General features: G+C 47.8%; 1 long non-coding RNA gene across 1 annotated transcript; it reads right to left on the bottom strand.

The window, feature by feature from the left end:
- Window positions 1-26,438: 26,438 nt before the first annotated feature.
- On the bottom strand, window positions 26,439-55,878 carry LOC103629201 (uncharacterized). Its single transcript, XR_002262949.3, has 2 exons — window positions 55,459-55,878; window positions 26,439-26,629 (listed from the first exon to the last, which is right to left on the bottom strand). It is a non-coding gene; the product is annotated as an uncharacterized lncRNA (long non-coding RNA).
- Between the last annotated feature and the right edge of the window lie 16,211 nt (window positions 55,879-72,089).

Here is a 72,089-nt window from a genome sequence, read left to right as displayed (position 1 = left end):
GTGAGACCATATAGAAAGTAGCCCATGACTTAGCTTATTCCATCCACCCTAGAAGTACCAAGATGTATCAGGATCTAAAACAAAAGTATTGGTGGAATGGTCTAAAAATAGATGTCGCTGCACATGTGGTCGTATGTGATGTATGTCAAAGGGTAAAAGCTGAACACCAAAGGCCAGCTTGATTTCTTCACCCAATAAAGGTACCTGAATGGAAGTGGAAAGACATCGGTATGTATTTCATAGTCGGGTTGCCTCGCATCCTGAAAGGTTATGATTCCATAGGGGTGATCGTGGATAGATTAACAAAAGTAGCTCACTTTATTCTGGTCAAGACTACCTATAAGGGCACTCACTTGGCAGAGTTATATATGTCTCGGATTGTATGCCTACACGGAGTACCTAAGAAGATTGTTTCTGATCGGGGATCTCAGTTTAATTCAATATTTTGGAAGAGTCTTCATGAGAGTATGGACACCAAGCTTAATTTTAGCTCAGCCTACCACCCCCAAACAGATGGTCAGGTCGAAAGAATCAATCAGGTGTTAGAGGATATGTTGAGAGCATGTGCTCTTAAGCATGGTGGCAGTTGGGACAAGAGTTTACCCTACACAGAGTTATCTTATAATAATAGTTATCGAGCCAATTTGAAAATGTCCCCGTTTGAGGCATTATATGGAAGGATGTGTAGAACCCCATTATATTGGGATCAGACTGGTGAAAGATAGTTCTTTGGACCAGAGATTATCCAAGAAGCTAAAGAACATGTTCAAATGATCAGAGAGAACTTGAAGATAGCACAGTCGAGGCAGAAAAGCTACACAGATATCCGGAGAAGATAGCTAGAGTTTGAGGATGGTGATCATGTGTACCTGAAAGTGTCACCAATTCGGGGTATGAGAAGATTTAAATTCAAAGGGAAATTGTGCCCTAGCTTTATTGTACCTTTTAAAATCCTAAAGTGAGTCAGGCAAGTGGCCTATCAGCTAGAGTTACCAACTCACCTGGCAGATGTGCATAATGTGTTTCATGTGTCACAGTTGAAGAAGTGCCTCAGAGTCCCGGAGGAACAGTTACCTATGGAAGAATTTAGTGTGCAGGGTGATATGACCTACATCGAGTATCCTATCAAGATCATCGATACCCTGACTCAAGTTACCAGGAACAAAGCAATCAAAATGTGCAAAGTACAATGGAGTCATCACGCAGAATATGAAGCTACTTGGGAACAAGAAGATGAATTGCAAGCAGAGTTTCCCCACCTTTTTCCTAGCTCGTCGTAATCTTGAGGTTGAGATGTTTTTAGGGGGGTAGGATTTGTAAACCCTAAATATGATATTAAGAAAGATGGTTAATGCCTTTATTATTTGAGGGATAATACTATAATTTATTTGGGATTGTGTCCTATATATACATAAAGAGAAAAGAAGTTGCATTCATGTAGGTGTTTTGGTTATGCATTTTGAGAGTGAACTTTGAAGCCAAACTGGAAGTTAAATTCAAAATAGAAATCTGAAATATGATTAAGAAAGTGAAATAGAAAAGAAATCAATAAAAGACAAAAGAAAAGAAAAACTAATTGCTTGGGCCAAGTTGGCTCATCTCTGGCCCAGCTCCCCCCCCCCCGCTCTCAGCCCACCGCGGCCCAACTCCACCTCACGCGTGTCTAGGTGCCGACATGTCAGGCCCACGCGCCAACCATGCTCCATGCCCGTGTATCCTCCCTTGCTCATTGATAGTGGGCCCTTGCGCACAGATCGTCGTCTTGTCAATCGCAGTGCTCCCGCAAACTTCGCTCGTTCGCACCCGATGACACATGGGGACCACCGTTCGGACTCCCCGTGGCGCGTGCATGGTCGTATCACCTACACGTGGGGCCCCCTCACTAGACTCATCTCCTCGATGTGTAACAACATCATCGTACTCGCCACCGTAACAACTCGGTGCATAATTGCGGTTGTGCTACTGCCTTCCCCGTGCAGGCCCTGCCATCCACAGGGCATATATGAGGTTTCTCCCCCAACCTCAGTCGAGCTCTCCTATACTCCTACCATGGTAAATTCACCGTAGTCGCCAGGTGAGAGCTTCACGCCGCATCCGTCGTTGTCGATCACGCGATTCATCGTTCCTTGGGCCTCTATGGGGTACTTAGTTGGTTCACCTAGGCGCCAAGAAGCTGCGCTTCCCACCAACTCAGTGAATAGGACTCTGAAGCCGAAGGAATTAGTCGCCGGAGACATTTCTCCACCATGGAGCCCCGCGCACCATGGTCGACTAGTGTTGCATCTCCAACACCGGTGAGATCATGTCCATACTTTTCACCTTGGAGACCTCTACCCATAACACTAACCCCTACCAACTATCGCCCATCTCATAGCCATAGATTGCTCACCGAACATCGGGACAACGGCCGATTCGCCTCACGCCGTGGCCAGCTATTGTCGCCACGCTTCTAGACAGTAAGAATCTCACCATATGATTCAATATCATCCCCGCTTCGTTTAGCACCGGTCTAGCTTCAGGTTATCTCACTCAGGAGAGTATTGGTCGTGGTATTGGTCGTGCGTCGATGGTGCCTCGCCACGATTAAGGCCGATGCCACCATGAGTGTGTCGATGGAGGAGAGGGTTGGTTTACGTCGTTGGACCGTGATGAATGGCTAGGGATAGATCTGGAGTCACGGTTCGCGGACACCATGGATTCGGATCGAGCGGTCCGGGTGAGATCAAGATTCATAAAATCTGGGCCGTCAGATCGTGATCTTACGTGTAGAAGTCCAAATCGATTTAGGGATTACAGGTTATAATCAGAACTGTTGGTGAAGGATCCTGTGGCTCCGGTGCGTGCATACCCCTTCGCTGCGTCACATTTGCTAAAGAACCCTTAGAAGACATATAAATAGAACTCGCTATCTTGTTTTATATAGGAGCCCTCAGAATTAACTTTTAAAATTGCAGATCAGTCCTTGGTCTTTTCAAATGGACCCCCTAGAAGCTATTTTAGTATAAAATAAATACTAAAAAGGTTAGGAAACTTGGAAAATTAATAACTTCCTCATTTAAACTTTGTTTTAGTCCGTTCAAATTGTGTTAGCTTCATAAAAAATTTCCTACGCAATAACCACATTATCTATACCACAACACACATGTTTATAATTAGATGGTGCTCCATCTATATATAACCACATTATCTGTACCACAACACACATGTTTATAATTAGATGGTGCTCCATCTATATTCAGTAGATTAACTCTCCTGATTTAAAGTTATTCTGTCTGTTATTATAACATGACTAAAATATGACCTTTAACAAAGCAGTAGCTTGGATTAAAGTTGAACAAAGTTATATATGTCTTTTCTCACGTGAATGACTTATATTAATAGAATATAGTTTTATTGTTTAAACACCTGAAACATTAGGAAACTATATCTTTGTAACGGTAACTCCGATTTTAGTGGTTCTCAAGTCTACGATCTCGTTGCAATGTGTAGAACATTATTAAACAATGTGTTCTCATGTTTGGTGTGATGTTAATTTCTCCTATGCACTGTTTGTTTGTATTGTTGAAAGTAGACGAGCAAGTGACCGAGGAACCCGAAGCACCACAGGTTGAAGATACTGAGCAGGAGCTCGCTGAAGGCAAGTTGTGCCCTTGACCACTCTTCTTTACCCAATAATGTTCTCTATAATCAATGTGATGTGCTCAGGTTAAATTTGATGGGACCTAATAGGTTGTCCTAGTTTGTTTACCTCACAACTTGCATACAAATGAATTATTGGGTAGTTTGGCTATGCTCTACTTGGTTTTTGGGAAGTAATGCTATATAAAATATGATCATGCTTTATTATTGTTACTGAATTATTTATTGTTCATGATAAGATTATGATGTTAATTGGAACATGGAGCTTAACTTGAGATAACAGTGCTACCACAAGGGTGGAATGGGACGTCCTAGACCAAGTAAATAGGAAAACTACGGAGAGACTACCTTACCCGAAAGAGGCAAGCAGGGAGTGCGTTGCTCTAGAGTATAGGGAGGTACTCGGGTTGAACTATATGTAAAGCTTTTCGGATGAGAGATTCCTATGCTTCCTTCTTCCTGAATCTGTAGCGGGCTTTATCGAACTAACAGAATTTTGAAAAGACCTCGTAGTGCTACCCTTCCTCGTCTTCTCGGTAGAGATGAATGGGATTTCTAGACCCCTTGGTAAATGAGTAACATGACTTGTGGGTAAATATGTGCAACCTCTGCAGAGTGTAAAACCGGTATATCAGTCGTGCTCGTGGTCAAGAGCGACTCAGGACTCTCACATGAGTAACTTATGGAATTAAACTTAATCTATCATATGCATTGTATTGTGGGAATTATTTATCAATTGTGATCTCTTATTTTATTGGATGGTATACACTTATACTTAATAACCGCTAATAAAATTTGACCAACTTATTAAAATCAATGCTCAGCCTTAACCATTATTTGTTAATCGGCCTTACACTACGCATGAGCCTCCATCGTAAGTAAGCTCATGCACATTATTCCCCACACTTGCTGAGCGATGAACATCTGTGAGCTCACCCTTGCAATACCCCCAGATGAAGAGCAGGTGTCCCCGGAGGAGAACTACTACGATGAGTTCGATGAGATATAGATGTCGTCTCCTAGTCAGCTTGATGGCGCTATTGAAATAATATTAGTTTGATTTATTTATTATCAGTTATTTTGTAAGACATTTTCGCTATGTAATAAAGTTTGTGACATTCGTCTCTATACACTGAGTTATTGTATGTATTGATCTTTTTTGGTGTACATATGATTCACACCGGGGTTTACCCATTAAATCCGGGTGTGACAGCCGGCCCCTGCACTACACCTTCACCGGATCCCACCCCTTCCATCGTCGCCGCTCAAAGCCTGCGCCGCCCACTCGGCGCCCCTGATACAATCCACGGCGGCGGCGACATTCACCTGCAGAGCTATATGCTAAACATTATGTTTCAGTTTTAACTCTGATTAAATGTTCATTTTTGCATGTCTGCATTTCTGCATTATCAGATCACAACTCATACGAAGTGAGTTCACCTGTGTGAAGAAGAGGTTGTCAGGCGCCATATATATATGTGGAGAGCCTTTTTTAGAATTCAGACAAATAGATCATGCAACTCATATGAATATATTCATGAATAATGGCGACGTTCTTATGAATGGCATTTCAATGGTAATGCAGATCGTCCTTTTTCAGAATTCAGAGAAGCATCTGCATCCCCGTTCATGATGTGGCGATGATTTCAGCAACCTCTGTTCGAACTTTCAATGGTAATGCGTACCGGCCCTTTGTCACAACTCATACAGAACCCAGGATCATTAGTAGTAGCATTTTAAAAGATGAGACGCTGTATGTGAAAATAAATAAATGGGCGCTCAAATCTGAATCTGCACGCATGAGCTGAAAAATGAAGCAAGCTGTTACGTTCGGAAACGTTTCACGGAATAGTCATTCACGTTATAAAAACTGAAGCGGCCGGTCTGATTGACATTTTCAATTAAAAAGGTTAGAAACCAGTTTCTAGGAACGGGCTTCGAAACGGCAACACCAGTTTTTTTTTTGAAACTAGTTTTTGAAAATCGAGATAAGAAACCAGTTTCTTATAAACTATCAAGCTTCCAAACAGGCCCTAATCACCTGGTCTGATGGATCGCAAGCCAATGAGTTGACTGGCATATAGATGTATCCTAACATTATTATTAGGCCGTAGCGTAGCTGCGGTGCAAGTAGATCCTACTGCTTGCCATGCAAAGGTATTTATTGTTGGCTGGTGCAGCTAGCAGTGGTAGAAGCATCCGTCTCTCTCTCCTGTCTCTGCAGCTGTGTGGACTGGGGTTTTCTTTCTAGACGTCTGTCTCTGGGTCTCGGGAATACGATCCATGTACAGCAACAGCAGCACTGGCTGCTGCGCATGCAGACTCTAGCATGCATGGTGGTAGCAAGAGCCAAGAGGCAACGACGACGACGTCATGCTCCTGCAAAAGTAGCGAGTAGCCATATAGCGCGCTGTCTCTCTCTCTCTTGCCATCGATCCTTTACACGGAGGAGCCAATAATTCTATTCATTCTTTTCTTCCCTTCCCTGGCTCGACAAAGTTGACAAAGTTAATGTCTGTCAGAAACAGTCCACTCACTCGCCTTTTCCCATCCATCTTTTTTTTTGTCATTGGACTTATTTCCTGCCGCTTGTCTATCTAGTAGCTCGTGGTTCCTCTCCAAATTGGAAATTAAATTGGCCTTATGTATAGACTATTTTTATCTTCCGACGCATGTAATTTCTATGATACGTACTCAGATTCTCTCAACAGCACAGATCCATCGAAAAACTGTTTAGAAAGAAAAAAAGCTGAACCAAACAGTCATTTATATATATATATATATATATATATATATATATATATATATATATATATATATATATATAGAGGCCCTGCTGCGTGCAGCTCTCTTCTGTACTAAGATTTCATCCCTGATCCTGCGCGGGTTATCATTAATACGAGAGAGGGCCATCTCATGCATCCGTCCTGCTCTCCGATCCCTGATCTGATGGATCATTCCAACAATATTTAATATACTACTCTACTAGCGTCGTGTGTACATGTGCCTTGTAGTACTGTACTGTACAGCTAGCTTGCTAGCTCCGAGCAGCAAAGCAGGCTGCAGGCAGGGCTTGAAGTCGCATTGCATTGCATTGCATCGCAGCATGCATCAATTCCTGCCCAGAGAGCGAAGTGAATTAATTAATTAGCACCAAGGACTGTGGTACGTACTGCTGCTAAAAACTAAAAAGGTTTGAAATGCTGAGAGAGAGAGAAAGAGAGAGAGTACATGCATGCAATGCAATGCACCATGCATCTTTCAATTCCATGGCGCCGTAGCATCTCTCTCTCTCTATAGCCTTCTCTTTCCATCAACCTGAGCAAAAGAAAGCTGGTTTCCTGCAGGCTGCGTGCGCCCGGCGGCCGTCTCTGCTGCGTGCATGCATCAGCATGCGCGCAGTAACTCCACACAGCCAGCCTCTCCTACAAAAGACATGTACTACAGTACCGCTACCGAGCTAGTACTAGGTACACACAGTGTGTGTGTGTGGCTGGCTACTAGTGTTTCTTCTTGAACGATGAATATACAGCACAATCCTCCTGCTCTCTTGCTCTTGCTCTTGCGCTGCATGCTCTTCCTTCCCCGCACTCCCTAATAGCTAGGCATGCATTGTCCATTGAATTGAAGCTCTCTCTCTCTCTCTCTCTCTCTCTCTCTCTCTCTCTCTCTCTCTCTCTCTCTCTCTCTGCGCCAAGCCATGCCCATGCAAGTCGTCGTCTCTGTTCCAGCTGAATTCATGCCCATGCAAATGCAAGTCGTACGTCTCTCTTTCCAGAATTCAGCAGCAGTACTCTCCACGCACTGATCGCCGTCAGAGAGCTAGGTCAGTGGCTGCAGTGAGTGGGCATGATGAGTGCGTGATGAGGGCTCTTTTGGAGCTACTACTACTAGCGTGTGTATTCATTCACTCTCACTGGCCGATAAACTGACCATCTATTTATCTCCAATCGATCGAATTCATCAGACCAGATTCTCTTTTATGGCCGGCCGGCCGGCCCTGCTGACTGCTGACTGCTGACGCGGCTGTGAGCGCGTGCGTGCAGTGACATATTCAAGTCATCTGCATGTGAAATAAACATCTTGTCCCTCCTCGATGATCCACCTCTCTCTCTCTCTCTCTCTCTCTCTCTCTCTCTCTCTCTCTCTCTCTCTCTCTCTCTCTCTCTCTCTCTCTCTCTCTCATGCTCAATTGCTCATGCATATGCACGCGCGCGTTTGCTCGCCCATTGTTTGTTTGCTTTTGCTTTTATGTTCGATCGATGGATGTATGTGTATATAGGCGAGAAGGGGCACCAGCTGCTGCATGCCTGTTTCTTACAGTCTTGTATTGTATGCATGCAAAAGAGAGAAGCTAGACTAGACCAGACAACACTAGCGATTCTGACAGGCTGACTTTTGAGCAGTTGACTACTCGCTCTACATACAGCCTTGTATTATTGTATAGTTTTCTTTAATGCCTGACGTTCACGTGTTCCTATGCATTGCATGCAGTGTATAGCGACCTGCCTATCGTGGACCTTTGTTTTTTTTTCAATTCTATTTGTTTAATCAGATACTGTACAGTAAAGATGCAGACTCACAAATAAACACGCATGAAAAAAAAAGGTGCTATCCGTCTGAACTTCTGATCTACACTAGTACACAGAAGTTCTGTAGTGGCGGTTGAAAACGTATTTACACTGGCGTTTTTCAGTTCCGCCAGTGATAGGGGCCAGTGGAAATCAGCATTTCCACTGGCGGTTATTTTAGAACCGCCAGTGGAAAGTGCATTTTCACTGGCGGTTTTCTTAAGAAAACCGCCAGTGAAAATGCACTTTCCACTAGCGGTTTGCTTTATAAAACCGCCAGTGAAAATGCACTTTTCACTGGCGGTTTTCTTTATTTAGCCGCCAGTGGAAGTTTTCTCGCCTTTTTTCAAAATTTCAAACAATACTGAATTATAGATATATTTATTTACACACACACAAACATATATATATAGATCTATATTGATATTGAAAGCAACATGGAATTAAATTCTATCATACATTTATATACATCAAAGTATTCTGTTTACAACCATATATGCTTCATGCATTCTATACATCAAAAGTTTTCACCTAAGTTCTAATAACTATCTCGGCTAAGAGATAATCTACTAATTTCTGTTAGTATTCTAAACTCTGGCAAAGCTAATGTTCCGGAAGCATCGTGATATTTTCCTTCTCCGGGAATGACCTCTTTCAATATGAATGTGCAGAGGTCCTCGACTATGCCATACAATGCAGCTTCGGTCAAGTTCTCCGGGTTTCCTCGTTGAAATTGCTGTAAAGGAATTTTATAAACATCATCTATTTATACTCAATAATAACACATTTGCATCTTTAATGACATAAATACATACTTGACTATTACTAATAATACCTTGTCAGGGTTCGTGATGTATCGTCCGTTCACTCTCATGAACTCGCACGCATAGAATCCACATAGGACCGATCCTTGTGGTTGCTTGTGGCACTACATAACGGGAGATTGGTTATTTAGTTGCAACATTGTGTATGATATGTATTCATAAAATCACATACTTACCGGCCAGTGATGATGGATGTCTAGTGGCACGCGTTGTTTCGACAGGTCGTACTTTCCACCTTTAAACTTATAAAACCTAAAAGCCCTGTGATCTCAAATAGAATCACCATGTTATTCTCAAATTTTAATCGATAAAAGTATGCATGCATAGAAAAGGCTTACAGCTCTAAGATTCTTAGGAATTCTGCATATGTCGAAGGGTCGAAGTTCAAGGAGTCGAGCACCAGCACCTTTCCAACCTTAGGATAAATGAGGAAGCATATCCAGTGGTCCCTGTACGAATCAAATTTGTGATGCATGTGTATTGAAATTATTAATTTTATTTATGCAAAATCACACTTACTTAAAGTTGTACGGGGCCATTATGGCTTCCCTGTCTTGAAATTGAAGCATTGCATGTCCTATGTAGGTGGCGTATCGAGCTTCAAAGTCCTTCTTCATATCCTTTATACGCTTCTCAACTTCTTCGTCTGTCTTTCCCCGTAATTCATCGTTGTCTTTCCCGATTCTAAAAGTGTGGCTTTCCTCGGATATAAGTATTGGGTTGAGATACCCAACCCTTTTACTGGCACTAGCATTGGGCTTGGTACCGTAAAGGATCTCCTGTTGATCATGTTGCATTCTGCAAGTCACACGTGCATGTCAGATATTGAAATTTTATACAGCTCACTAATAATAACACACATATGTGGAAGTATGAGCGACACTTACAATGCAAACATCGTTACAAGTTGCACGTCGAATCTCTGAAGGTTCATCATTAACCACATGTCCTCGAATGTAACAACGGCCTTTTGGTCCGAACCAATAAAAGCATGGTCTGGTATATGCACACTGATGGTGTCGATGCCAACCGATGATGCCCGCATGTACCAGTCATGCAACCTTTTAACACCAGCCGGGACCTTTCTTAGTTTCTCAAGAGGTAGCAGAGGTCTGCCCGGCACATATTTTTTAGGCACGTTTTTGTAATCTGCCTTAGTTGGCTTCTTTATCTTTGCGTCCAATGCCTCAGCCTTTTTTGCAGACTCCTAGTGCTCGGCCAAATCAACAGTTTGTGACGTGAGGCTCCGTCCAATCCCTTTCAAAAACCGAACTGTGCCAGCAGTACTAGCTTTACTCTTCTTTTTCTGATACGGGGACACCAATTTTGGTATAGGAAGTTTAGATTTCTTTGATGGTCGTGGATCCTTTGATGGCTGTGGAGAAGGTGGATCCTTTGATGGTGGCGTAGACAGTGGGTCACCAAGAGGATGGGGAGGAGAAGGTGGTGGAGCCCTGAATGGTGATGCTTGTGGCGGAGACGGTGGGTCAGAAAAAGGATGAGGAGCAGCATGTGAAGTTTGAGGAGGTGATGATGGATGTACAATAGGAACAGCAATTTGAGAAGGCGGAGACGGTTGGGCCTGCGACGAATTCGACCAATCAAGCAATTCGACATCCCTTCGAGGCCAAAGGATAAAATTCTTGATAGCTTGTCCAAGTTTCTCGATACCTTCGGGCCCAGGGATGTCTAACATGTCGTCCTCGGATCCTTGGACGACCGTCGTCACTTCTACTTTGCAATAATCATCTGGAATATCGTTTCCATGGAACTTGCGTCCTGGGATCGCAAGGCCTGTGGCTACTTTCTTTGTACGTTTATTGTTAATACCATATCTTATAACCAGTGTGCACGCCTCAGGCCTTGTGATGTCATCAACTGGATAACGGACCTTATTTCCCGTTGAAGCAACAGAGCTTGGGAATGTCGTACAATCGGTGGAAGCCGGCGGTTGAGCTGCTGGAATTATTTGTATCTGTGGAGTGGTCATCTGTTGAACAGACATCGCACTCGCCAACTGTTGCATCAATTCTGGAGGAGGATTCGATAGCATTTGAGACATCATGGCTTTGAACTCTTTCTTGGCCTCCTGCTTAAAATAATCTGCCATCTCTTCCTTGTATCGATCACGTTTCTTGTACAGACCTTCCCACTGTGGTCCGAATCCTTCCTTCCATCCTTCCTTAGACGAGATTCCTCGTACACGACCAGGATGCTCAGGGTTACCGAGACCAGCCGTTAGGATGTCTCTTTCCCTTTGTGGCTTAAAAGTTCCTTGGCTCTGCTTAGCTATCATTGTATATATGTTTTTGCCGCTTCTTCGACAATGGGATCATCAAAAGATACACCGGTCTCGGTTTCCCTTGGTTTTCTAGCACGGAGCCAATTTGCCGCCCTTTCACCTAGTTGCTCGGACAGCGTCGGCAACCCTGCGGCCTTCTTCTCGGCGTCTTCTTGTGTCCATTTAGGAACCTGACGCTTGTAACCACCTGTGCCTAGGTGGTGGCGGTACTTGTTCTTCTTTGATAGTTCCGAATTTGCCTCACTTAGAGATATGAAATCAGGGCTGCTCCTCTGCTCTAGAAATACTGCCCACTTACCTGCTGAGATTTTATATTTTTTGATCGGGTCCAGACCTTTCTTTGCAAACTTTGTGTTCATCTCAGACCTCCAGTTTCAGAAATTGATTGCAAGCTGCTTCATCGTGTATTCCTTCACGAGTTCTTCTGAACCGCGAGGCAGAACGAACCTCATTAATAGCTTATTCCATATTTGATTCTTGACATCATCTGACACATCTCTCCATTGTCGTATTGTTATGTCAAGATTATCTCTAACTAAAAACCCAAGTGCATTCCGGAACTTAGGTAGTGCCTCTTCTGGAGCTAGGGGCTGACCTTTCGGGCTCACGTCTGAGATTTTGTATGTTTTGTCGGGAAACTTGTTCAGCCCCCTGTCACCTCTTTTTCGATCGCTCTGCTTCCTTTTCCTTGACGTCTCGGTTGTTGTCTTGGTCTGTTCCGGTGCGTCTTGGGTTGGCTCCGGTACGTCTTCGTGTCGTGCCACGGCTTCTTCGAGTATCGCACGAAATTCAGAAAGGACCTCCTATTCATGTAATAAAATGCACAAGAGATCATGCATGTGAAATCAGTAGGGTACACATACGAAGCTAAAGATGTGTACTTTTACCTCAGCTTCTCGTGGATCATAAGTAGGGTCACGTTCCAACTCACGGAGAGCGGCCCTATCTATGCTAATGGTAGGAAAAGGGTCGCTAGGCGTTTCATATCCTTCACTGCTGGATTGTTCTTGAGCAACACTCTTGTCCATGTGGTCGGGCACTAATCCTTGGTCCTTGATCGGAGAACTCATTGAGCTATATATATACAAATACATAAGCAATAATTAAATACATATTAACACATATTAACGTAAGCAATAATTAAATTCATATTAACAAATACCCTAACCCTAAACCCTAACCCTAACCCTAACTATAACCCTTAACCCTAACCCTAACCCTTAACCCTAACCCTAACCCTAACCCTAAACCCTAACCCTAACCCTAACTATAACCCTTAACCCTAACCCTAACCCTTAACCATAACCCTAACCCTAACCCTAACCCTAAACCCTAACCATATAGTATCGTATAGTCGTATAGTATCGTGTTACGGATATTATCGAGTTACGTATATTATCGAGTTATGTATAGAGAGGGAGAAAGGGAGAGTCGTATAGGACGGGGAGAGAGGGAGAGAGGGAGAGTCGCATAGGACGTATAGAGAGGGAGAGAGGGAGAATCGTATGGATATTATCGAGTTACGTGTAGAGAGGGAGAGAGGGAGAGTCGTATAAGACGAGGAGAGGGAGAGAGGGAGAGTCGCATAGGACGTATAGAGAGGGAGAGAGGGAGAGTCGTACGGAAATTATCGAGTTCAGATCGAATTCGGATCGGATCGGATACGTATATTATCGAGTTGTGACGGATAAAATTACAATGTATATATTCAACCCGATGATTTTTATCAAGTTTAGCTCTTGATTTTTATGTATATATTCAACTAGATGAACACACATATATATATATATATATTAAACACATACATTTGAACACATATGAACACATACATTTGAACACATATGAACACACATATATATTGAACACATACATTTGAACACATATGAACACACATATGAATAAAAATCTCTCCTCTCCCTCTATCTCTCTCCCTCTCCCTCTCTCTATCTCTCTCCTCTCCCTCCTCTCTATCTCTCACCCTCCTCTCCCTCCCTCTATCTCTCTCCCTCTCCCTCCTCTCCCTCCTCTCTCTTCCCTCTCCCTCTCCTTCCTCTCTCTTCCTCCCTCTCGGCGGCGGCGGCGCGTGCCCTCCTCTCTCTTCCCTCTCCCTCTCCCTCCTCTCTCTTCCCTCTCCCTCTCCTTCCTCTCTCTTCCTCCCTCTCGGTGGCGGCGCGTGCCCTAGGGTTTACTAAACGCGGCGGCGGCGGCTGCCGGCGCGGTAGACGGCGGCGGTACGGCAGAGGGGAAATAGAAAGAGAAAGAAACCTGACAGCGGTGCGGGGGCGCGGGGCGGGGATGGCGGCGTGGGGACGGGCGCGGGGACGATCGCCGGTGAAACCCTCGGGGTCGAAATCCAGCAGCCTGACGGTGTCTTGAAGTGAACTGGCGCCAGGGGACTTGTAAATTTTTCGGCTCCCGCGCGCCACCCTTTATATAGGCGCCATTTCTACTGGCGGTTGACAACGAGAACCGCCAGTAGAAATTATTTCTACTGGCGGTTGTCATAGAGAACCGCGAGTAGAAATGGCTTCTACAGTCTGTGGAAGCCATTTCTACTGGCGGTTCTCTATGACAACCGCCAGTAGAAATTGTTTTTTATTATTATTTAACATAGTTTTTTATATATTGTTTTACTTCACTTTTTATATATTATATTAAGTATACTTTTATATATTGTTTAGTATACTTTTTATATATTTAATTAGTATAGTTTTTATATATTAAGTATACTCTCTCCTCTATCTCTCCTCTATCTCTCCTCTCTCTCCTCTATCTCTTCCCTCTCTCTCTCTCTCCTCTATCTCTCCTCTATCTCTCCTCTATCTCTCCTCTATCTCTTCCCTCTCTCTCTCCTCTATCTCTCCTCTCTCTCTCTCTCCTCTCTGTCTCCTTTCCCTAGCTCCTCTCTCTCCCCTCTCCCTCTCTCTCTCCAAGTCCTCCCTGCTTTTATTTTACCTCGCGTTCTAGGTGATAAACCATGACCGGGAAAAAGACCACGGCTTCCTCTGACGGCGGCACTCCAAAGGAAGCCAAGGTGGTGGTGGAGGATGAGGAAGAGGCGGGGTTGGAGGATGAGGAAGAGGCGACTGTGACACTATCCGTGGACAAGGACGCGCTGGAGTGCGACATCTGCTGCCTACCCTTCCAGTCCGAAGTTTTCATGGCAAGTCAGATTACCATGCATGTATATATACAGTACATATTGATCGGTAGGCTCCAGCATGATGTTCTGCTCTGTGTTAAATCAGTGCAAGAACGGGCATTCTGGATGTGCAAAGTGCTGCATCCGCACGGTGTATGAAATGGATTCACATTTTGTGCAAAGTGCTCTGTGTAAGTGCTGGACCTGCTCCGAGCGCATTGGCAACAATAGCTCTCTCTCCTCTATCTCTTCCCTCTCTCTCTCTCCTCTATCTCTCCTCTATCTCTCCTCTATCTCTCCTCTCTCTCCTCTATCTCTTCCCTCTCTCTCTCCTCTATCTCTCCTCTCTCTCTCTCTCCTCTCTGTCTCCTTTCCCTAGCTCCTCTCTCTCCCCTCTCCCTCTCTCTCTCCAAGTCCTCCCTGCTTTTATTTTACCTCGCGTTCTAGGTGATAAACCATGACCGGGAAAAAGACCACGACTTCCTCTGACGGCGGCACTCCAAAGAAAGCCAAGGTGGTGGTGGAGGATGAGGAAGAGGCGGGGTTGGAGGATGAGGAAGAGGCGACTGTGACACTATCCGTGGAGAAGGACGCGTTGGAGTGCGACATCTGCTGCCTACCCTTCCAGTCTGAAGTTTTCATGGCAAGTCAGATTACCATGCATGTATATATACAGTACATATTGATCGGTAGGCTCCAGCATGATGTTCTGCTCTGTGTAAAATCAGTGCAAGAACGGGCATTCGCATTTTGTGCAAAGTGCTCTGTGTAAGTGCTGGACCTGCTCCGAGCGCATTGGCAACAATAGCTCTCTCTCCCTCTCCCTCTCCTCTCTAGAAAGTCGTGTAAAATTACATGCTTCGGTTTGTCGCTAACAATAATCAATTACATGACAAGTCCTAACAATAATCAATTACATGACAAGTATATAATCTAGGAAGCTATTGTTCTGCCTTGTCCATCGTGGCGTACCCAGGGCAACAAATTGCGTGGGATGCTTCGCTCAACGTTCCTTATCTTGGTTGGATGGTCTATGAAAAGAGACATGTCGTTGAACTGGTTAAAATCCTCTAAATCAGATACACCATCAACTCCTATAGCTTGTTGTTTTCCAGGAAAAACTACATGCTTCGGTTTGTCGGTGCTTTTCTTCTCATTGTTAGAAATGATCTGTTCAGCATAGAAGACCTGTGCAGCACGATTAGCAAGGATCCATGGGTCATCTTTGTAACCTACCTTACTTAGATCAAGAACTCTGACCCCATAGTTGTCTACCGTGACATGTTTGTCTTCAACCCATTGACATCGGAAAACCGAGATCTGAAATGTACCATAGTCTAGTTCCCATATGTCCTCAATAAAGCCAAAATATGTAATAATCTCACCAGTTTCATCATCTATGGCCTCGCATCGAACACCACTGTTTTGTGACATGCTCTTTTTGTCCTTGGACTTGGTACAAAATGTGAATCCACTAATGTCATAGGTTTGCCATGTTGTGACCTGGCGTGATGGTCCAGATGCCAAGCCCTTGATGGTTTGTTCTTCTATTGTTTCTCCACGTGGAATGCCCTTCACCATTAGCCATGTGTTGAACCGCTGCTTATGTTGCTTCATTACCCAATCATCCGTATACCCAGGATTTTGCTCGCGAAGCTCATTGATGTGTTGTTGGATAAATGGCTCCATTATCGTTAGCTGATGTAGGATGCTCTGATGTGCCTCAAGTACTATATCGTAATCCGGTGGGATGAAAGATTTCCGTCCCATCCTCCCGCTTTCATATAGTCTACCCTCGTGTCGTGACGGAGGCAGACCTATTGCAACCTGGTCTTTTAGGACACTATTGCAGAATGGACCTCCGGACTCAATGGCCTCTTCGGTACAGTACCCCTCTATCATGGATGCCTCGGGACGAGCACGGGTTGATACATAGCCATTCAGTATTGACATGAAATGCTCATACGTCCACATTTCATGCAAGTACATAGGACCCAATGCCTCTATTTGTGGCACCAAGTGCACCACAAGGTGCACCATAATATTAAAGAACGATGGAGGGAAACACATCTCAAACTGTGATATTGTCTCCACTGCGAATTCCTGAAGAGATGCCAACTCATCACGGCCAATTACCTTTTGTGAAATCCTGTTGAAAAAGTAGCACAACCGTGTGATTGCCATCTTTAAAAACAAAGGATTTATAGCCCTGATGGCAATAGGTAGGAATGTAGTCAGCATGACATGGCAATCATGTGAGTTGTAGTTGGTGATTGTTAGGTCTTTCATTGACACAATACTCCGTATGCTAGAGCAGAATCCGGATGGGACTTTCAAATTCTTGAGCCAAACACACATCGCATGTTTCTCATCTACATTGAGATTGTAGCTTGCTGCTGGGAGATGGTACTTCCCATTTTCTTGAAGAACGGGATGTAGTTCCTTTTTTATGCCTAAATCTACCAAGTCCATGCGTGAATTGAGCCCTTCTTTTGTTTTGCCCTTTATGTCTAGCAAGGTGCCCATTATGCTTTCAAACACGTTCTTCTGAACGTGCATACCATCGATCGCATGCCGCACATCTAACTCTTTCCAGTAAGGCAAGTACTCGAAGAAAATAGACTTCTTCTTGAATATAGCCCCCGGAGCTGGTTTGGCATCCTTCCTTGTTTTTCCGTCTTTTGTCTTCTTCCCGAAAACAAACTTGATATTCCTGACTATTTCAAAAACTCTATGACCTCTATTGTTACCCGATGGAGCAGTAGAATGTAGTTCACCATTATTGTCGAAGTACTTATCCATCTTTCGCATGCGGTACCTGTGTCCTTCCAATAAAAAGCGTCTGTGTCTCATGTAAACTATCTTCTTAGATGCAGCAAGGGATACGTAAGCAGTTCCATCAATGCATACTGTGCAACCAACCTTTCCCTTAAACTGGCCTGATAATGTGAAGAGAGCAGGGTAATCGTTGATCGTAACAAAAAGAATTGCTCTCAGCGTGAATGAACCTTTACGATACTCATCCAACATTTGAACACCCGTTTCCCACAATATTTTCATATCCTCCAGTAAGGGCTCCAAAAATACATCCATGTCAACTCCAGGTTGTGTAGGTCCAGAAATAAGGATGGTTAGCAAAATGTACTTCCGTTTCTGCATCAACCATGGAGGAAGGTTGTATATGGTGAGGATCACCGACCATGTGCTATGCTTGCTGCTCCTCTCAGCAAATGGGTTCATTCCATCAGTACTCAGTGCGAACCTAACATTTCTTGGTTCATCGGCAAAGTCTCGGTGGTTGTCATTGAAATCTTGCCACTGCTTCCCATCGGCTAGATGTCGAAGCTTCCCATCGTTTTTGTGCTCATCAGAAGCATGCCAGCTCATAAGTCTGGCATCCTCAGGATTAGCGAACAAACACCTCAATCGATCGACGACGGGGAGGTACCACATCACCAAAGCAGGAATCTTTTTGAGCGCATAATAGTCTACTTCTTTTTCTTTGCTCGTGGATTTTGAAGTCTTTTTTTGGGCTTTCTTTCGCTTCTTCCCTTTAGACACGGATGCAACACACTCTTCCTCTCGATAGTCTTTATTCGTCTTGTACCTACTTGCACCGCACTTTGGGCAGCTCTCCAAGTCTTTATAATCATCACCTCGATAAAGGATACAGTGATTTCTACACGCGTGGATCTTCTCCACACCCATAGTGAGCGGACTGATTAGTTTCTTTGCATAGTACGTGTTAGCAGGCACTTTGTTCTCCTTTGGAAGCATGTCTGCGATAATACTCAAGAACGCATCGAAGCCAGCATCAGACACACCATATCTAGCTTTTAACATCAACAGCTTTAGCACAGACCGGAGCGTCGTGAACTCTTTGGTACAACCCTTAGACTCGTCGTACAAAGGCTCTTCTGCTGCCTTCTTCAGGGACTCCATACCTTTCATTAAGAACATCGATTGATCTGTATGACGACGCAACATTGCCTCTAGCAACTCTGCATCTTCCTCATCCATAACACTTGGCAGAACATGAGGTCTATCATGTTCATTTCCTCCAGCGTAACCATGATCAGTAACATTTTGCACTACATGTTCGCTCTGTGGAAGAGGTTGGTGTGTCTCGTGAACGAACTGAAATCTGTCGTCGATGTTCTCAGGGTTTCTAGTCGTATAAGGCGAAGAGCTACCCTCTCCATGCTTTGTCCAAATTGTGTAATCCTTCATAAATCCTCGGCATACCAGATGAGATATGATTTGTTCTGTGTCATTAAATACAACAACATTTTTGCAGTCCATGCATGGACAATATATGTGTTTTGTCTTTGTTCTCCAAGCATGGTTCGTAGCGACATCAATAAACCTATGGACCTCGGATATGTATGATGGATCTAGCCTTGATAAGTTATACATCTAGGATGTCCTCTCCATCACCACCTATAAAAAAGTAACATAAACATACAAGAACCAAATAGAGAAAATAACCTAGCTATACACTTTCTCTCAAATGGTGAAACCCTAGATCCAAAATGTACTAATTTGAGGGAATAGAGAAAATAACCTAGCTATAGTACTAATTTCACTGGCGGGTTGCTTAAGAAACAGCCAGTGGAAACCTTTTTTCACTGGCGGTTATCCTAACACAACTGGAAGTTGGGCTGCGAGCTATAGTTCTTGTCGGGAAGGATGAAGGGGTGAAACCCTATATCCAAAATGTGGCTAAATTTGAGGAAAATGAACAAAAATTGGCAAGAGGAACATAAAACCAAACTTTCCTAGCCATACTCTTCTCTCTAACACATGGTGAAGGCCTAGTTCCAAAATTGAGCAAAGATGAACAATAATTGGCAATTAAAACATAATTAAACCAACCTTTCATAGCAACTAATAAAAACAATCTTAATTACCAAACCTATCTTCTTCTCTCTCCACACAACACATGAACCATTCATTAAACAACTTAATATGTCATGGATAAACTGGATTTGAGAACTAAACATGAAAAAGGAGAGAGGATAGATAAAATCTAACCATATTAAACAACTTTATTTGAGGGAATAGAGAAAATAACCTAGCTATACACTTTCTCTCTCAAATGGTGAAACCCTAGATCCAAAATGTGGCTAAAATTGAGCAAAAATGAATAAAAATTGACATTAGCAACATAAACCAACCTTTCTTAGCAATCTTCTTCCAAAAAATGAAGATCAAAACCTCTCCCCATGTATTCTGTGAAATCTGGACCTCCAAAATCGCCTCTAATGGAAGTTGGCTGCGAGCATACAATTCACTGTCGGGGGAAGAAGAGGGGTATTTATAACAGACAGTTCACTGGCGGTTGGCTTAAGAAACCACCAGTGGAAACCTATTTCCACTGGCGGTTATCTTAACACAACCGCCAGTGGAAATAGGATGTTTCCACTGGCGGTTAAGTTAAGATAACCACCAGTGGAAATCAATTTTCACTGGCGGTTGGTGTTACACAACCGCTAGTGGAAACATCCTATTTCCACTGGCGGTTTTTAAAGCCGGGCCCACCTGTTTCTTTCACTGACGTTTGATAACGGAAACCGCCAGTGAAAAGTTGAACGTGCCGCAGGCTTTGAGCTCTTTTCTACTAGTGCTACACGTGGACCGTTTGCGCCTAGGGGCGGACCATCCGCGGCCGGATCATCTGGCCTCTCCTGGTGGCATATGGTGCTCAACAATGGTGAAAAGTGAAATTTAGGGAGATGGTATAGAGGAAGGTAGTCTTAGTTCTGAATTTGCAATCTTGACTGAAAAATGGATAAGTTTTCCAAAAAAAACTTTCCAACTGTCTATCTATCTGCATCCTAAGTAGCAGTAACATAGCTTTCTTCCATCTCTATCTTCACCTCTCTTCGACTCTATACGTCGTCTACTAGAGGCGTCTTGGGTGGCCTGTCGACCCCAAGACAAACCCTAGAATCTCTCCTCCCTGACGGGGTCCCTCTAGGGGGGGCGAGATTCAGGTGTTGTTGGCGATCGCGAACCGTCCGACTCAATGCAAGGAAGACCTGCTCCTGCCGCAGGGTCGTAGACCGTCTGGCTCAACGTAGGGAAGACCCGCTGCTGCTGCAGGGTCACGGACCATCCAGCACTAGGCCGCGGAACGTTCGCCCCGACGTAGAGAGCATTGTCGCCGCTATATCTCATAGTGATTGGCGCCAGATCGGCGCCAACATACTTTTTAGCGACTCTGCTATAGAGAATAGATATTAGATTTATCAGATCAGATCCATAATTAGGTCTGACATGCCACAAATCGGCCCCATATGGCCGGTTCAACGAATCACTCCGACATCTCCCCTAGCAACATCATTGAGCCAACAATGGAGCCCTAGCCTCCACCGCCCTTCTTCCTCCTCTAGCTTGCAGCCCTAATCCAACAACAACGCAGGTACTGTAGTGCGGGTGTTGTAGCACATTATGTTCTCTTGTTCTCCTTTAGCAGAGCCCAGCCACGGTGCCCCAGCGTCGTGATCGTCGTTGGTCCCCTACGTCCCACCCTTATTCCCTACACAACATCAACTGTAGGATCCGCAATCCTATCAATCTGGTATTGGTGATGTCAGGCCCTCCACCCACCACCACCTTTCCTCTAGCGTCCTTTGCGCTACTGCTAGCCACATTAGCCACTTCCCTCACGCCACCGACGATGGCGCCGACCCTCACCCTGGAAGTCGTAGCCCAGGCGGTTGCCAATCTCGGTCGTTCTGTGGCGGCCATCATCGCCTTCCTCTACAACGATTTTCCACCGACAGGGCACACGTTTCATACCGCCCTTCTGTCGCTGCTGCATGCATTGCCAACGCCACCGGCATCGGCCCTGCTCCCCTTGACCCCTTCCAAGCTTGATCCGTCCACTAAGCGCCCCCGTCCCCATCCACCTCCTATCCATGTCGCCATCACCCTCACCCATCCCATCATACGCACTTGCCCTGACACACACACCCAATTCACAATGGTGACGCTCTCAACCCCATCCATGCCACCAAACCCTAGCACCAGCAGAGTATTCTATGGTGAGGTGGATGACACCATGGTGTAAGGTGGGTCGTTCGGTGACCATGGCATGACACAAACTGGCCACCATGTCAAAACCCTCCAACATATCTTCCAACCATTCATCCAAAAGGGACAAAAGAGGGTCGACGATGTCTTGGAGACTGTAGTCGGAGCAAATCTCCCCCATGAACAGCGCCACCGCAGCTCCCCATTGAACGCCAAAGTCAACAATGTTCTGAAAACGACACGGGGCATTATCTAGATGTTCTACCAAGGAAGTACCGTGGACCCCAATGTAATCCAAAAGCTGGGCCACGCGATGGCGCAACTTCTCTATCTTGGCTTCCAAGGCTTCCAGAAGAAACAAACAGGGTAAGGGAAGAGGCAAGGAATCTAGGGAGTGGTTGGAGGACAACTTCCTTACCGACGATGCGACCATCAACTTCAAAGAGCTGCGTCCGAAGCACCTCGTCCTCGGCCTCGGCAGCCTCTTGCGCCGCACGGGGGACATCACGATTCTCTTGGGACTCCCAAGGGAGAGGGAGAGGGGACAAAGGGCCCAACCACAGCGACCCGACGGGAGTGATGTGACCTCTTGATCGATGGGGACCTCCCTGCGATGGAAAAGGTGGGGAGAGAAGTATCAGGCTCACCCTAAGAAAGGGGAATGGGCACTTGGGTGAAGAAACTTACCTCGGCTCATGACTCACGCGACGAGACATCCCAGTGACTCGCGATCCGTCAACCGTCCCAGATGCGAGATCTGTTCGAGGAGGCGAGAGCCGAAGAGAAAAAGGCCTGAGAGTGACCAACAAGCGTACGACTATCCAGAGATTATAAAAGGGGCAAAGGCACCCAACTCCACCCCAAGAGAGAGTAGGCTGTGTCGAAGGCGATCTGAGTCCCGAGGGCATAAGTACCACAGTTGCTCAAAAGATGAAAGGACAAACGTCACCCGACCCTTCATCAGCCCACGAGGGGAGATATTCCCGCCTCGAGTGCTCAGGAGCTACTGTCGATGATTAGATCCCAGGTCATTAGAGCCCATCTATCAGCGATCACGCTAGGAAAAAGCCTCTGTGTCTGGGGCCCATTAGTCAGCAGGAGGAGAAAGCAAATGTCTGCCCTGGAAGCACCTGCCATTAGACGAACCATGCGACACCGAGTGAACCGAAGGGAAACCACTCGAGTGGATCCCTCGCTTGGTCCGAGACCGACCCGCCATAAGTGACTGACCACATTAACTATGCCTAACACCGAGCCACGTAAGAGGCGTCGGTTTGCCTCCCACTCATGGCCTACGAGCCCCTCGGGTTACAACGCACTCATAACCTACGAACCCCTCGGATTGCGACACATTTATGACCTGCCCCCCTACTGCGGTGCACTCATGGCCTATCGGGACTAGGCCTAGGTTCGCAGACCGCCTTCAGGGTACAACAAGACAAGCCATGTTGAGGGCCAGGCTTCAAAAGCTAGGGGTCGGCGTAGCTCGAATGATGCCGCTCGAGCCCCACATTGCTCGCACCGTCCTCTATAAAGAATATGAGACAACTAGGCGACCTTAGAGCTCACGGATGCACGTGGCTTCACCGAGGTAGAATGCTCGGTTTTACCATCGCCTGGTGTGATATCGTGGCCACTGGGATGGTGATATCCTGACCCAAGGCTTAATAGAATTAATATAGTATCCATACCAAAAAGGTGTATCTTCTTTTTCGGAAGCCTAGCTCGAAAGAACCTTCAAGTTAAGTGTGCTTGGCTTGGAGCAATTTGGGATGGGTGACCGACCGGGAAGTTTTCTGGAGTGCGCATGAGTGAGGACAAAGTGCGTATAAAAAACTTGTGTTGGTCTGTGTGGACAATATATGATCCTAGCGAGCTGCCAGGAGTATGTACCGCCAGTCCAGGGATTAGATGGGGTGTTACACCCGATGAGTCCTTCTCGAGGAATCCACCGTTGGCCAACCCCCGCCTTACCATATAAAAGGAGTACAGATAGTTAGAAGATACGTGATCACACCACCTTTCAATACGTTCACACTATCCGACAAACGGCGCGGTGCCAAATTTTCATGTCGTCCAAGCACTAGCTAGAGACTACTCTATAAATACTCCTAGGGTGTGTTTGGTTTGACTTTTGGCTTTGGCTTTTGCCCCCCCTAAAAGCCAAAAGCCAACCAAAAGGCTGGATTCATGAAGCAGCTTTTTCTAAAAGCCGACTTTCTCGTGGTGCAAATCTAAAAGTACCCTTGGACCTGCTTTTAGTGTCTTTTTGGATGGAACTATGAAAACATATATCGAATAATTTTTAACGACTTTTAGTGATTTCCACCAAACGGTTTTTAGCTCTTTAACAGCTTACAGCCTACAACAGCTTTTTCCACAGCTCACATCCTACAGTAATTTTTTTCACAGTCACAATCCAACCAAATAGACCACTAGTGTAGATAGTAGCGGATCGGAAGCCCTAAAATTAAAGCTGTACGACAGTTTTTTTTTTGTCACGCACACGCACGCGCCATTTGCAACGCCTCCGTACGTACGTATACGCGGCCATATATACGGTATAGAGCAGAAGGGATCGGAGCTGCTTCTGGTGTGCGTTGGCGTGCGTGATTTGGTCGGGGCGATCGGTCACTGGCACATACGTAATGCATGCATGTGACGCGCGCGTGTGTACGTGCTACCGTCCGCGACACATATGTAGGTGGTGTGTGCGCGCATGCATGGCGACTTTATATGCATGGGCATGCAGGCATGTGCGTGGCCGGCCGGCCGGCCTGGATCGCGGCATGCGCGCGCACTGCACAGCGTGCATGCAGCAGAGACGTATGTATGCGCGCAGGGAGCGAGAGGATCCTGCGTGCAGCAGCAGCAGCTACTCCGTACTACCTAGCTGCTGCACCGATCCGTCGAGATCGATCGATCCGATCCTTCTGATGGTCGATGTGACCACTCCCTCATCATCTCTTGAATCATATCCATCTCATTCTCTTCTCTCTTCTCTCTTCTCTCTATATATCTATATCTCTTGCAGACGCAGAGTGCATGCATGTGTCGGTTCTCTTCTTGCTCACGCCAACACCAACTCAGGCCGGCAACAGCAGCGGCACAGCCGCGCAGGTCTGTCTCTTTCCTTCTTACTCTCTCTCCCTGCATGGTGTCTGGCTCTGCCATGCATGCACGCCGAGCACGAGCAGTTACACGTTCAATGCCAAACCTACTGCTAGCGGCTACTGCATGCGTTCCTGTCTCTCTACTCTACACATGCATGCATGCATGAGTATGTGTGTTGTATATATATGTATGTATACATGCATGCATGTGCACTGCGCGCTGCTGCATGCCCTTACGGCCGGGCCGGCCTTGCCCTGCACCACACCTGCACGCACAAGAGAGATCCCATATGCAACCAACAAGCAAGGGACCACGTACGTACTCCCTCTTCTCTCTCCGCTCTGTGTATCTCTTCCCCAGCCCGACCCGGCCCTGCCATGTCCTGCATCTGCATGTATGGACTGGACGACGACACGACGACGACGACACTACTGCAATGCGATCTTAATTTTTTGTCTCTACCCCCAACATTCCAAGTGTTGTCCACTCGCCCGTCGTCGCGCCCCCTTCGCCTCGCACAGGCAGCATGCAGGCGCATGCAGTGGGCCCGCCCGGCACCGGCACCGGCACCGGCTGACCCCACACTGATCCAGACCGCCATGCCTCTCTGTTTGCTTCTCTTCCATGAAAGGTTTTTGCAGGGACAGGGTTTGCAGATTTGCAGCTTGCAGTAGTTGCAGACAGGCCTCCTCTAGAGTACGTAGGCTATAGCTACTCTACACTCCTCCCATTCTTCTTCTTCTTCAACCCTCTGCCTGCCTGCATATATATGCATGATGCCTCAGCTCCACTGATGGATCATAAAAGCCAGCGAATTAAGGATTCTGTCACGCATTGACTTGCTGTGCTTGATGGATAGATCGTATCTATCGTCATAGCGCAGCTATAGCTAGGGCCTATATCTATATATAGCTCAATGAAGTGTCCATCGAGTAGCTATCACTTCCAAACAATCCGGATCAGTGTGGGCCACACGGATTCTGTGTACACGTTAAATTAAACACGAGAAGCAGGGTACAAGAAGTTAACAGTGATCGAATAGATGCCGCCATAACTACAGTGGTTAGTGACACCACCATGCATATACAATGTGTGTGTTAGTGCTGGAAAAAAAAAATCAAGACTCGCGAGCCAGCTCGAGCTCTGAGCGGCTCATCGAGCCAGATTTTCCAACTCTCGTTTGTGCAGCAAGTCGAGCCGAGCCCGCTCGCGAGCTCCGCCAAATTAATCAACATATAGAATAGAATAACGATGGACATTGTATAATTTTGTAGATGTCTGACTCGTTCTTCGGCCTTTGATGATGGTTATACAACAATTTATAATTTAGATTACCTATAATATTGAATGATTATTATATATTTCATATTTATATACTATTAAGTCACAATATAATCTCTACTCCTATTAAGTGTGGACGGCAGTACGTCCACAAGGCGAGGGCGTGCCCCCCCCCCTCCTCGCCATCCTCGCCCACACGTCCCGCCTCCGGCACCGCCGCACACCACGCCATACTCGCCCTCCTCCGTGCACGCGTCAGATGCCCACCATCCTAGCTTCCCTCCCCTCTGGCCCTACTGATTGGGCTTCCTGCGCTCCGTCCTCCCCACCAGCCTCAACCTCTAACGACCACGAAGGATGGTGGATCCACCGCGTCGGAGATGGGAGAGGTTGGCCAAGGAGTGGGGCGCGCGAGGCGGAGTTGGAAGGGACGGATCAGAAGGTGCAACGCACATCGACCATGTCACATCCGGATTTAAGGGGGTAAACTCGGGTGCGTCTCATATGTGCCAAAGAAGAAGAACACATACAATGACCAAGTGTATAGAGATAAATGTCACAAACATTATTACATAACGAGAATGTCTTACAAAATAACTGATAAAAATAAAATGAACTAATATTATTTCCTTGACGCCATTAAGTCGACTGGGAGACGACTCCTAGACCTCGTCAAACTCCTCGTAGTAGTGTTCCTCCGAGGCCACCTGCTCTTCACCTGTGGGGGGGGGGGGTTTATCGCAAGAGTGAGCTCACAAAAGTTTATCGCTCAGCAAGTGTGGGGAATAATGTGCATTAGCTCAACACAGTGGGGTCTCATGTATAGTGTCAGGCTGATCAACAAATAATGGTTAAGGTAAAGCATTGCTTATAATAAGTTGGTTAAATTTTATTAGCAGTTACTAAGTATAAGTAAATATCAACCCAAATAAATGAGAGATCATAATGAATAATAAAACCACAATGCAATGCAAATGACCAATTAAGTTTAATTCCATAAGTTACTCATGTGAGGGTCCGAGCCACTCATGACCGTGAGCACGACTGATATACCAGTTTTACACTCTTCAGAGGTTGTGCATCTTTACCCACAAGTCGTTTTACCCATCTGCCACAGGGTTGTACAGACCCCATACACCTCTACCGAGGAGGCAAGGCAGGGTAGCACTACGAGGCCTTTACAAAGTTGCACTAGCTTCAGAAAACCCACTACGGTTTCTAAGGAGAGCCATATAGGAATCCTCCGTCTGAAAAGCCATTGCAGCATGATAAACCCGAGAACCTCCCTATACCGACAACTCCCCTACCTCCCCTGTCCCTTTTGGATAAGGTAGTACTCTACTATCTTTCCTAATTAATCAGCCAAACGCGTCTGTCGGGTACCGTAATTAGAGGTACCCCCAATGCTCCTAAACACGGCTGGTAACCACCATCAGCACAAGCTGCAAAGACTGATGGGCGCAATTCAGGTCAAGGCTTCGTCTACTCAAGGGACGCGATCTCGCCTCGCCCGAGCCCAGCCTCGGGCGGGAACCGTAGTCCAGGTGTAATACTCAAATTTGTGTACAAAGGATATAGTGGATCTCCTCATTTTGTGTGCCTCATTTGCATCCTAAAAAGAGCATACACAAAATTTAGAGTTTAATTCAAACAAATGATAAAAATGCATCATGTTGGAGTTTATATGTTTGTGCATTAAATAAAATAATAATGTTAATGATAATAAAATAATAATTACTAGAAGTTGAATTAAAACCTAATTTGAATATAGGGTTTTGAAAAAAAAGAAAGAAAAGAAATACCACATAACACATAGGGAATAAATATACACTTAAATATATTCTCTTCAACTTCAAATGTAAATTGGCACATTTGAGATAAGTACAAATCCATAACTGAAATTCAAATTTGAATTTGAAAGCTAAAAGGAGAAATGGAAATCTAAATTTGAAAAAAAGAAAAGAGAAAAAGAAAAGGATAAAACCCCTGCTTGGGCCGGGTCTGTTTCTGGCATCCCACTTAACCAACGCGCCGCGCGGCCCATTTTCTTCACCCCGCGCGCCGACATGTGGGCCAGACTGGTCAGTTGCCGCGCGCACCATGTGTCGCTGCGGCGTGGGGCCCTTTTGTCAGCCGGGTGTTCCCTCGCGCCAGTCACCTCCAGGCGGGACCCACAGGTCTTCTTCTCCCCATACTCGCTCGCGGGCGCAACAGAACGCGCGCGGTGCCCTCCGTGAATCCCGGCGAGCTTAGCCAACACCCTGGTCTCACGGAAGTTCGTGCCTGCATTCTATAAGAAGCGAGTCCACGAAACCCCATGTATATCTCTGCCCTTTTCGCTAACAGCCATCCCGTCGCACCTCGCGCGCCGCCTCTCCTCGCCGCCGCGGGGATTCTCCCTCTGCACCACCGTCCAAGCCGGGAAAAGCATCGTGGCAACTCCGTTAATACGCGTGGGCGCTTTTGTGGGCATCGTCAGGCAGGGGCTCGACCGGCGTCGACTGGGATTGTTCGTCGACGCGTTCCTCTGCCGCGGCATACGCTCCATCGGCAATTGGCGATTCTCCCCAACAACTACGGTAATAGCTACCTCCTGCTGGCTCGCCTTGTTCTTCTCCTGTTGGCGCATCATCTGGGCAGGGTAGTAGGGCATTACCGCAGCGGGTAGTGCCCGCCGTGGTTCAAGCGCCGCCGCGGATCCGCTCCACTCCGTGGCCAGGGCAGTAACATCATTCAAACATTAAATTGGGGGCTCTATCGGGTTCGGCCTACCTTTGGCTTAGTGTGGCTTGGTTGGATTGGAAATTCGGGTGGGTTTGTGGCCAAATCGATGGTTCTCCGGCGAGCGGGTCGCCGTGAGGGTGGGCGCCGTCGCGCTCGGCAACCAGGGGAGAAGATGGTTTGCGCGCCGTCGGTTTCGTAGGGAACGGCTGCGATGGCGCCCAGCGTACCGTTTGGGTTGGGTGATCTGCGACCGTCGGATCGTCAACGCAGGGGCATGATTGGATCGAGCCCATTTAAAATCGTCACCGTTGGTAGTTGATCCGATGGATTAGATTGCGTACCGGTTCGATGTAATATGGAATTAATCTCAGCCCTTCGAATCTAATCGGACGGTCACGATAGGTCCATACCCCTTCAGCCACACCATTTTTCTTATGAGTCCCTCGGTTTAGGTTAAAATAACCCGCCATCCGCCTCCACTGTTCACTGAGTCTGGAGATTCTTACCCCGGAGCCCCCGAACTTTCCAGAAATTGACGCCCAGTCCAGAGGATAATAAAAACCGAGAAATGATTATAGAATTTAGTTTTTAATAAAAAACAATTCTAGAAACTTGTTTATTCCATAGAAAATTCATTTTTGCTCCAAATTGAACCATTCCAATTTCTAAAATTTTGCAAATTTAATATATATCACTTAGTGTCTCTGTTTTGACATAAAAACAGTAAAAAAATTAATTTAGCATTTAATCCTATTTCAAGCACATTAAATCTTAGGAAATTCATAACTTGAAATCTATAACTCCAAATTTAATGATTCCAGTTCCTATGATCTCATTTTAATGTGTAGATTTTTACTGTATATTTTATTTACATGTTTGGTGTGATGTTGATTTTTGCTATACTATGTATGTATTGTGTTGATGCGAGTAGACGAGCAAGCCACTATGGAATCTGAGGTTCAGCAAGTAGAAGTAGCTGAGCAGGAGCTCATTGAAGGCAAGTTGTGCCCTTGATCACTTACTTTTTTCCAGCCATGTTCTTGTTAATTATAATGATCTGCATAGGTTAATTTTGATGGGATCCATTAGGTTACCCTAGTTTTTGTTATCTTTATACCTTGTTTACCACTGAATATTTTTGGGTAGTACTTGCTATCGCTTATTGTGGTTTTGGGTATGGAGATACACTATTAATTACTACACTTTTATTATCTTATTATTATTATTCATGTTAAGATCATTATGTTAATGGGAACATGGAGCGACCACCCGGGAAAACAGTGCTACCACAAGGGTATAATGGGACGCCCTTGGCTGATTAACTAGGAAAGCTAGTGGATGTCTTCCTTACCCGAAAGGGGCAAGGGCAGTAGGGGAGTGGTCAGTGTAGGGAGGTCCTTGGGTTGATTTTGCTGCGATGGTGGTCAGGCGAGGGATTCCTGCACTGAAGCTTCCTATAAACTGTAGCGGGATTTCTGAAGCTAGTGGAACTTTGTAAAGGCCTCGTAGTGTTACCCTGCCTCGCCTCCTCGGTAGACGTGTATGGGATTGGCCATCTCTTGGCAGATGGGTAACATGACTTGTGGGTAAAGATGCGCAACCTCTGCAGAGTGTAAAATTGGTATACTAGCCGTGCTCACGGTCATGAGCAGCTCGGACCCTCACATGATTAATTTATGGAACTTAAATTTAATTTGACATTTGCATCGCATTTGGGATTATTTTTCTATTACTTTTCTTTATTATTATTAAGGTGTGGTATTTACTTACACTTAGTAACTGCTAATAAAATTTTGACCAACTTATAAAAGCAATGCTCAGCCTCAGCCCTTACTTTGTTGATCAGCATTACACTTCACATGAATTCCCACCTTTGGTGACTTCATGCACATTATTCCCCACGACTTGTTGAGCAATGAACGTATGTGAGCTCACTCTTGCTGTCTCACACCCCCCACAGGAGAAGAACAGGTGGTCGAAGAGGAGCCGCCTAACACTGAGGCATCCGACTTGATCTAGGTGGCGTCTCCCAGTCAGCTTTCTGGCGCCAAGGATAGATTTTAGATCCTGCAATATTTATCTCTTATTTTGTAAGACTTTCGCTATGTAATAAAGTACTCTGATTATATTATGACATTTATCTCTATACACTCTGTTATTATATATGTTGTCTTCTTTGGCGCATGTATGAGATGCACCCGGCTTTGTCCCTTAAATCCGGGTGTGACACCAGGCGAATTCACGCCTCACCCGAGGGCCTCCTCAAGCAACGGGCGCACCCTCGACTCGCCCACAGCCCAGCTCGGGCAGGCTTCGTTGTGAAGCAACCTTGGCCAAATCGCCTCACAACCGACCGTATCGCAAGCGCATTCAATGCGAGGATCGCCTAACGCCTTATCCTGACACACGTGCCTCAGTCGGCAAGGTCGAAGTGACCGCAGTCACTTCGCCCTTCCACTGGCCGACCTAACAGGAAAACAACGCCGCTCGCCCCTCTCCGGCTGCTGTGCCACCCGACAGGGTGAGGCTGAAAACAGCTAAGTCCAGCCTCAGGCGCAACAGGAAGCTTCGCCTTGCCCGACCTTGGGCCTCGGCCTCAGGAGGAGGTCTCCGCCTCGCCCGACCCCAGGGCTCGGCCCCCGCCTCAGCCTCGGAAGGTGGTCTCCGCCTCGCCCGACCCCTGGGCTCGGCCTCAACCTTGACCTCAGAAGGTGGTCTCCGCCTCGCCCGACCCTAGGGCTCGGCCTCAACCTTGACCTCGGGAGGAATCACGTCCTCGCCCGACCCCGGCCTCGGCCTCAGGAGGAGTCTCCGCCTTGCCCGACCTTGGGCTCGGACCGACCACGCCACGGGGGGTACATCATTACCCTACCCCTAGCTGGCTCAAGCTACGGGGGAACAAGACCGGCGTCCCATCCAGGCTCGCCCCGGTAACAAGTAATGATGGCTCCCCGCGTGCGTCCATGACGACGGTGGTTCTCAGCCCCCTACGGAAGCAAGAAGACGTCAGCAAGGTCCCAGCAGCCCCGACAGCTGTGCTTCTACAGGGCTCAAGCGCTCCTCCGACGGCCACGATACCTCGTACACAGGGCTCCAGCACCTCTCCGACAGCCACGTTGGCATGTACACAGGGCTTAGGCACCTCTCTACCGGACACGTTAGCGCATAGCTACACCCCCATTGTACACCTGGACCCTCTCCTTGCATCTATAAAAGGAAGGTCTAGGGCCCTCATGCGGGAGGGTCGTTGCGCGGGAGGACGGGCTGACGAACAGGCTCACTCTCTCTCTCTCTCTATCTCTCTCTCACGAACGCTTGTAACCCCTACTGCAAGTGCATCCCCTTGGCGCAGGATAACACGAGCCGCGGTTTCCCCCCTTGTGTTCCATCTCGCGCCAACCCATCTGGGCTGGGACACGCAGCGACAGTTTTACTCGTCGGTCCAGGGACCCCCCGGGGTCGAAACGCCGACAGTTGGCGCGCCAGGTAGGGACCTGCTGCGTGTTGACGAACAACTTCCTGTTGAGTTCTAGATGGGTAGTCTCCAGCAACCTCTTCAGCCCGAGACGCTGCTCCGTTTTGGGAGTCTCGAGTTCATGTCCCTCGATGGCAGCTATGACATGGTACTCCTTCCCTCGCAGCGCGGCAGCGACAACGACGGCCATCAGCCCGCCCGGCGGCGGCGGACTCGACGACGTCTTCCCCCCGTGGCGGAAGAGCAGCATCCGGGTTTGTCCCACCACCTTCCTCGCCGCAGGAGGAGGAGGCGGGGCAACCGTGGCCAGGCAGGAGGTGACACCTCGTCGGCTGTCAAGCGAGTCGACGACGCCGGCACCCCAGCGGGGGACATGTTGGGCGTTGACCTCGCGCCTGAGACGACGGCGAGTGTCGTTTCCCCGCAACGTGCCAACCCCAAGCAGACAGATGACGCCAGCATTCTCGCAGAGGGCTTGCTGGGCGTTAGCCTCGTACCTGAGATAACGGTGCAGCCCGTCCCCGACGCGACTTCGTCACTGTCCATCGATCGAGAGGTACCGTCCGTTTTCCACCCTGTGCCTTTTAGATTCAGCTTTGATCCACCAAGCGACCCCGCTTCGGTGAGCGCTTTCATAAAGGCATATCCTAACCTTCCGGGGTACTATATGTGGTCAACCTGAGACCTACTGACGGCCGTCTCGACCTACGGGCCCCCGGGTTCCGAGGAAGAAGATGAGCCCGACTCTTGTTGGGATTTCTCCGGGCTCGGTATTCCCAGTGCCATGCGAGACTTCATGGCCGCATGTGACTACTGCCTCTCCGATTGCTCCGATGATGGCCACAGCCTTGACGACGAGGGCTGTGGCCCAAGTCGCGAATGTTTCCACGTCGATCTAGGGGGTCACGATGAAGGCAACCACCTTCGTATGTCGGAGGATGACGATCCCCCTGGGCCTGCGCCTCGCGTTGACATCCTGCGGGAGCTAGCTGTGGTCCCAGTCCCTGTGGGGGGTCAGGACACACAGCTTGAGCAAATCCGCGAGATGCAGGCCAAGCTCGACGAGGAAGCAGGACAACTTGTGCAGCTCCGGCAAAACATTGAGCAGGAGTGGGCAGGCTGAGCACTAGCCGGAGAAGCGCGTCATCAGGCCTGGGACGACCAGCACTGTATCGCTGACGATGCCAGGGCAAGGCTGCCCCCGGCTTCCAGTGGGGTCGGCCAGAATCTGGCTGCAGCAGCAATACTGCTCCGAGCGATGCCGGAGCTATCCACCACCGAGGGGCGGCGTATCCAGGGAGAACTCAAGAATCTCCTAGAGGATGCCGCGGTCCAACGGGCCGAGAGCTCTGCCTCCCGAAGGCAAGGGTGCCCCCGGTGCATCGCGCAGCAACTTCCTGACTCATGCGGGAGGCTTCGGTCCACACCGGGCACATGCGGGACGCGACGCCTGCAGCCCCGGGTTGCCTCGGCAACGAGCACCACCGCCACGACCGTCGAGCCCGCCTCGATGAGAAGGTGCGCCAAGGCTACCACCCCAGGCGTGGGGGACGCTACGACAGCGAGGAGGATCTGAGCCCCTTGCCCGAACCACCAGGTCTGCAAGCCTTCAGCCAGGCCATACGACGGGCGCCGTTCCCGACCCGGTTTCAAGCCCCGACTACTATCACCAAGTATTCGGGGAAACAAGGCCGGAACTATGGCTTGCGGACTACCGGCTGGCCTGCTAGCTAGGCGGAACGGATGATGACAACCTCATCATCCGCAACATCCCCCTGTTCCTCTCCGACGCCACCCGAGCCTGGCTGGAGCATCTGCCCCCTGCGCAGATCTCCAACTGGGACGACCTGGTCAAAGCCTTCGCTGGAAACTTCCAGGTAAGGATGTAAATGGTCGGTAAAATTCGGTAAATTCCCGGTACCGTTTACCAGATTTTTCCGACCGTTTTCATATTTTTCGGGATATACGGAAAACGGGACGGAAACGGGATGTGTTATTACGAAAACGGTACGGTAAACGGTGAGACATATTTACCGTCCGTTTTCGGAATTCTCGGGAAAATCCGGTATTTTCCCGTATTTTAACCGTATTTTTCCGATCCACAAAAAAAACAAAGGAGGTAAGAACTATACTCGTTAGGGTTTAGAGATTAGGGTTTTAGATGTCATAGAAGATATATCAAGTGATCCAGACGACATGCCACATGATTTCTAGTTTATGTATCGTGTGTTTAAGACTTATATACTATGTGGTTAAAACTTTAGTGAACATGTATGATAATTTATGTGTGGTCATGACTATGTATTGTATATTTGTGTGGTTGAGACTTGTATGTGAATGTGAATGAACAATCGTGTTTTAAGATTTATGTGTTGTGTGTTATAATTTAAGAGTGGACATGGATGAGTGTATGACCAATTATATGTGGACAAGATTGTGTTTTGTGTACTTTTGTGAATGAGACTTGTATGTGGATGTGAATGAACATCTGTGTAGTTAGGATTTGTTTATTGTGAGCTTTTCCGATTACAGTTACCGTTTCCCGATCAATTTCGAGCTATTTTGCTCGGATTTATCCGTTTTCGATATACCGGAATTTACCGGTCGTTATCCGTTTCCGACTTTCCCGTTTACCGATTTTGACCGAACAAAAATTTATGCGGGTGAAAACGGTGAGAGGTTTTTTCCGACCGTTACCGGCCGTTTTCATCCTTACTTCCAGGGCACGTACGTGCGCCCTAGGAACTCCTAGGATCTCCGAAGTTGCCGCCAGCAGCTAGGGGAATCCCTGCGAGACTACATTCGATGATTTTCGAAGCAGCGCACCGAGCTGCCCAACATCACCGACTCGGATGTCATCGGGGTGTTCCTCGCCGGCACCACTTGCCGCGACCTGGTGAGCAAACTGGGTCGCAAGACCCCCACCAAGGCGAGCGAGTTGATGGACATCGCCACCAAGTTCGCCTCTGGTCAGGAGGCGGTCGAAGCCATCTTCCGGAAGGACAAGCAGCCTCAGGGACGCCAGCAGGAAGACGTCCCCGAGGCGTCCGCCCAGCGCGGCACGAAGAAGAAGGCCAAGAAGAAGTCGCAAGCAAAGCGCGACGCCGCCGATGCAGATCTTGTCGCTGCCGCCGAGCACAGGAACCCTCGAAAGCCTCCCGGAGGGGCCAACCTGTTCGACAAGATGCTCAAGGAGTCGTGCCCCTATCACCAGGGCCCCGTCAAGCACACCCTTGAGGAATGCGTCATGCTTCGGCGCTATTTCCATAAGGCCGGGCCTCCGGTAGAAGGTGGCAAAGGCCAAGACAACGACAAGAAGAAGGGCGACAAGGCAGAGGAGTTCCCTGAGGTCCACGGTTGTTTCAAGATCTACGGTGGGCAAGTGGCGAACGCCTCGGCTCGGCACCGTAAGCAGGAGCGCCGGTAGGTCTGCTCCGTAAAGGTGGCGGCACCAGTCTATCTAGACTGGTCCGACAAGCCCATCACCTTCGACCAGGGCGACCACCCCGACTGCGTGCCGAGCCCAGGAAAGTACCCGCTCGTCGTCGACCCCATCATCGGCAACACCAGGCTCAGCAAGGTCCTCATGGATGGAGGCAGCAGCCTCAACATCATCTATGCCGAGACCCTCGGGCTCTTGGAAATCGATCTGTCCACGATCCGGGCCGGTGCGGCGCCCTTTCACGGGATCATCCCCGGGAAACGCGTCCAGCCCCTTGGACAACTCGATCTGCCCGTCTGCTTCGGAACTCCCTCCAACTTCCGCAGGGAAACTCTCACGTTCCAGGTGGTCGGGTTCCGAGGAACCTACCACGCGGTGCTAGGGAGACCGTGCTACGCCAAGTTCATGGCCGTCCCCAACTACACCTACCTCAAGCTCAAGATGTTGGGCCCCAACGGGGTCATCACCGTCGGATCCATGTACCGACACGCGTACGAATGCGACGTGGAGTGCGTGGAGTACGCTGAGGCCCTCGCCGAGTCCGAGGCCCTCATCACCGACCTGGAGTGCCTCTCCAAGGAGGTGCCAGATGCGAAGCGCCACGCCGGCAACTTCGAACCAGCAGAGGCGGTTAAGTCCGTCCCTCTCGACCCCAGCAATGACGCCTGCAAGCAAGTTCGGATCGGCTCCGAGCTCGACCCCAAATAGGAAGCAGTGCTCGTCGACTTTCTCCGCCGAACACCAAGGTGTTTGCGTGGAGTCCCTCGGACATACCCGGCATACCGAGGGATGTCGCCGAGCACTCGCTGGATATCCGAGCTGGAGCCCGACCCGTGAAGCAGCCTCTGCGCCATTTCGACGAAGAAAAGCGCAGAGCCATAGGCGAGGAGATCCACAAGCTGATGGCTGCAGGGTTCATCAAAGAGGTATTCCATCCCGAATGGTTAGCCAACCTTGTGCTTGTGAAAAAGAAAGGTGGGAAATGGAGGATGTGCGTAGACTACACTGGTCTAAACAAAGCATGTCCGAAGGTTCCCTACCCTCTGCCTCGCATTGATCAAATTGTGGATTCCACTGCTGGGTGTGAAACCCTGTCATTCCTCGACGCCTACTCAGGGTATCACCAAATCAAGATGAGGAATGCAGGTGCGACATACCAAAGGTGCATGAACCACGTGTTTGGAGAGCACATCGGCCGAACGGTCGAGGCTTACGTCGATGACATCGTAGTCAAGACGAGGAAAGCCTCTGACCTTCTCTCTGACCTTGAAACGACATTCAAGTGTCTGAGAGCGAAGGGCGTGAAGCTCAACCCCGAGAAGTGTGTCTTCAGAGTCCCCCGAGGCATGCTCCTGGGGTTCATCGTCTCCGAGCGGGGCATCGAGGCCAACCCGGAGAAAATCGCAGCCATCACCAACATGGGGCCTATCAAAGACTTGAAAGGAGTACAAAGGGTCATGGGATGCCTTGCCGATCTGAGCCGCTTCATCTCGCGCCTCGGCGAAAAAGGCCTACCCTTGTACCGCCTCTTAAGGAAGACCGAGCGCTTCACTTGGACCCCCGAGGCCGAGGAAGCCCTCGGAAACTTAAAGGCGCTCCTTACAAACGCGCCCATCTTGGTGCCCCTCGCTGCGGGAGAAGACCTCTTGATCTACGTAGCCGCAACCACTCAGGTGGTCAGCGTCGCGATCGTAGTCGAGAGATGAGAAGAAGTGCATGCACTGCTCGTCCAGAGGCCGGTCTACTTCATCAGTGAAGTACTATCCGAGACCAAGACCCGCTACCCGCAAATTCAGAAGCTACTGTACGTGGTAATTCTGACGCGACGAAAGTTGCGACACTACTTCGAGTCTCATCCGGTGATTGTCGTGTCATCCTTCCCCTGGGGGAGATCATCCAGTGCCGAGAGGCCTCGGGTAGGATAGCAAAGTTGGCGGTGGAGATCATGGGCGAGACAATCTCGTTCGCTCCTCGGAAGGCCATCAAGTCCCAAGTCTTGGCGGACTTCATGGCTGAATGGGTCGACACCCAGCTACCAACAGCTCCGATCCAACCGGAACTCTGGACCATGTACTTCGATGGGTCGCTGATGAAAACAGGAGCCGACGCGGGCCTGCTCTTCATCTCACCCCTCGGGAAACATCTCTGCTACGTCCTGCGCCTCCATTTCCCGGCGTCAAACAACGTGGCCGAGTACGAGGCTCTGGTTAATGGGTTGTGCATCGCCATCGAGCTAGGGGTTCGGCACCTCGACGCTCGTGTTGACTCGCAGCTTGTCATTGACCAAGTCATGAAGAACTCCCACTGCCGCGACCAGAAGATGGAGGCCTACTGCGACGAAGTTTGGCGCCTGGAAGACAAGTTCTACGAGTTCGAGCTCAACCACATCGCTCGAAGATACAACGAGACTGTGGATGAGCTGGCTAAAATAGCCTCGGGGCGGACAACGGTTCCCCGGGACGTCTTCTCCAGAGACATACATCAACCCTCCGTCAAGACCGACGACATGCCCGAGCCCGAGGAGGCCTCAGCCCAGCCCGAGGAGGCCTCGGCCCAGCCCGAGGTATCCTCGGCCGCCGAGGGTTAGGCACTGCGCGTCGAGGGAGAGCGGAATGGGGTCACGCCTGATCGAAACTAGCAGACCCCATACTTGCAATATCTCCACCGAGGAGAGCTAACCCTCGACAAGGCCGAAGCTCGGCGACTGGTGCGGCGCGCCAAGTCGTTCGTCTTACTGGGTGATGAAAAGGAGCTCTACCACCGCAGCCCCTCAGGCATTCTCCAACGATGCATATCCGTCGTTGAAGGACAGGAGCTATTGCAAGAGATACACTCGGGGGCTTGCGGTCACCATGCAGCACCTCGAGCCCTCGTTGGGAACGCCTTCCGACAAGGCTTCTACTGGCCGACCGTGGTGGCCGACGCCACTAGGATTGTACGCTCCTGCCAGGGGTGTCAATTCTACGCAAGACAGACATACCTGCCCGCTCAGGCCCTGCAGACAATACCCATCACCTGGTCGTTTGCTGTGTGGGGTCTGGACCTCGTCGGTCCTTTGCAGAAGGCACCCGGGGGCTTCTCGCACCTGCTGGTCGCCATCGACAAATTCTCCAAGTGGATCGAGGTCCGACCCCTAACCAGCATCAGGTCCGAGCAGGCGGCGGCGTTCTTCACCAACATCATCCATCGCTTTGGGGTCCCGAACTCCATCATCACCGACAATGGCACCCAGTTCACTGGGAAGAAGTTCCTGGACTTCTGCGAGGACAACCACATCCGTGTGGACTGGGCCGCCGTAGCTCACCCCATGATGAATGGGCAGGTGGAGCGCACCAACGACATGATTTGCAAGAACTTAAACCGAGGATCTACAACGACCTCAACAAGTTTGGCAAGCGATGGATGAAAGAGCTACCCTCGGTGGTCTGGAGTCTGAGGACGACACCAAGACGAGCCACGGGCTTCTCGCCGTTCTTTCTAGTCTATGGGGCCGAGGCTATCTTGCCCACAGACTTAGAATATGGTTCCCCGAGGACAAAGGCGTACGACGACCAAAGCAACCAGACCATCCGAGAAGACTCACTGGACTAGCTGGAAGAGGCTCGGGACATGGCCTTACTACACTCGGCGCGGTATCAGCAGTCTCTGCGACGCTATCACGCCCGAGGGGTTTGGCCCCGAGACTTCTAGGTGGGAGACTTGGTACTTCGGCTGCGGCAGGACACCCGAGGGCGCCACAAGCTTACTCCTCCCTGGGAAGGGCCGTTCATCATCGCCAAGATTTTGAAGCCCGAAACATACAAGTTGGCCAACGATCAAGGCGAGGTCTACAGCAACGCTTGGAACATCCGACAGCTACGTCGCTTTTACCCTTAAGATGTTTTCAAGTCGTTCATATACCTCATTCTCTTTACATACACAAATAAAGTCTAACCGTCAAGGAAGGGTCAGCCTTGCCTCGGCAAAGCCCGACCCTCCCTCGGGGGCTAGAAGGGGGGAACCCCCTCTGCTTCAAAATTTTCCTCGGAAAAAGTCTTTCTGCCAGAACATCTTTCGCGCTTTTCGACTGCTTCGATAGCGGGGTCCTAAAAACGACGGAGTACACGTAAGCGGCAAGGCCGACCGAGCCGAGGGACTCCTACGCCTCTGGGATACGGATACCTCACTCATCACCTTCTGCGATAAGTAACTCACGCTCGGATAAGCAATTCTGCTGCCGAACAAGTCTTAACATTCGAAAACTTTTCTGCCAGAACGATTTTCGTGCCTTCTCGACTATATCGATAACAGAATCCTACAAACGAGTAAGAGTACACGTAAGCGGCAAGGCCGACCGAGCCGAGGGACTCATATGCCTCCGGGATACGGATACCTCACTCATCACCTTCCGCAAAAAGTAACTCTCGCTCGGATAAGCGATTCTGCTACCGACGAACAAGTCCTGATACTCGAAACAAGAGGAAAGGAAACACAGCTTTATAACACGACAATAATATGTTTGGGCCTCGACGGCCGCAAAAAAACATACGCATACTACAGACAAACTGTTCCTGCAGGTTCAGACATCGATAGAGGGAGCAGCAGCACCCTCAGTGTCGTTTTCGCCTTCGGCGGGATCTGGCCCGGCCTCAGACGGCGACACGGGCGGAAGGATCGCCACCTCGAAGGAGGACGCCAGCACCACGCTTGGGCCATTGTAGCCAAGGTCTCCGCAAGGGTCCCGGTCCGAGCAGACACCTCGACCGGCCACTCCGTAGCCTCAGCCAACTGTCCCCCGAGGACATCAGCCCGACTCACGGCCTCGGCAGCGTGACTCCGGGGTTGGTCCCGCTAGCGAACGACCTGGCCAAGCTCCAGTCGCCGCTGCTGCACCTCCTCGGCCTGGGAAGCCACCTGCTCCTGGGCCGACGAAGCCCCTTTTCGAGCCGACTCCGCCTCTGTCCACGCCGACACCGCTGCCTCCGGCTCCAGCTCATCGCAGAGTAGCCGAGGGTTCTTAAACTGAGCAAGAGAAGCCTTGAGTGGCAAGGCCGACCGAGCCGAGGGACTCCTACATCTCCAGGATACGGATACATCACTTGTCACCTTCCGCGCAGGGCAACTCACACTCGGTTAAGCGGTTCAGCTGGCCGACAGGCGAGTCCTAGTGCTCGAAATGAGGGAGAAACACGGCTTCACGCCCAAATACCCAGATGTTCAGGCCCCGACAGCCACAACGAACATACACCGGCACTCAAGGTGCCATTACAAACGGAACTCTGGTTCCACTCCCGCGGGTATGAACAACCTCCACATCGGAGAGCCTGCGGGACGACAAACTCCGGGTGGCTCGCCGGCGACCGCTGCACCAACAGCGCAGCAATGACCTCCGCCTCAGGCGGCTAAACAGCAGCAGCGATGACCTCAGGGCAAATGCTGCTGCAGGAAGGCCCTTGCCCACGCCCCCACACGAGGGGCGAGGACAAGCCGTCAAAGCCAAAGAGTCGGAGGTCTGTCCGCGGGCGGCGCCGACGGTCTCGTCGGCAGAGAAACCTCCTCCGGCGGCCGCCCCAGCCTGCACCGACAGATCCCCACTCAAGTCCTCGCGGACGGGCTGGCATAGACCTCCGTGCGGAGGCGTCGTGCTGGAGTGAGGACAAGACAGTCCAAGAACACGAACGCCGCCCTAGCGGCGTGTGACGTCTTGGACGGTCCCCCGGTGCGCACGGCGCAACGATCGCCCATGCGGTGGACGAATGGCCACGCCCGGATCAAGCGGCAGGAGGCAGCGTCGGAGGCCGCGACAGAGCCAGCTGAGCCAGCCAGCCAGGCACGATGGAGCTGACGATGCTTGCGGCCGACCGGCCCCGCGTTGTCGAAGTTCGCCCCCTCCGCAAGGCCGGTGAGCGCCCTCTCCCCTAAATGCTGAAGGAAGAGGCGGCCCGCCGGCCCGTGCGGGAGGTAGAACTCCGGCTCAGCTCGCCCCCCGCCATAGCAAGGATGATGAAGATCCTTGAAGCTGAGGGCGGGGCAGAGGCCACAGCCCGGCTTGCTTCTCCCCACCATCAAACTGGTGGTCACCATCCTGGATGACCATTGGTGAGGGAATGCAGCCGGGCTGCCTGATGTAAATCCTTGAAGCCGAGCGATGGCTGAAGGGTGCCAACCTCCGCGAGGTTGCGCTCCTCCAACAACAAGACGAAGGCAACGCGTGCGCTCCCCATCCGGGGGCTCAGAAGGTGGAAGGGCGCGATGCATGAGGGGAGTGCGAAGGCATGGCTACCGCCTGGGGGATCGATCCCTTTTTAAAGGTGGCTCTCCCCACTCGTGTTCTCAGGCGTCACGGACAAAGTCTTCACCAACGTGCTCCAGGGTCCTCCCCCTACGACACGGGGGCTGGGTCCCACACATCATGCAAGCTGGCCCGGAACGGAAGAAGCCAGACCACCGCACGCGGAGCGTATAACTGCCCCGTGGTTCAAGCACTCCTCCATCCTTGTCGAAACCAGCGGTCGAAAGGGCGAACCGTCATGCAGGTGGCGTGCAACCGCACCACGAGGGCGCACCCCCTCGGCTTCGACGCATCCAGCATGGAGGCCCAGGCCCACACGTCATGAACCGGCGTGCCGGTTACTACGTGCAAGAAACCGCACCGCCACTTGCGCCAATACCGCGCCTCCTCGACTGTGGAACCAGTGCCACGATCTCGAGGCAACCCTACGCATGGCCCAACAGTGCCAATCGAGCACATCGATCACGGGTCAGTCAGCCGCGGGAGGAGGCGCGACGGTTGATATGGCCAAAAGTGGTCCGTCAGTAATGGCGGCAGCAGACGAGCGGAAGCGGCGGTCAAATCGTCTGCAGGCACACGTCCCCTCCTGGAGCAGCAGGGGAGCCTTCTCCCACGGCGTGAAGACGACACGCCCGTGTTCCGTTCCTCGAACGGCTCGCGCACGCGGCCGCCCCGCGAACCACCCGTCTCGTCGCATTAACTCCGCGGCAGGGCAAGCGACACCTTTGGCAGGCGAAGCGAGCGTCGTTTCACCTCCGCCATGATGACCGCGTCAAAAAAGGTGCGCCACACCATTTAAATTCATATCCTTTTCCTCTTCCCCTTTCTCTCTCTTGCTATAGGGACCGGGAAAGGGGATATTTCAAAAGGGATCCTTCTCCGCGAAGGAAGCGGGCCCCGAGCCCTCCTACTGATGAGGGGTTCGAAGGCTGGCTCCTCGGAAGGGTTCGACAGCCGCCCCAGAGCACTCGGGCTTCAGGCTCATTACTGATCAGAGGTTCGAAGGCTGGCCCCTCGGAAGGGTTCGACAGCCGCCTCAGAGCACTCGGGCTCCGCGCCCACTACTGATCAGGGGTTCGAAGGCTGGCCCCTTGGAAGGGTTCGATAGCCGCCTTAGAGCACGCAGAGCGAGGGATGACTCTGGGTACGTCCGTTACATGGTCGAGGCTCGGGCTACACTCCTGAGGTACCCTAGGACATTTTCGAGACCAGCAGGAGCGATTTTGTAACGAAATCCCATCAGAGGGAGGCATCGAGCCCTCGGACCCCATCGAACGGGTCCGGGTCCGGCAAATCACCTGTAGGTACTTTTGGAGCGCGCCTCTGGGCCACTAGCCGACCCTTATCAAACGGGGCACGGGCGTCCACTCGGATCACCCGTTAGCAACTCACTGGAGACACCATGTTCGGCGCCCTCCGAGGGCAACATGGCGCTTCCCCCCCCCTTCCTCCTTGCGGAAAGACGACGAAGGGGCGTATGATAAAAGTCGAGATAGTCTTTGATCATCCTCTCGCTCCATGTAGAGGCTTGGGGGCTGCTCTCGCAAACCCGGCTACGGCCAAACCGTTGACAGCATCAACAAACCAGCCTGAAAACTCGGAACCTGACCATGCACCCGGGCTACGATCAGGTCGCATGAGGGAACAACCAGACCGGCTGAGGCATCACGAAAGGCATTAAGACCTCGGAGGAGTCAAACCACTCCTCCGAGGCCTCAGGGGCTACACCCGGCGGGTGTGCTCGCGCGCACCCACCGGAACAAAGTGTAACCGAGAAAGGCCAGTCCCCTCGCAAAAGAGTGCGGCAAAGCCTCCAAGCGAGTACCAACACTCCCTTTGAGGCTCGGGGGCTACTGTTGGGTACCGTAATGAGGGGTACCCCCAACGCTCCTAAACACGGCTGGTAACCACCATCAGCACAAGCTGCAAAGACTGATGGGCGCAATTCAGGTCAAGGCTTCGTCTAATCAAGGGACGCGATCTCGCCTCGCCCGAGCCCAGCCTCGGGAGAGAACAGTAGTCCAGGCGAATTCACGCCTCGCCCGAGGGCCTCCTCAAGCAACGGACGCACCCTCGACTCGCCCAAAGCCCAGCTCAGGCAGGCTTCGTTGTGAAGCAACCTTGGCCAAATCGCCTCACCAACCGACCATATCGCCGGCGCATTCAATGCGAGGATCGCCTGACGCCTTATCCTGACACACGTGCCTCAGTCGGCAAGGTCGAAGTGACCGCAGTCACTTTGCCCTTCCACTGACCGACCTGACAGGAAAACAGCGCCGCTCGCCCCTCTCCGACTGTTGTGCCACCTTCCAGGGTGAGGCTGACCACAGCTAAGTCCAGCCTCAGGCGCAACAGGAAGCTCCGCCTCGCCCGACCTTGGGCCTCGGCCTCAGGAGGAGGTCTTCGCCTCGCCTGACCCCAGGTCTCGGCCCCCGCCTCGGCCTCGGAAGGTGGTCTCCGCCTCGCCCGACCCCAGGGCTCGGCCTTAACCTCGACCTCGGGAGGAATCACGTCCTCACCCGACCCCGTCCTCGGCCTCAGGAGGAGTCTCCGCCTCGCCCGACCTTGGGCTCGGACCCCGCGTGTGTTCATGACGACGGTGGTTCTCAGCCCCCTACAGAAGCAAGGAGACGTCAGCAAGGTCCCAGCAGCCCCGATAGCTGTGCTTCTACAGGGCTCAAGCGCTCCTCCGACGGCCACGATACCACGTACACAGGGCTCCAGCACCTCTCCGACAGCCACGTTGGCATGTACACAGGGCTCAGGCACCTCTCTGCCGGACACGTTAGCGCATAGCTACACCCCCATTGTACACCTGGACCCTCTCCTTGCATCTATAAAAGGAAGGTGCAGGGCCCTTGAAAGGGAATTAGGCTTACACCTATTTCCTAATTGATTTTGGTGGTTGAATTGCCCAACACAAATAATTGGACTAACTAGTTTGCTCTAGTGTATAAGTTATACAGGTGCCAAAGGTTCACAAAAAGCCAATAAAAAGACCAAGAAAAGGGTTCAACAAAGAGAGCAAGGGACAACCGAAGTGTGCCCTGGTCTGGCGCACCGGACTGTCCGGTGCACCACCGGACAGTGTCCGGTGCACCACGGGACTCCAAGCCAAACTCTTTACCTTCGGGAAAATGCAGAGGCGCTCCGCTATAATTCACCGGACTGTCCGGTGCACCACCGGACAGTGTCCGGTGCCCCAAGGAAGAGCCTGAACTCGCCAGCTTTGGGAATCCGCTCCGCTATAATTCACCGGACATGTCCGGTGCACACCGGACTGTCCGGTGAGCCAGCGGAGCAACGACTACTTCGCGCCAACGGTCGACTGCAACGCATTAAATGTGCGCCTGCGCGCAGAGAAGCAGTGCACGCGCGGGTGGCACACCGGACAGTCTACAGGACTTGTCCGGTGTGCCACTGGACAGCCAGGCGGGCCCACAAGTCAGAGCTCCAACTGTCGGAACCCAACGGCCTGGTGACGTGGCTGGCGCACCGGACAGTGTCCGGTGGCGCACCGGACTGTCCGGTGCGCCATGCGACAGCAGCCTCCACCAAACGGCTAGTTTGGTGGTTGGGGCTATAAATACCCCCAACCACCCCACATTCAAATCATCCAAGTTTTCCACCTTCCAACTACTTACAAGAGCTCTAGCATTCAATTCTAGACACACCCAAGTGATCAAATCCTCTCCCAATTCCACAAAAGCTTTAGTGTTAAGTGAGAGAGATTTGTTGTGTTCTTTTGAGCTCTTGCGCTTGGATTGCTTCTTTTTCTCATTCGTTCTTGCGATCATCTCAATTGTAAACAAGGCAAGAGACACCAATTGTATGGTGGTCCTTGCGGGAAGTTTGGTTCCCAATTGATTTGCGAAGAGAAGCTCACTCGGTCCGAGGGACTGTTTGAGAGAGGGAAAGGGTTGAAAGAGACCCAGTCTTTGTGACCACCTCAACGGGGAGTAGGTTTGCAAGAACCGAACCTCGGTAAAACAAATCCGCGTGTCACACTCTTTATTCGCTTGCGATTTGTTTTGAACCCTCTCTCTCGGACTCGATTATATTTCTAACGCTAACCCGGCTTGTAGTTGTGATTAAGTTTGTAAATTTCAGTTTTGCCCTATTCACCCCCCCCCCCCTCTAGGTGACTTTCAATTGGTATTAGAGCCCGGTGCTTCATTAGAGCCTAACCGCTCGAAGTGATGTCGAGAGATCATGCCAAGAAGGAGATGGAGACCGGCGACAAGCCCACTACAAGCCACGGGAAAGCTTCATCGGAAGAGTCCCGCAACAAGGGGAAGGAGAAGAAATCCTCTTCCCACAAGTCGCATCGGAGTGGCGACAAGAAAAAGAAGATGAGGAAGGTGGTCTACTACGAGACCGATACTTCATCACCTTCCACCTCTGGCTCCGACGCGCCATCCATTACTTCTAAGCGCCATGAGCGCAAGAAGTTTAGTAAGATTCCCCTACGCTACCCTCGCATTCCGAGACATACTCCATTACTTTTCGTTCCATTAGGCAAACCGCCAACCTTTGACGGTGAAGATTACGCTAGGTGGAGTGATTTGATGAAATTTCACCTAACCTCACTCCACAAAAGTATATGGAATGTTGTTGAGTTTGGAGCATAGGTACCATCCGTAGGGGATGAGGATTATGATGAGGACGAGGTAGCCCAAATCGAGCACTTCAACTCCCAAGCCACAACTATACTCCTCGCCTCTCTAAGTCAAGAGGAGTATAACAAGGTGCAAGGATTAAAGAGCGCCAAGGAAGTTTGGGACGTGCTCAAGACCGCACACGAAGGAGATGAGCTAACCAAGATCACCAAGCGGGAGACGATCGAGGGGGAGCTCGGTCGCTTCTGTCTTCGCCAAGGGGAGGAGCCACAAGACATGTACAACCGGCTCAAAACCTTGGTGAATCAAGTGCGCAACCTCGGGAGCAAAAAATGGGATGACCACGAAATGGTTAAGGTTATTCTAAGATCACTTATTTTCCTTAACCCTACTCAAGTTCAATTGATTCGTGGCAATCCTAGATATACTCTAATGACTCCCGAGGAAGTGATCGGGAATTTTGTGAGCTTTGAGTTCATTATCAAAGGTTCAAGGAAGATCAACGAGCTTTATGGTCCCTCCACGTCCGAAGCACAACCGGTCGCATTTAAGGCGACGGAGGAGAAGAAGGAGGAGTCTACATCGAGTAGAACACCCATCGATGCCTCCAAGCTCGACAATGAGGAAATGGCGCTCGTCATCAAGAGCTTCCGCCAAATCCTCAAGCAAAGGAGGGGGAAAGATTACAAGCCCCGCTACAAGAAAGTTTGCTACAAATGTGGTAAGCCCGGTCATTTTATTGCAAAATGTCCACTATCTAGCGACAGTGATAGGGGCGACGACAAGAAGGGGAGAAGAAAGGAGAAGAAGAGGTACTACAAGAAGAAGGGCGGCGATGCCCATGTTTGTCGCGAGTGGGACTCCGACGAAAGCTCTAGCGACTCCTCCTCCGACGAGGACGCCGCCAACATCGCCATCACCAAGGGACTTCTTTTCCCCAACGTCGGCCACAAGTGCCTCATGGCAAAGGACGGCAAAAAGAAGAAGGTTAAATCCAAATCCTCCACTAAATATGAGTCCTCTAGTGATGATAATGCTAGTGATGAGGAGGATAATTTGCGTACCCTTTTTGCCAACCTAAACATGCAACAAAAGGAAAAATTAAATGAATTGATTAGTGTTATTCATGAGAAGTATGATCTCTTGGACTCCCAAGAGGACTTCCTTATTAAAGAAAACAAAAAGCATGTTAAGGTTAAAAATTCTTATGCTCTAGAAGTAGACAAATGTGAAAAATTATCTAGTGAGCTAAGCACTTGCCATGAGACTATTAACAACCTTAGAAATGAGAATGCTAATTTATTAGCTAAGGTTGATTCAAATGTTTGTGATGTTTCAATTCCAAATCTTAGAAATGATAATGTTGATTTGCTTGCTAAGATTGAAGAATTGAACATGTCTCTTGCTAGCCTTAGAAATGAAAATGAAAAATTGATTGCTAAGGCTAAAGATTTTGATGTTTGCAATGCTACCATTTCCGACCTTAGAAGTAAAAATGATATATTGCATGCTAAGGTTGTAGAATTAAAATCTTGCAAACCCTCTACATCTACCGTTGAGCATACTTCCATTTGCATTAGATGTAGAGACATTAATATTGATGCTATCCATGATCACCTAGCTTTAATTAAGAAACAAAATGATCACATAGCTCAACTTAATGCTAAAATTAATGAGCATGACTTAGAAAATGAAAAATTTAAATTTGCTAGAAGCATGCTCTATAGTGGGAGATGCCCGGGCATCAAGGATGGCATTGGCTTCCAAAAGGGGGACAATGTCAAACTTAATGCCCCTCCTAAAAGATTATCTAACTTTGTTAAGGGCAAGGCTCCCATGCCTCAGGATAACGAGGGTTACATTTTATACCCTGCCGGTTATCCCGAGAGCAAAATTAGGAGAATTCATTCTAGGAAGTCTCACTCTGGCCCTAACCATGCTTTTATGTATAAGGGTGAGACATCTAGTTCTAGGCAATCAAACCATGCTAAATTGCCTAAGAAGAAAACTTCTAGTGCATCAAATGAACACAACATTTCATTTAAAACTTTTGATGCATCTTATGTGTTAACTAACAAATCTGGCAAGGTAGTTGCCAAATATGTCACGGGCAAGCACAAGGGGTCAAAGACTTGTGTTTGGGTACCCAAAGTTCTTGTGTCTAATGCCAAAGGATCCAAAACCATTTGGGTAACTAAAGTCAAGAACTAAAATTGTTTTGTAGGTTTATGCATCCGGGGGCTCAAGTTGGATTATCGACAGTGGGTGCACAAACCACATGACAGGGGAGAAGAAGATGTTCTCCTCCTACGAGAAAAACCAAGATCCCCAACGAGCTATCACATTCGGGGATGGAAATCAAGGTTTGGTCAAAGGTTTGGGTAAAATTGCTATATCACCTGACCATTCCATTTCCAATGTTTTTCTTGTAGATTCTTTAGACTACAATTTGCTTTCCGTTCCTCAATTATGTCAAATGGGCTACAACTGTCTTTTTACTGATGTAGGTGTCACTGTCTTTAGAAGAAGTGATGATTCAATAGCATTTAAGGGAGTGTTAGAGGGTCAGCTATACTTGGTAGATTTTGATAGAGCTGAACTCGACACTTGCTTAATTGCTAAGACTAACATGGGTTGGCTATGGCACCGCCGACTAGCCCATGTTGGGATGAAGAATCTTCATAAGCTTCTAAAGGAAGAGCACATTTTAGGATGAACAAATGTTCATTTTGAGAAAGACAGGATTTGTAGCGCATGTCAAGCAGGGAAGCAAGTTGGTGCTCATCATCCACATAAGAACATCATGACAACTGACAGGCCACTGGAACTCCTACACATGGATCTATTCGGCCCGATAGCTTATAAAGCATCGGCGGGAGTAAGTACTGTCTAGTTATTGTGGATGACTATTCTCGCTTCACTTGGGTATTCTTTTTGCAGGAAAAATCTCATACCCAAGAGACCATAAAGGGATTCTTGAGACGAGCTCAAAATGAGTTCGGCTTAAGGATCAAGAAAATAAGAAGCGACAACGGGACGGAGTTCAAGAACTCTCAAATTGAAGGTTTTCTTGAGGAGGAGGGCATCAAGCATGAGTTCTCTTCTCCCTACACACCACAACAAAATGGTGTAGTGGAGAGGAAGAATAGAACTCTATTGGACATGGCAAGAACCATGCTTGATGAGTACAAGACTTCGGATCGGTTTTGGGCCGAGGCGGTCAACACCGCTTGCTACGCCATCAACCGATTGTATCTACACTGAATCCTCAAGAAGACATCATACGAACTCCTAACCGATAAAAAGCTCAATATTTCATATTTTAGAGTCTTTGGTAGCAAATGCTTTATTCTTGTTAAAAGAGGTAGAAAATCTAAATTTGCACCTAAGACTGTAGAAGGCTTTTTACTAGGATATGATTCAAACACAAGGGCATATAGAGTCTTTAACAAGTCCTCTGGACAAGTTGAAGTTTCTTGTGACATTGTGTTTGATGAGACTAATGGCTCTCAAGTAGAGCAAGTTGATCTTGATGAGATAGGTGATGAAGAGGCTCCATGCATCGCACTAAGAAACATGTCCATTGGGGATGTGTGTCCTAAGGAATCCGAAGAGCCTCCAAATGCACAAGATCAACCATCCTCCTCCACGCAAGCATCTCCACCAACTCAAAATGAGGATGAGGCTCAAGTTGATGAAGAAGAAGATCAAAGAGATGAGTCACCTCAAGATGACGGCAATGATCAAGGGGGAGATGCAAATGATCAAGACAAGGAGGATGAAGAACCAAGACCGCCACACCCAAGAGTCCACCAAGCAATCCAACGAGATCAGCCTATCGACACCATCCTCGGCGACATTCATAAGGGGGTAACTACTAGATCTCGTGTTGCACATTTTTGTGAGCATTACTCTTTTGTCTCCTCTATTGAGCCACACAGGGTAGAGGAAGCACTACAAGATTCGGATTGGGTGGTGGCAATGCAAGAGGAGCTCAACAACTTCACTAGGAATGAGGTATGGCATTTGGTTCCACGTCCTAATCAAAATGTTGTAGGAACCAAGTGGGTTTTCCGCAACAAGCAAGACGAGCATGGTGTGGTGACAAGGAACAAAGCCCGACTTGTGGCCAAGGGATATTCACAAGTCGAAGGTTTAGATTTCGGTGAAACCTATGCACCCGTAGTTAGGCTTGAGTCAATTCGTATATTATTAGCCTATGTTACTTACCATGGCTTCAAGCTTTATCAAATGGACGTGAAGAGTGCTTTCCTCAATGGACCAATCAAGGAAGAGGTCTATGTTGAGCAACCTCCCGGCTTTGAAGATAGTGAGTACCCTAACCATGTTTATAAACTCTCTAAGGCGCTTTATGGGCTCAAGCAAGCCCCAAGAGCATGGTATGAATGCCTTAGAGATTTCCTTATCACTAATGGATTCAAAGTCGGAAAGGCCGATCCTACACTCTTTACCAAAACACTTGAAAATGATTTGTTTGTATGCTAAATTTATGTTGATGATATTATATTTGGGTCTACTAACAAATCTACATGTGAAGAGTTTAGTAGGATCATGACACAGAAATTCGAGATGTCTATGATGGGGGAGTTGAAGTATTTCTTGGGATTTCAAGTGAAGCAACTCCAAGAGGGCACCTTCATTAGCCAAACGAAGTATACTCAAGACATTCTAAGCAAGTTTGGGATGAAGGATGCCAAACCCATCAAGACACCCATGGGAACAAATGGACATCTCGACTTCGACACAGAAGGTAAATCCGTAGATCAAAAGGTATACCGGTCGATGATAGGCTCTTTGCTTTATTTATGTGCATCTCGACCGGATATTATGCTTTCTGTATGCATGTGTGCAAGATTCCAAGCCGACCCTAAGGAAGCTCACCTTACGGCCGTAAAACGAATCTTGAGATATTTAGTTCATACTCCTAAGTTTGGGCTTTGGTATCCTAGGGGATCCACATTTGATTTGATTGGTTATTCGGATGCCGATTGGGCGGGTGTAAAATTAATAGGAAGAGCACATCGGGGACTTTCCAGTTCTTGGGAAGATCCTTGGTGTCTTGGGCTTCAAAGAAGCAAAATTCTGTAGCTCTCTCTACCGTCGAAGCCGAGTACATTGCCGCAGGCCATTGTTGCGCGCAACTACTTTGGATGAGGCAAACCCTTAGGGACTATGGTTACAAATTAACCAAAGTTCCTCTTCTATGTGATAATGAGAGTGCAATCCGCATGGCGGATAATCCCGTTGAGCATAGCCGCACTAAACACATAGCCATTTGGTATCATTTCTTAAGGGATCACCAACAAAAGGGAGATATCGAGATTGCATATATTAACACTAAAGATCAATTAGCCGATATCTTTACCAAGCCACTAGATGAACAAACTTTTAACAAACTTAGGCATGAGCTAAATATTCTTGATTTTACGAACTTCTTTTGTTGATTTGCACACATAACTCATTCATATACCTTTGATCATGTCTCTTTCATGTGCTATGACTAATGTGTTTTCAAGTAAATTTCAAACCAAGTCATAGGTATATTGAAAGGGAATTCGAGTCTTCGGCGAAGACAAAGGCTTCCACTACGTCACTCATCCTTCGCCGTCGCTCCGAGCATCTCTCCGTCTTTGGTATAATCTTCACTCATGTTTTATTTGCCAAAGGGGAGAAAGTAGTTTTACAAGGGCTTATATTTCACTCAAAGTATCCGTTTTTGGCGATTCATGCCAAAGGGGGAGAAAGTATTAGCCCAAAGCAAAAGGACCGCACCACCACTAATTTTAAAAAGAGTTTTTTTTCAATTGGTATGATTTTCAAATTGGTATCTCATTATGTTCAAAAGGGGGAGAAAGTAGTATTTTCAAAATTGATATCTTAAAACCCTCTTGAACACTAAGAGGAGGATTTCATTAAGGGGGAGATTTATTTAGTCAGAGGAAAAGCATTTGAAACAGGGGGAGAAAATTTCAAATCTTAAAAATGCTTTGCAAAATCTTATTCATTTACCTTTGACTATTTGCAAAAGGACTTTGAAAAGGATTTACAAAAGAAATTGCAAAAACAAAACAAGTGGTGCAAGCGTGGTCCAAAATGTTAAAATTAAAGAAACAATCCATGCGTATCTTATAAGTATTTATATTGGCTCAATTCTAAGTAACCTTTGCACTTACAATTATGCAACCTAGTTCAATTATGCACTTCTATACTTGCTTTGGTTTGTGTTGGCATCAATCACCAAAAAGGGGGAGATTGAAAGGGAATTAGGCTTACACCTATTTCCTAATTGATTTTGGTGGTTGAATTGCCCAACACAAATAATTGGACTAACTAGTTTGCTCTAGTGTATAAGTTATACAGGTGCCAAAGGTTCACAAAAAGCCAATAAAAAGACCAAGAAAAGGGTTCAACAAAGAGAGCAAGGGACAACCGAAGTGTGCCCTGGTCTGGCGCACCGGACAGTGTCAGGTGCACCACCGGACAGTGTCCGGTGCACCAGGGGACTCCAAGCCAAACTCTTCACCTTCGGGAAAATGCAGAGGCGCTCCGCTATAATTCACCGGACTGTCCGGTGCCCCAAGAAAGAGCAACTCTGAACTCTCCAGCTTCGGGAATCCGCTCCACTATAATTCACCGGACATGTCCGGTGCACACCGGACTGTCCGGTGAGCCAACGGAGCAACGACTACTTCGCGCCAACGGTCGACTGCAACGCATTAAATGCGCGCCTGCGCGCGTAGAGAAGCAGTGCACGCGCGGGTGGCACACCGGACAGTCTACAGGACTTGTCCGGTGCGCCACCGGACAGCCAAGCGGGCCCACAAGTCAGAGCTCCAACGGTCGGAACCCAACGGCCTGGTGACGTGGCTAGCGCACCGGACAGTGTCCGGTGGCGCACCGGACTGTCTGGTGCGCCATGCGACAGCAGCCTCCACCAAACGGCTAGTTTGGTGGTTGGGGCTATAAATACCCCCAACCACCCCACATTCAAATCATCCAAGTTTTCCACCTTCCAACTACTTACAAGAGCTCTAGCATTCAATTCTAGACACACCCAAGTGATCAAATCCTCTCCCAATTCCACAAAAGCTTTAGTGTTAAGTGAGAGAGATTTGTTGTGTTCTTTTGAGCTCTTGCGCTTGGATTGCTTCTTTTTCTCATTCGTTCTTGCGATCATCTCAATTGTAAACAAGGCAAGAGACACCAATTGTGTGGTGGTCCTTGCGGGAAGTTTGGTTCCCAATTGATTTGAGAAGAGAAGCTCACTCGGTTCGAGGGACCGTTTGAGAGAGGAAAAGGGTTGAAAGAGACCCAGTCTTTGTGACCACCTCAACGGGGAGTAGGTTTGCGAGAACCGAACCTCGGTAAAACAAATCCGCGTGTCACACTCTTTATTCGCTTGCGATTTGTTTTGAACCCTCTCTCTCGGACTCGATTATATTTCTAACGCTAACCCGGCTTGTAGTTGTGATTAAGTTTGTAAATTTCAGTTTCGCCCTATTCACCCCCCCTCTAGGCGACTTTCAGCCCTCATGCGGGAGGGTCGTCGCGCGGGAGGACGGGCTGACGAACAGGCTCTCTCTCTCTCTCTCTCTCTCTCTCTCTCTCTCTCTCTCTCTCTCTCTCTCTCTCTCTCTCGCGCGCGAACGCTTGTAACCCCTACTGCAAGCGCATCCCCCCCTGGCGCAGGATAACACGAGCCGCGGTTTTCCCCCTTGTGTTCCATCTCGCGCCAACCCATCTGGGCTGGGACACGCAGCGACAATTTTACTCGTCAGTCCAGGGACCCCCCGGGGTCGAAACGCCGACAGCGTCCCATACCACCCTTGTGGTAGCACTGTTTTTCCTGTGTAGTCGCTCCATGTTCCAATTAACATAGTGATCTTGTCATGAACAATAAATAACTCATTGGCAATAAAAAGCATAATCATGAATAATGTGTATCTTAACACCCAAAACCACATAAAAGCAATAGCATATACTACCCAAAAGTTCAGTGGTAAACAAGGTATAAAGATGACCAAACTAGGGTGACCTTTTGGGTCCCATCAAAATTAACTTACGCAGATCATAATGATTAATAAGAACATTATTGGGTAAAGAGAAATGGTCAAGGACACAACTTGCCTTCAACGAGCTCTCGCTCAGTATTTTCACCTATTGAGTACCGGGAACCTCGGTTGCTTGCTCGTCTACTCGCAACAATACAAACATACATAGTGTAGGAGAAATTAACATCACACCAAACATAAGAACATACTGTATAATAATGTTCCACGTATCGTAACGAGATCGTAGGTTCGAGAACCACTAAATTCAGAGTTACGGTTAAAGAGTTATGATTTTCTGAAGGTTTAGGTGTTGGACATAAACAAACTAAGTGCATGATTTTAACCATATATTTCATACTAAAATAAGGTTACTGGATGATAAAATATCATTATGAGTTTAATGCAACTTGAATGGATCAAAATGAATTAATTATGAATTAAAAAAGATTCTGAAATTAGGACCTATCTGCTATGCTCTCAACACACAGGGGATGACGGGTTGATATGTAAAAAGGGCAGGGGCTCTTTTATAAAACGGGTTCCACGAAGGGGTATGGTTCAATCAGGGTCGCAAGATCTTGATCTAACGACCCTTGCACAACCATGATGCTGGTAACCCTGACTCTAATCGCAGCCGTCCATACCAGATCTAGCGAGCCTAGATTAAAGTGCATGTCATCGAATCCTACGCGCAAGATTTGGATCGTATGATCCAAGTTGCCAAAGCCAAAATGATACACCCATTTTAATCTGAGCCGTCCAGCCTAGGATCAATGGCCAGGGCTCTTCTACCCAATCCCGACGGCGGAGCTCAGCGGCGCCGCCCTGGCCGCGGCGGATCCTCGCCAAAGAACATCGATCTGGCGCAAGAGAGCACCAGCGCCAAATCCGCCAGCTACTACGAGATGCGGAGACAATGACGAACTCGGCAAAAGGGTCCTTACCAGAGGGTCTGTCGCGTAGCGCTCCGGCCACAGCAGAGCTCGATCCACGGCAGTGGCTTGCGTCAGTGAGAAATTCCCGGCGAGCCCGGCCGAATCCTTGCACGAGAGAGGTTCGCCCAGGTCCCTTACGGCACGTTGGTTCCCCAGGACCTCCACACGAGCACTGGATGACGTGATGGCAGAAGACGACGTCGGCAACGCCCTAGACCTCTACTCCCTTCTACCTTCTCTCCCCATGGTGATTACTCTCTATGAGGCGAAAGGAGTGCCTGTGAATAGCCGCAGGGGTCGGTGCCTTGGGATTTTTAGGCACCAGTAGGGTCTTGGCGCGGTTGTTGCGGCAGCTCGCAGATCGCTCGGGTCTGTTGCGATCAGGAAGAAGCACAGTGGTGCAGGGCCCCACATGGCGGTGTTGGTGACGGTAGCACAGTGGCACGTGGTCTGAGTCCGAGCAGTGGGCCCGTGCGGTAGCGACAGCTTGCGGCATGGAGGTGTCAGCTGACAGGTAAGGCATCCCTGTCGGCACCCTGATCCCTGCGAGCAACCTGGGCCGCGCGCGGGGTGCTTAGGTGGGCTGGGGAGAATTCAGCCCATGCGGCCGAGGAGTGCTTCCCCTTTTCTCTTTTCTTTTATCTTTCCTATTTTGTTTTCCTATTTAACTTCTCAAATTCAAATTTCAAATTTAACTAGACTCAAACTCCAGGGTTAACTTTCTAACTAGGTGAGCACACAAAGAAAACCCAGCATTGATACTTTTGTTTAATATGTGTTTAGTAGAGAACATGCCCCACCATTACCACATTAATCATCTTAAACCCTCATTTCATTTTAGGCCTAGTTTGGATACTCTAGTAATGAGTGAGATTGAAGTGGATTAAGATGTATTGAGAGAGTATTTGATCTATTGGGGATTTACACCCTCTCCAATCCCTCCAAAACACTCTAATCCTAGAGTATCCGCTGCGAGTATGACACATTAATCATCTTAAACCCTCATTTTACAGACCACCTCGTCCTCGCCACCATCGAGCCTAGGTGTTGGACCGAGAGCGTCCGCTGCGAGTATGTCAACCTCATCGATGGTTTCTTCCCCCATCCCCTTTGCCCTTCTCATCTGCCTATACCTCATCCCTTTCAGCGCATATGGACATACCCTTTCCTCCTCCTGCCAAGAGGCAGATCCACCGCCCACTTGGACTCCGCATGGGAGCCGCTCACCGGAGGCTGTGGCCTCCAGCGCCGCCTCATGGGCTCATGGCAACCGCGAGATGTAGAGGAGGGCCATAGAAGTCGCTATCCATGCAGACGTCGACCCGCCGCCGCGGCCATGTTCTAGGATGCAGAAGATGGCCATCATCGTTGTGTCATGCTTGGGTATTCGTGTAAATGATGTAGAGAAGGTGAGCTGAACTATTGTTCAAGCATGCTTAATTTATCCTTTCTTTGTAGAAGCCATCATGCCATGTAAGAAATTGTAATGAGATCATGATATAGATGCCAACTTTTCTATGTTTGTATCTGTAGGTTATAAGGATCGGAGTCTATGTGTTGTGCCAAGGTGAGTGGCTATCGCTGAATTAATGGATCGACTGGCGAAGTGATCCTTGGAAAGCAGTCGCTTTCCCCACTACCCCTTAGGGTGATTTATTGTGATAATGTTAGCATTTAAATGATGTAATTGATACGATATTATTAAAATCATATATAGAAGTTTGCATGGTACTGATGATTATAATATAGTGGTGAAATAGCTAGATTAAAATAATAAATTGATATATGGCTAGGATCACAAATGAATTATGAAACATTTTCTCATAACATTATAACATACACTTGTATATAAGTTATCGTGGTATTATATATTTTTATTGCAACACACAATACTCATCTAGTGCAATATTATTTATCAATGTACAGCTCACGAGTCGAGTCGAGTCGAGTCGAGTCGAGCCTTCTTCTTGAGCTCATTGAGTGGCCGAGCCGAGCCTCCTCCTTCCGCGTGTTTGGCCTCAACATGCTTGTTCGATGTCTTTAAGTATGTAGAAGGTTTGGCTTAATAGCTACTTGTTCATTCGACTAGAATTTGGGTTTTTTTTACGTTCAAAAACTGCCTGTCTTAAATTGCTCTTATTTTTTTACTATCACTGATAGGGGTGACGACGAGGAAGACAATGTAAGTCAAGCAGGTGTCCAACGAAGAAGACCATGTTTTCAACTTGTTCTCTTCAACTTTAAGAGAAGAGAACCCGAATTAGTACAAAAAAAATTAAAAGAGGGGAAGTAGGACCAAAGTTAATTTGGTATGGGATGACTCCCTTAGTCCCTTACGCTAAAAGATCTTACCATTTTCAAAGAAACAATATCTCTTTTCGATTTCTGTTGAAGAGTCCCTCTCTATTTCCCTCCCTTTTTTGAGATCTGAAAACAAGAAATAGACAAATTTCTTCTCTTAGGAACATAATATGAGGAGCAGGGGCCAGGAAGAAAATATGTGGAAATAGAATGAAAAACGTCAACTCTGGTTAAAAACAGAGTGCAAAAATATGTAGGGGTCCATTTGGTGGGTTGGTCCATATATATCAGCCAATTCTCTTCAAACCCTAGCATATTCTTTTTTTTCTAAAAAAATTGCACACTTCGGCCGCTAATCTTTTCTTGACAAAGACACTAGATGAAAGTCACATTGGGCTTGCTTCAAAAAGGGTCTCAGCAGTTCGAGAGACCAACTACTGACCCAATCCCGGCTCGGCTTAGTCACAGCGGCCGAAGCGCAGAGACCGGGTCCCTGCCTATTTACGGCCCGTATTAACCATGGGCCTGGTTCTATGGCCCACCTGAAGTCCAGAAAGCAACCAAGCTGTCCTGTAACACACAAAAAAATCTTTTAGGACTTCGTTAAGTATTCTCTCTCTTCTCTTCTCAGGCCTTGCATTTTTAACACAGGCGTGTGCATTCGAGATATTTCCTAGTCTCTACTGTATTAAAGCATCAGTTTTAACGGTCGTCTCGTGTCCATATTTTTTTCTCCAAAAAACCCTACATTTATTAGAATCAACCTGCACTCATATAATCTCTTCTCTACTACTATAATATGAGTGTTTCGTGTGTCCTGATTTCCATGCATTGTCTCTCCCATGACTGTCGTACATCACTGTGCTTTCCCGCATCTCTAAAATGAACTCGCGCGCGCCACACGTAGAAACTGCCTCCGCACGTCACGTGCCTTCCTCCGCCTACTATCGCAACCTCAGAGCACGTCGTGAGGATAAGTGCCCACAAACTTCTTGCCGAGCGATGCGGCCCCGTGAACTCCGCGTCGAGTGACTTGCCACGCCGCAACCTTCGATAGTGTGCTTGCCACGACCATCGTCGCTATAAATTTCTGGCCTCTGGCTCTCCGCATCAGCGCAGCGAAAATGATTACCACCACCAGCAACAGGGCTCGGATCTCCCGAGGTTGCGGGCTCTTCAGAGACCCGTGTCGTCAGTCTGGTGCTGGCGTACACGTCGAGGTCAGACGAGGATGCAGATACATGCTGGTCGGTGGCTACGACCATGGGCCCCCTCTCTATAGCACCGGTGACGAGGAGGCTGTAGTCGAGCGGCATGGCGTGGGTGCCGTTCCGGTTAGGGAGGCGCTATCCTCTCTACATCGCGCCCCATCGTTCCATGGTAGTTAAGGTACTCGTACCACCAACTCTCTGACTCTGACGATCAATCGATCTACTTAGGCCGGGGAGGTCTCGATTCATAGTTGCAGGTGGAGTGTTGGCGGTACTGATGCGAACGGAGCTTGGGAGTCAGATTGGTGCGTATGGGGGTGAGCGGTCGACTGCTTGCTTGCTCGTTTCTAAATTGATGGAGCGGAGAATTGAGCTGTCCATGTTTATGGCGGCGACGATGGCCATGAGGATGCATGCCATTTATTTGTGGAATTGTGGCAACCTTCACTGAGTCTTGGAAAGCTACTTCTGCGGTCGTGATCTGAAAAAAGTTCTCAAAGCATGAACATCTCTTAGCTTTGTCAGACGATTCTAATTTACATTTGTTTTCATTTCAATATTAATGTATTCAACCACCAAAGCTCCAACAATTATTTGATCCTTCAGAGAGACAACAAAAATACCATTGAAACCATTCAATGTTTATTATCTCTTACTGAGAGGGCAAATGATACAAGGGTGCAAGACCTCCTTTTGGTAAGTCTTATATTTGCGCTTTATGTAAAAAATAAAGTGAAATTATGTATTGATCCGGATACACTCGGAAATTAGAAGTTCAATAAGATAATTAAATGCGGTGCAGACCTGTTTGTATTGATCCGGATGTGGCGGTTCTCAGCGGAGCTGTTTTATATTGACCTGGATCCAACAGTTCGCTCACAATACAATTTTCCTACTATGGTTTATGCCACGAAGACAGAAAATAATTCTTGATGCGTCCCGGTTGCTGCGGACCTGTTTTATAATGACATCGTTCAGCTGCAGCTTTTTCTGGCTGCGGTTGTGGCTTTTCTAAACGCCCTTGGGTTCCTCTTCCTGATCGACATGCAGGATAGCCAAACACAACAGAACAACTTGACCAACAATGTCCTGATCTGAGCCGACGACCGGGACAAGAGACGTTGCTACCAAAAAAGACAGTCAAATGAGGAGTCCCCCCAGAGGCACGGAGGGTAACAGGGGGACAAGACTTACCATACGCCAAAGGGGAGTAGCTCCTGCGTGATCGACTCACACGCGATTGCCGCCGCTCAACTGCGGCAGCGAGGGAGTCTTCGATATGCCTGTACCTAGGAGCTAACATAATTACCTTAGGGCTAGTTTGAAAACCCCAATTTTCTATGAGATTTTCATTTTCACAAGTAAAATTAGTTCATTTTCTCTTAGGAAAATATAGATCCCTTGGAAAAATGTAGTTACCAAACTAGCCCTTAATAAAGAATATAACTCCATCACATCCATTGCTGCTTATAAAAAGATGTTTCTTTGGTCATTTCTTGATGCAAAATCATCAAGAACGGTATTAAGATCAATAGTGTCCAAGATATCCTTCTCGGTACAGCACATATCCAAACCATTTCAATTTATGGAGTAGTAAGTATATGAAAAATGTCTACCAATAGAATACTTAAAAAAAAGCCCTTTTCAATTAAAATGTCCATTTTGCCGCTGCCCACGATCATGAGCAGGATAAGAATCCTGCCCTTGAACTTCGTTGACATCAACATTACTTGAAACGACAAAATCCTTAATTTTATCGGTGCTCCTCACAGTTGATAGTCGGTGCGTATCTTTGCATTCCTGATCCCCAGAGAACCATATAGGTGTGGATAAAATCCTTAATTTTGAATCATGATCTACGTTGCATCCAACCAAGCGAGCAACACACAACATACAACTACAAGGTCGCAATTGTGTAGTGAAAAGAGGTTTGGAACTTATCTCCTTCCTACAGCAACGACGGTGGCTAGAATTGACTTGCTCGTGCACCTCATAGAAATGTCGACTCGTCTCATTGAACGCGCGTGCGAGCTACGAACCAGCTAGTTGTCCCCATACAGATCTCCATCTCGCCGACCCGCTCCTCACACACGAAGTTGTGAACCATTCCACCACGAGGATAGGCGGAAGTTGTCCTCGGCCTGCAGCGCGTACGAGTGGTGTATTGCCGGAGGAGCTACAGGGCAAGATGCAGAACGAAGAGCAGCAGCCGACTCGCGTCCAACATGTGTGTCGCGCGAATACGCGTATCTCTAGTCCTGAATGGGTGTGATGGGCCTTGTAAATCGTATGGGCGTGGCTTGTGAGTGGCTGGTGAGTGTGTGGGGTGACTGAGTATTTCTCGTCACGAGTGCCTTGGGAGAGGGGAATGGAAAAACTGGATATTACTCTACCTGAATAATATATCTCCTCCCTCTTCCTCTCTTCTGTGTTTGTGAACACAAGGTTGGCTTGTCCCTTATGGTTCGGGTTGATGATGAGTGATTGTCAACAGGTAGCACTCTAGGGTAGTCGGTGGACTGAACAGAGTGTGAGATTATGCTTTTGCAACCATGTTGGTTAGCTTATGGTGTGTAGATGTGGAGCACAGAGACGGTGGTCGATGACTGAGGTAAAGGTCATGCGGGCTCGTGCTGATGGACCGGGAGCAGCAAAGGATGAGTGCTAGGTCTTGACTGATGGATCGGAGCAGACGGGTGACCAGCTGTGGTGGCTAACACCTAGAACACGCACTCACGCAAGGACATGGTGGGGTAGACCGTGTTGTCGGTGTGGTCGTGGACCGGTGGGACACACATCTGTTCATGGAGGACGCGCACGCGGTGCGGTACTCACGATGGGTTTGGTGGTTTGGGCCTCATGGAGTTGTGTTGTTTAACTAGATTGTTAGGTGCATGTTAGTGTTTCACTTATATAGTGGTAATTTTTCAATTGGTAACCTTGGTAGTGTATTCAATTGGTATCTTTTGGTGACACTAGAATATAAGTTTTCTCGTGTGTCATAATGCTATAACTTGTTCTAAGTATGGTGTCTTAGTAACAAGAAAAGATCAGTATATAGGATTAGGCACAAGTGTGGAGGAGCTCCCTAGAGATAAAGCTTTCAAGTGGGAAACCCAAAATTGATGACGAAGGGAACTATGCCAAATTAGATGGAAAGGTCACCATCATATGATAAAGGTACAAAAGAGGGTATTGACTTTCATATTACAATTATTTGTACCTTGATTTCCTCTGATGCTTGTGTTGCATTTGTTTAATGAGTAAGGGGAAATAATGTTAGTGTGTTGCATTTTCCCTAATTCATACTCTACTGTACCTTGGCATCATCCTACATTCTTGTTTGTAATATGGTTTTGGTGTTTGATATCAAAGTGGGAAAAAGTGTGCATTAACGCTTACCTCGACCTGAGAGGAAAGCTTATCTTAAGGGTGAAGGTGTTTTATGTGCTAAAGGGCTCAAAGCTCAACCTTGTGATGAGGATGAACTCACCTTGGTTAAGGTGGGGTTTCCTTGAGTTCCTTTTGATCTTAAGGGGGAGAATGCTTTGGTAGTGTTGGTAATGCATATATGGTGCTTTTGTTGCTAAACGATGCTTAATCCTTCTTTTGATATCATCTAGTGTAGCATCGTCTTTAGCTGTTTTTGGTGTGTAGATCAATTAGTATCTATTGTGCTTGATGTTTATCTTGTGATAAATATTCATGTGTTGTCTATTTTCATGATGCTTTAATTGGTATCGTTATGGTGAATAGTGATAGGTTGCTATCCTGTGTTGTATCTAGTTATTTGGTGCTTAACTCTGATTATGTGCATTTGTGTGTCATTTGAATCATGGTTCAATTCCTAACATAATGCACCCCACGGATGCTAAGTTGTAGTAATGCTTCACACTTAGCCTAAGTATGTGCTATTTGGCATATGAGACCAAAATTGATAATTTCATATAAGCACATACTCAGGGGGCATTCTATAGCTAAGAATTCAAAATTGTCCTTTAAATCTTAATATTGTGTAAGCTTTAATTGTGTTGCCATCAATCACCAAAAAGGGAGATTGAAAGCTCTCTTGTGGGTTTTGGTGGTTTGGATGACAACCCAATTAGTGGACTAACAGGTGTGCTAATTGTTGAATGGGTGCGTAGAACAAAGCTTGTAGAGTTCAACACAAGTGTTTAAGTGTGATGGTCCAAAGGCTAAGTTGATCATGGATGTGGACATCGCAAGTAAAGGAGAACATTGCTTTTGTGAAACTCAGTGATGATATCTTGGAGACAACTGATCATGCCAATGATGGAGGCAAGAAGAGCTTCGAGGTACTGAATGCATAGGAGAAGGCCAAGGAGGTCGAGGAACCCAAAGTCGGGGGTAAAAAAGAAGACTTGCTAGGTCAAGGTTGATTGAGTTGAGAAGAGTTATGGTGCATACCTAAGGACGTGACTTACAACCAATGAGGTAACACCTATGGTTATGTGGTGTAAGTCATATGGCTCAAGATCAAGCTCAAGTTATAGAATAAGGTCACTAGAAGGAGTATTGTTAAAGCCAGAACCTGTAAGAAACCCAAATAAGTTGAGTTCATTTGACCTTTAGTTTTGGGTTGTTTCTATGTTTGAATATATTTTGTGTGACTTTTGCATGGTGTTGGAGCTCATATATGGCAATCTATATCAAGTCATGGAGACTTAGAATTGGAGTCCAACACCAAACTCAAACAGGCCATAAAGGGGCAAAACAATGAACAAGGTTAAGTATGCAAGTTTGAGTGTTCAAATTTGTTGCATACACCTTCTACTATGCATATGGAACTTTGGTTTTGCTCTCTAACCATGTTTGTAGAGAAAGTGTCATTTGGAGCACTGTTTGAGGTGAAACAGAGAAGTTGGAGAAAATTTGAAAAGAGCTATGTTTCCTACACTTAGTCAATTGGATTAAGTGCTAACTATGTTTGTCTAAGTCATAGGTAATGAAAGGGAAATGGCCTCAACCATGTCCTATAATTGATTTTGGTGTTTGACGACCATCACAAATCTTATGGACTAACTAGTTTGTCTAGTTGATCTTTTCTCAGGTGCATAAAGTTCATATACATCTATAAGGAAAATGGACCCTTGGCCAATTCTATAAATATGGAGTGAATCAGACTTGCACCAGCCTGTGGTGCACCGAACAGTGTACGACACGCCCGACGAATAGGCTGCTCTCGGGAAAACTCAGCGCTCCGCGGCTAAAATTCACTGGATTGTCCGGTGAGCCCACGGCCAATGGTCATCTTTGCCAATGGTCAACTGCCAAGCGACTGCGACCAGGTCAGAAACGTTAGAAGTTAGAAATAGTCAGCGACGATCAGGTCGTACCGGACTGTCCGGTGTGCCACCTAACTGTCTAGTGTGCCACAAGGGCAGGCGAATCCAACGGTCGACTCCAATGAGCGACTAACGTGGTAGGCACCGGTCAGTGAATAGTGCCCTGTCCGGTGCGCCCGTCGACAGAAAGCTATGACCAACGGCTAGAATTGTGGTTGGGGCTATAAATACCCCCAACCACCACCATTCAAAGCATCCAAGCTTTCTACTCTCCACACTCAATACAAGAGCAAAGAATTCATTCTAAAGACACATTCAAAGCTTCCAATCCTCTCCAAGTGCCACAATTAAGACAAGTGATCAATAGTGATTAGTGACTTGAGAGAGTGAGATTTGTGCTTCATTTGTTGCTTGGTTGTGCTTTCTTCATCTTCTTCTAAACTCTCTAGTGACTTGTAAAGCTAGCAAGAGACACCTAAGTGTGTGGTGATCCTTGCGGGGTCTTTGTGACCCTTGAGATTAAGAAGAAGCACTCAACCAGTCTAAGTGACCAATTGAGAGAGGGAAAGAGTTGAAAAAGACCCGACCTTCGTGGCCTCCTCAACGGGGAGTAGGTTCATCGGAACCGAACCTCGAGAAACAAATCGTCGTGTTCATTTGTGATGATCTTTACGTGATTTGGTTCTTCCTCTCCCCCTCTCTAAAAGTTCTCTTGCTCACAACCCTTTGAGTTAGCTCCCAAAGTTATCCGCATTGATTGAGCAACTCATAGCAAGAAGAACTATCTTCTGCACTCCGTATTCATAATTACTTGTTTCTAATCCTAACCCCGGGTGAAGTTCATGTTCAAAGTTTATAATTTACAGGTTTCGCCTATTCACCCCCCTCTAGGCGACTTTCAGGTAAGCTACCAAGAAAAGCTAAAAAGTTGCTTGGGCTGATCTGGGAAGCACTGTACAGTCCAATGCCATCACCGGACAGTCCAGTGGTACGTTGGACAGTCCGGTGAAGCGATAGCCAGCCTGGTGAGTACGTCTGAGTGCTTCGGTCTAGGGAATTTTTATAAAATTCTCAGACCATCCAGAGCATTCATTGGACAGTCCGGTGTGCTCTCCAACAGCTACTTCATTTTTTTGTTCGACGACCAACAATTTGATTGGGTCATCGGATGGTCCAGTGCTGTCACTGAACGGTCCGGTGCCCCCCCAGAAAGGAAAGGTGTCAATCAAGGATTCAATGATCGTTGCTACAGTGGTGCACCGAACAATTTGGTGCCATGCGAACAATGCAGATTTTGTAGCAACTTCTAAATGGAAGGGGCAACGACACCCCATAGGCACTCATATTCTTAACACTAAGGCTCCTAAGTGTAGCAATACTTTGTAGACTCATTGCAAATCATTCCCATCTCCCCCGTGTATTTCTCTCTGGTTTGTGTGCTGATGCTACTATAAGCCAAGAGAGGGTAGATAGGTGCTATTGCAAGTTAGAGTGGGAGAGATCTTGAGCAAGCGAAGGTGTTACTTTATCAAAGTGTTGTCGAGAAGATTGTAAACAGCCGCAACACCATTGTAACCAACCCCATCATAGTGGAAGGCTCTGTCTATCGTATTGACAGATCTGAGCAAACGGAGGATGGAGTAAGATACTCTGAGCCAAGGTGTTGCTAACTCCAACGTGGACTAGGTAAGCATTTCAGGCTTGGCCGAACCACGGGATAAATCCTTGCGTCTGTGTGCTCTGCTCTGTGATTAGGGATGGCAGTTAGACCCGTGGGTATGGATACCCGTGGTGAAAGGATCACGATGCCCAAGAGGGGGGTGAATTAGGCTTTTCTAAAAATCAACAATAATTAAACCCTAAGCAAGAGCCCAACTTCACCCCAACAACTAGCAATAAGAGAATAATACTAGAAATTCAACAATGCTAAGACAATACTTCAACTACTTGCTAAACAAATGCACAAGATAAAGTGCTTGAATTAAATGCGGAATGTAAAGCAAATTTTAGAAGACTCCTCCAATTTTTCTCGAGGTATCGAAGAGTCGGCACTCTCCCCTAGTCCTCGTTGGAGCACTCGCGCAAGGGTATCGCTCCCCTTGGTCCTTGCAAGAACCAAGTGCTCACTATGAGATGATCCTTTGCCACTCCGGCGTGGTGGATCTCTCACGACCGCGTACAATCACGAGCTGGGTCACCAACAAGTCCTCCAAGGTGATCACTGAGCTCCCAACACCACCAAGCCGTCTAGGTGATGCCGATCACCAAGAGTAACAAGTCGTAGACTTTCACTTGACCAAGAGAAGCCTAATGCATGCGGTGTGTGCTCTAGGTGGCTCTGGCTAGCACTAATGAGGTTCAAATGTGGGATTAAAATTTTCTAATTACCTCACTAAGCTTTGTGGTGCTTGCAATGCTCTAGCAATGTGTAGGAGTAAATGTGGGCAGCAAGAAAATCAATATGGTGGGTGGAGGGGGTATAAATAGCCCTCAGCCACCAACTAGTCGTTGCCAGAACTTGGCTGCGCATGGGTGCACCGGACAGTCCGGTGCGCCGCCGGTGCTCCAACGATAACCTCCAATGGCTAGTTTCGACAGCTAGCCATTGGGCAGATGGCACACCAGACAGTGAACAGTCACTGTTCGGTGCACACCAGACAGTCCGGTGTGCCAGCTAAAATTCCAATTCTCAACTCTGCGCTCTCGGGTTTTTGGGGGTGGGAATAGGTCTTCCCTGGGCTGTGATGGAACCTCCCAAGTTATTAGGCCCACCTACAGTTGTCCTTGTCCAACGGACCTTGGATAACCCTGTAGATGCACATAATCACTCGACAAGTTCGGTATCTGTATCCTTATTTCCTCGCCCAAGAGCGTTTCACCTGTCATGTAGATATTACAACACATCGGAGGAACGAATAAGCGGATGCGAATTACAATAACTTAATTTACATTCATCAAAATATATAGAGAGTGTAATTATTACATTACCAGGTTATAAGAGTGCATAGAGTAATATTATTACAGACTTGGGAGGCAAAAACCTCTACTACAGCTTCACTGCTGAGGTTCTTCTTTGGGCACCACCTTAGAGCAAAAACAGCAAAAGTCTGTTGTTTCCTCACCTACAACAACATGGGTTTGAAAACCCTGAGTACGGAGTGTACTTTCGCAAGTCTTACCCATCAAAAGAAAAGAGTCTCAAGGATATACTGGTTTGAGGGAGTCAAGGTAAGGCTGATCAAGTATCAAAGACTCTGTTTTGCAGAAATGCTTACTAATAGTGGATCCTTAAAAATCCAGTTTTTATTAGCAAGTTAAGTCATTACTTGAATCTAGAGTTCTTTCTACCCTAGCTCAAGCACTTGGCCTATACTAGCCGTCTTTTATCATCCCTTTCCGATTCACTGGAATGCTACGTGTAGGGCAGTGACCAAGTCTTCATGTCCAAGAAGTAACGGCGATCCGAATCGATTAATACCCAGCTGAGGATCTCCAATCACACGACATATGTAGCACTTAACCCTTGCATATGTCAACCCACCACCGGGTTTCTTAAGACCAGACCGGGTTCACGCCAACCGAGAGCACAGATACACCACCGTTCAGCCTCTTGCCATGGAGGGTACAAGCTATTCTCACCATCTCTCCACTCCCATTGTGTGTTGGCCTTTCTGGTATTAGTCTGCCCGAGGCAAAGCTTACCCATGATGAGACATGTGACCATTTAAAAGGTCCTCAATCATCAAGCCTACATCGACACGGTCCTTAATCGACTCAGACAGAGACACTACACCGAGACTCTCTTCTCGTGCAAGTCACCCGTCCGGTCTCAGCTTTATCATTTCAACCCAAAGTTTGGTACCTAGCAGAGGTACATATTTTCCAATGTTGAACCCATCAAGGCCATGATGGATCCACCATCAAGTTTTATTTTTGAAAACATCCCATCCACTGTGAAGCATCACCTTTTGTTTTAAAACAAAACATTTGTATTTCTAAAGCAGAACTAAGCATCAGAAAACCTTTTAATAAAACAGGTAATCAAGGAATGGTAAACAGTTCTAAGGAAGGAAATGCAGCAGTTGGTTTAGCACACAACTCCTATTACCTAATGCATCATATAAGGTGATAAAGATTTAAAACAACAAGGAGGTGGCAAATGCACCGGGGCTTGCCTTGTGTTGTAGGAGAGTCGGGCTCTGTTCCACATATATCAAAATAAAAACAGTTCCCGGCAGGTGGATTTTCTGTTGATGGAGTAGTCTCCTCTTCTTCAACAGTCACTTCTTTGTTTTCTATACATAACCATATATAACCATGAATGCTCATGTGATGCTTATGAATATGCAATGATAGTAGAGGTACATCAAGTTGTATCTTGAATACAACTTTGCTTCACGATTTATCAGGGAAACTAGGGTCTTCGGAGTCAGTACTTCATTTTCATAAGGCAGATCCTACCTAGAAGACTAGGGTTTTGGGTTTGGAAATCAAACAATGTCCAAAACAAGTCAAACTTCACTCATGGGATCTAAATACCATATTAAGTTTATCCAAAAAGTTTTGTGATTTTTGGAGTTATTAAATAATTTCTAAAATTCCAAGAGACTAGGTTTTAGCCTTCTTAAATACTACATAATTCCTAGTTTGGACTAAAATTCTTGGAATTATTTTTATTAAATACTACATGAATTTAGGAGTCCAACAAAATTGGTCTCATATTTTTATCATTTTTTCATAATTTCCTATGAACTTCCTAAGTCTGGTAGAAAAAGAAAAAAGGAAAACGATGAATAGTGATGGGCTGAAACTAGCCGAAGTCGGCCCACGCACAGGCGAAAGCGCGCCCGCGGTGTCAGGTTTGCACAGAGGACCCTGGCGATTTGAAAAAACCATAAAAAGTCTGTAGCACTATTTCTCTGTCACTGACATTCGCAGATAGGCCCTTCCCTTTCTATTCCTTCGCAGGGTGAGGTCCCCGACCGTGGACGACGGAGCAGTGGCTCCGGCCAGCCTGTACCGGCCGGATAATGCAACGACTAGCACTCAGGTATGGCTGACACCTAATTCAACCCCTAACGACCATTACCCCCCAATCAATTGCAAAGTTCTAGCTCCTAATCTCCCTGTCCACGGTGATAGCGCGAACTACGGATGAACTGAGGCGTTCCCGGTGATCCTACATGTTCTAGATCAATTGGCCGGGTCTAGAAGCATCAAGAGCACACAAGAGTGCTAAAACAAGAGCGAGGAGGGCGTGATCGGACCTGCAGGAGGCTGGCCACGACGCGGCGTTCACGGAAGCGCGGAAATCCGATTTGGGGGAAAAGAGAAATTAGAGAGCTATGGTGATTAATCAGAGGCAGGAACAGGTGCTCTGGCTTCGTGATTACCTAACAGAGCTAGTGGTATGCTCAATTTATAGATTCCAAGGGCAGTGGCTCCTAATTTTGGCATGGCGTGCTGGCGGCTGGAGAGAAGGAAGGTCACTAGTGGCTCAGTCGTGGCGTCCACCGGTGCAGCGGTTCTGAAATGGTAAGCCTAGGCGTGCCACGGTTACTATTGTGCAATAAAGAGCCACGATGTGGCATAATTGAGGTCCGGAGTTCCACGACGGCACCGGCTGTCCGGCCACGTCGCACGGCTACAGGCGCGGTTGATAAGCTTCACCCCATGACCAAATCCACTCCCCTTCCAATCTTTTCACCCGCCCGGTACTATCCTGCCCGAGTCCTGCACGAATCACCGCGATCAGCGCGAATCCTTGCGTAGAGGTCACCGGCGGTGAGGGGGGCTGAACCTGAGCTCTTTCTGTGTACTGTACCATGGGATTCTTATTCAGAGTGCCTGACCGAGCGTTTTGTTAGGCTTGGATCTATGTTTTCTATATAACAACTCATTAATCCACCTGTAACAAAGTTGTTGGTCTATAATCCAACTTTGATTTTGCTATAGCAACCATACTTTAATTCTCACTAAATCATACTCAAAATAGCTCCCAAACTTGGTCCTAGTTCACTGTCAGTCCAGTTTCAGAGTTGTACCCGACTGACAGACCAACTTCAGGTCTGTTTTTCTTCAAATTTTGTATGTTACCAAGGTTTAGTCACTTAAGCAAAGTTACACTCCTATCATAGCTCTTCAGACTTGATGTGTTGACCTAGGGCAAATTCCTTATGAATTGGGAGATATAGAGCTCCAAAGTTGACCTCAATCAACTGAAATTCAGAACTTCATCACATAGTATTCATGGGGTATTTTGCACTTAAGTCCAAACTTCATCATTTGACTTGGAAATCCTCAAAAGTGAAAAATACTTGATTTGTAGTGTTCTATTACTTTGATATTTGCACTTTGGTCCACAAGTGCACAAAATTTACAATTACCCCCCTTGGGGTTTCAATTAGGGTTTCTAGGGTTTGTTTTTAGGGTTTTGGGCACATTAGGGTTTTGGTGCCTCCAAAGTCATCAAATGTGAAACCTTAGGAATATTTCTCATGAATTTTGAGGTTTTAACTTATTTGGGCTTCACTTACATCCATAAGCCCTAATTCAGGGTTAAGTACTCTACCCTGGGGTTAATCACACACCAAGTCACATCATTACAACATGTTTGAAATTTTTACCTAGTGAATGCACTCTAGGTGTAAAAAACAATGTGAAATGTCAATGCATAAGATGTCATGCTCAATTTTTAGTGCTAGTAACACCAGGGGTGTTACATGGGCCAAGCTGGCCCGATTGATAGAGGGCGCACCGGACAGTCCGGTGCCCCTAGGTCAGAAACCCTCAGTTCTGTTTTCTTTTGATTTTCAAATCGGTTTTCGTTCTAACTCGTGAGTATGTTCTAGAGTAACACCTAGCACTTTATGTGAGTGTGAATATGCACCAACACTACACTAGAACTCTCTTGGTCAAACTACTCATCGACAACCCCTCTTTATAGTACGACTAAAACAAAATAAAAGACCTAACTCTATACCGAGTGTCCGCAACTCCTCGACACTCGGAATACGAAGACCTTCATCTTTTGTTTCGTTGTTTCAACTATCGCTTCAAGTTCCTATCTTAGGGATTGTTTTCACCATTGTAGTACATCTTCCTGTAATGTGACCTAACTTACCATTTGTCTCTACAAAACACACGTTAGTCACATATAATATTACGTTGTCATTAATCACTAAAACCAACCAGGGGCCTAGATGCTTTCAATCTCCCCCTTTTTGGTGATTGCTGACAACCCTACAAGAGTGTGAGAGTAGTTTGTTTGAAATTTCTGTCAATAGAGAAGGTGGTCATTTATACTCAATAATCTTTGACAGAAAGAGCGTGTAAAATAATAATAAGAATGAGTGCATACACAACGTAAGTTTCTTGTTCATATAAGAATGAAATGAAATTGATGAACAAGAACTAGAAGACTGGTGATAACATATTAGGTGAAAACACAATACACATAGAGTCAATATAAGCATCAAGAGCATATAATAGAGTTTGTGAGTAAAATCGTCATACAAAAGTGGAGCTAGTACAGAGAGTATCAAGCACATATATTACATCAAATACACAAGACACTCTCAACTAACTCCCTAGCTCTCACAACTCTCATATCTCTCCCCATTTGGTGTCAAAAACCAAAAGGGTAACCCGAACCTACAGACTAGAAGAGGAAAGAGGAGGCGGGGGCGCATCCGGTCGCGGTCGTGGCAGAAGAGCGAAGAGCAAACGCCAGCTGGGGGTCAGAGTCAGTCTCGGATCCAGGATATGCCGTAGAAGTTGGAGCTGGTACTGACTCGGACTGAGGTTGCGCTGCAGGAGCTGC

Source organism: Zea mays, chromosome 6 (assembly GCF_902167145.1).
Source record: "Zea mays cultivar B73 chromosome 6, Zm-B73-REFERENCE-NAM-5.0, whole genome shotgun sequence".
Classification (NCBI taxonomy): Eukaryota; Viridiplantae; Streptophyta; class Magnoliopsida; order Poales; family Poaceae; genus Zea; species Zea mays.
The sequence above is the reverse complement of the archived record's forward strand: the minus strand, read 5'-3'. Positions and strand labels throughout refer to the sequence as shown.